Source organism: Phacochoerus africanus, chromosome 8 (genome assembly GCF_016906955.1).
Source record: "Phacochoerus africanus isolate WHEZ1 chromosome 8, ROS_Pafr_v1, whole genome shotgun sequence".
NCBI lineage: Eukaryota > Metazoa > Chordata > Mammalia > Artiodactyla > Suidae > Phacochoerus > Phacochoerus africanus.
The window spans coordinates 83135761-83196708 of record NC_062551.1 but is presented as its reverse complement, the minus strand read 5'-3'; the positions used below and the strand labels follow the sequence as shown (position 1 = coordinate 83196708).

The 60948-nt window shown below is 52.6% G+C and overlaps 6 protein-coding genes across 9 annotated transcripts; 2 read left to right on the top strand and 4 right to left on the bottom strand.

The window, feature by feature from the left end:
* Positions 1-1975: 1975 nt before the first annotated feature.
* On the bottom strand, positions 1976-20035 carry CATSPER4 (cation channel sperm associated 4). Its single transcript, XM_047792719.1, has 11 exons — positions 19964-20035; positions 19763-19837; positions 19141-19284; positions 14829-14930; positions 7269-7366; positions 6999-7119; positions 6665-6798; positions 4536-4710; positions 3519-3730; positions 3026-3191; positions 1976-2429 (listed from the first exon to the last, which is right to left on the bottom strand). Exons 1-11 carry the CDS (start codon positions 20033-20035, stop codon positions 2379-2381), a joined length of 1350 nt encoding a protein of 449 aa, XP_047648675.1. The 3' UTR covers positions 1976-2378.
* Positions 20025-30822, bottom strand: CNKSR1 (connector enhancer of kinase suppressor of Ras 1). Of its 2 annotated transcripts, none has more exons than XM_047792718.1 (21): positions 30678-30822; positions 27803-27960; positions 27520-27701; positions 26841-26925; positions 26379-26420; positions 26196-26300; positions 25573-25623; positions 25391-25459; positions 25021-25122; positions 24854-24924; positions 24699-24775; positions 24444-24550; positions 24335-24365; positions 23819-23991; positions 22905-22978; positions 22690-22761; positions 22349-22422; positions 22142-22203; positions 21963-22062; positions 21697-21878; positions 20025-20108 (listed from the first exon to the last, which is right to left on the bottom strand). In XM_047792718.1, exons 1-21 carry the CDS (start codon positions 30727-30729, stop codon positions 20025-20027), a joined length of 1953 nt encoding a protein of 650 aa, XP_047648674.1. In that variant the 5' UTR covers positions 30730-30822. The 2 variants fall into 2 exon arrangements, with proteins under 2 accessions (XP_047648674.1, XP_047648673.1); XM_047792717.1 differs by lacking the exon at positions 20025-20108 and adding an exon at positions 20817-21443 and having other exon boundaries at positions 30678-30820.
* A 5672-nt stretch (positions 30823-36494) lies between these two features.
* ZNF593OS (ZNF593 opposite strand) lies at positions 36495-38359 on the top strand. Its single transcript, XM_047792716.1, has 3 exons — positions 36495-36863; positions 37132-37312; positions 38141-38359. Exons 1-2 carry the CDS (start codon positions 36819-36821, stop codon positions 37276-37278), a joined length of 192 nt encoding a protein of 63 aa, XP_047648672.1. The 5' UTR covers positions 36495-36818; the 3' UTR covers positions 37279-37312; positions 38141-38359.
* Positions 37589-38672, bottom strand: ZNF593 (zinc finger protein 593). The gene is made up of 3 exons (XM_047792714.1): positions 38286-38672; positions 37989-38051; positions 37589-37905 (listed from the first exon to the last, which is right to left on the bottom strand). Exons 1-3 carry the CDS (start codon positions 38483-38485, stop codon positions 37764-37766), a joined length of 405 nt encoding a protein of 134 aa, XP_047648670.1. The 5' UTR covers positions 38486-38672; the 3' UTR covers positions 37589-37763.
* A 1365-nt stretch (positions 38673-40037) lies between these two features.
* C8H1orf232 (chromosome 8 C1orf232 homolog) lies at positions 40038-43803 on the top strand. Its single transcript, XM_047791449.1, is given in 4 exon segments — positions 40038-40173; positions 41717-41779; positions 41782-42008; positions 43467-43803. Coding segments are annotated over 4 exon segments (657 nt in total). The 5' UTR covers positions 40038-40089; the 3' UTR covers positions 43750-43803.
* A 1216-nt stretch (positions 43804-45019) lies between these two features.
* Positions 45020-48165, bottom strand: FAM110D (family with sequence similarity 110 member D). Of its 3 annotated transcripts, none has more exons than XM_047792712.1 (3): positions 47913-48165; positions 46891-47072; positions 45020-46252 (listed from the first exon to the last, which is right to left on the bottom strand). In XM_047792712.1, the coding sequence occupies exons 2-3, from the start codon at positions 46902-46904 to the stop codon at positions 45346-45348; spliced, it is 921 nt and encodes a 306-aa protein (XP_047648668.1). In that variant the 5' UTR covers positions 46905-47072; positions 47913-48165; the 3' UTR covers positions 45020-45345. The 3 variants fall into 3 exon arrangements, with proteins under 3 accessions (XP_047648668.1, XP_047648667.1, XP_047648669.1); XM_047792711.1 differs by having other exon boundaries at positions 48075-48165; XM_047792713.1 differs by lacking the exon at positions 46891-47072 and having other exon boundaries at positions 48075-48165.
* Between the last annotated feature and the right edge of the window lie 12783 nt (positions 48166-60948).

Here is a 60948-nt window from a genome sequence, read left to right as displayed (position 1 = left end):
AGATCCCTTGCTTCACTCAGTGGGTTAAGGATCCGGCATTGCTGAGAGCTGTAGTGTAGGTTGCAGATGCGGCTCAGATCTGGTGTTGCTGTGGCTGTGGCTAGCAGCTACAGCTCCGATTTGAACCCAGCCTGGGAACTTCCATATGCTGAGGGTGCGGCCCTAAAAAGACCAAAAATAGGGGTGGGGTTGGGTGTCAGCTGAGATGACAGACAAAATGTAGGAAGCAGACAAAGACAGCATCCTGAACGAGGATGGATGGACAGAGCCAGAAGCCCTTTGAAGGTCATTCCATCATGTTCTTGCCTCTAAACTCATTGGTGCCCCAAACCTTTCAGACAAGTTAGGGGCGGGGTGGGGGGATGGCTATGCTCACATTATAAGATCTTCTTGGGGACACTACCTCATCTTCCACCACACTTCTCCCCTCCCTGGAAAGCCAGAAGAAGGGCTGCGAGAGCCCCGAGAGAAGGATTGATGGAAAGGGTATATGTGCATACTCACCTGGAAGATGGACTCCATCCCCAAAAAACAGCAGCACCAGCAGCAAAAGCCTCTGGCTGCCCATTGTCCTGCTGGTTGATGATCCTGGAGGGCACTGGGAAGAAGTCCTGGCACGAACAGGGGGCACAGAGAGTGGCTCCAAGACAGTGAGGCACTGTTGGCACTGGTGCCACCTCTCACCTGCCTGCTGAGTGTACCACCCTGTCCCCAGTTGTCCAGACTCCTTCCCAGCAGGCCCCAGGGGGCTTTTCAGGGCTGGAACCAATGCTAATGGGAGCAGATGAAGGGTGGAGTTTCCCGTCAGCTGCAATCAGTGTGGGCCTCTGAGGACTTCCATTCCAACTGGTGAATATCCCCAAGGCCCGTAATTGTCAGTCTTTGCTGAACAGCTGGGCAGAGCTCTGGGCCTTCCAGCCTCCCTCTCACGCCACATCAAGGCACCTAAGTCTCAGCCATATGGCTGATCTCATCCATCTCCTGGCTCAGGGGCCAAGCGTTGGCCATGTGATTTTAGGGCTGGCGATCAATCTTATCCTTTCACCACTGCACGGATGGGCAAAATGAGGCCAGTGACTTGCTGAAGGACAAGAATCCTCCAAGGCAGCTCTTCATAGTACTCACAACTGCTGTGGTTTTCTCAGATGCTGCACTGCCTCGCTCAGGAATCTGCTGTGGCTCTCAATGGTTTTTCCTGTGAAGGTCCCAAAGAGATCTCGCAGGTACTAAGTTCTCTACCAAACTTCATTCACCTGAACCTTACATTCCTCCTGCTCTATTCCAGGAAGCTTCAGTGCTCTTCTCCTCCCAGGAGCCTGCCAGGACCGACACTTTGTCTAGTCATTCTCCTTTGTATGAGAATGGAATTTCCTAGAGCCATGAGACTTGGCAGTGGTGACCCCATCCGACTAGAACTCCCCAGAATGAGGACCAGTCAAGTCTCCTTCACCTTCAAAAAGAGAGAAATTGTAGGGTTGTCTCTTTAATTAGAAAGGTATGAGGATCAGGGAGTTGCCTTCATGGCCCAGTGGTAACAAACCCAACTAGGATCCATGAAGATGTGGGTTCAATCCCTGGCCTTGCTCAGTGGGGTAAGGATCTGGCATTGCCATGAGCTGTGGTGTAGATCACAGACGTGGCTCAGATCTGGCGTTGCTGTGGCTGCGGCTGTGGCCAGCAGCTGTGGCTCCAATTTGACTCCTAGCCTGGGAACTTCCATATGCTTCAGATGCAGCCCTAAAAAGAAAAAAAAAAAAAAAGGTACAAGGCTCAGATTTTTACCCCTAAAATTTATGGTCCCAAGGGCAAGGATTGTATCTCTACCATTAAGTGAGAAATTTTCAGGGTTTGGATTCTCTCTCCCACTAGACCAGAAACTCCGGAGGACAGTCAGTGACTCTTCCATCAGACAAACAGGTTTTTGAGGGGCAAGGTTTCCCCAAGGGCTTGGAGATCCACCAGTCAGACACATTAATCCCAACACAAAAGTTTATTGTCAATACAGTTTCCTGGCCTCACCTTCCTCCTCTTGGTGCTCGGACCCACTTAGACCCCGTCTAGCTCTGGTCTAGCAGGGGACCAGGGATGCCCACCCTTAGGATAAGTCCTGGCTGCCTTGGCCAGCACCCCATTCTTTGCTCAACCTTGCTATAAGGCTCCTACTCTCATCCAGCATCCTTCTCCATCCTGGCTCCTCTGGACCTGGGCCACACAAGCACAAGCCCTAGAGATGCCACCCCTTCATGTCCCCAGGCATCTGCCCAGGTGTAAGGGAGAGGACAGGCTCAGGCCAGGATGTGCCAAGTCGTGCTAGTGATGCAGGAAGATGCAGTGGCTGGGTGTGTTTGCTTATTCCTGTTGGCTCCTGTCCTGCCCTCTCAGCGGCTGGCCTTGTGTTTAAGGAGAACATTTGTGTTGGATTCCTGAACCTGCAAAACAAGAGGTCTTCTAGTCAATCCCCCCACCCTGACATGGCAGACCCTCCAGCTCAACAGCTGCCCATCCAGGCCCCCCAGGGAAGTCTTTCACATCTAACTCTAACCTGCCTAGTCTCCTCTGGGACCATGGGAGCCAGGCTGTGGACATTCACAGGGCTCCCAGTCAGATGATGTGGGAGGCAGAGAAAGATACTAAATAATGTGGGAGTGTGTCTTTCTCTCCCTGGAATCTTTCTCCCTCAGGAGGAGGCTGCTCTTATGCATCCTAGACACGACCTGGGGGTCCTAGGCCTCCAGTGGACCCCAGTATCCGCCATAAAGCAAGAACCGAGCAGCTCAAGTCCACCAAGTAAATGAATACTGAGATGGCCCAGTGGGTGGAGCCCTACAGGAGGGGCGGAGCCTCCCAGAGAAAGAAAGGTTGGACCTTAACCGGATTGGCGGTGGCTGCTGGGGTGCTTGGGAGTTTAGGGGGCGGACCAGATTTAGGAATAGGTAGAAACTTTGGCTAATGAGGCAACGGCTGGACGGGTTGGGTGGCCAAGTGAACACTGATTGAGTAGGAAAGTAAAGCCGGGAAGCTGCACCTTTTCCCTGTTGATGAGCGCGGTGATCAGGTCTTGCTGGCAAGTCATCTCACGGGTGTCCATGGAGGACTTACTCTCCAACGACATTCTCCAAGACAAGTGCTTGTGCATCAGCTCCTCCTCCTGCTCCTGGTTGAAGCGGATGGAGCGTACCTCGTCCACTATCCTGAGGGCGGTGGGGTGAGTACGTTCCGACGGTGGGGGTTGGGGGCCACCCTCCCATCTCTTCCCTAGTGACCACCCGGCTTCGCCCACTCCCTTTACTCTGATGGAGACCCAGGCGGAAGCTCGAGGCTCTTGTGAGATGGGAGGAACCAGGAGGTCAGGATCCCAGCTCCTCCACCGTCCGCTGGGGACACCTGGGCAAGTCACTTAACCTCTCCGGGCCCCAAGGTTGGCCTTATAAAATGGTGAGGGCCTGAGGCCGGAAGAATCTGAGGCTCCACTCAGCCCTGACTCACGAGACTCGGGGTAACCCCAGTACCCGCCCTACGTGTTGAGCTCATTTCGGATCTCCTTGTACTGCGTCAGGTTCTCCTGCATTGCCTCGAGCACCAAGCAGAAGTTGTCGCATGTGTTTTCCGAGAGGTTCAACGGGGGGCCCACCATAAACGGCTCCTGGGGGACGCCAGACATCTCCGAACGGGCGACCACACAGTGCACCAGTGGCAGCTCGTTACTCCCGGCTCCTTCGTCGTCGCCTGTCTGGGGAGGGGGACATGGAGAGGTAAGGACAGCTCAGCCCTGTCCCCTACCCTGGCCCCTTCCTGCCTGGCTTCAGGGAGGATGAGCCTCAGGACAGTAGGGTTCTAATGCCCCTCATTTCAGCTCCTACCAGTCTTAGCCTCCCTACTTTGCTGTGGGAGCTCAACTTCGGATGCCAAGCCCATCCGCAGCCCCTCTGGAAATTCTCACCCCTTTCAAAACTTAGTGCTCCCCTCCCCCATTTCACTTTTGATAAATCCCACCCAGCAAAATTTGGAGACCCTATCTACTCTCAGGTCACAGCCCACAGCCCTTAACACTTGAGGCAGCACTGCACCCTCCACTCTCCAGCCTTTTGGAAGCTCTCTCCCATGAATAATACTAGAGCTCACATTTCTTGAGTTCTTAGTATGGGCTAAGTACTGTTCAGTTACCCATGAAATTCTCCTAATAGCCCTATGAAGCAAATGCTATTATTATTTCCATTTTACAGGAGAATAACTTGAGGGTCAGATTGGTTAAATGCCTTAAGATCACCAACTACTCAGTTCTGAGTTGCCACAGGACAAGTTGGGAACTCCACACCCCTCAGAAGCCCCAGCTGGTGAGTTGGCACTTAAGGTGGGGGATGCTGCCTCCAGGTCTCAGGTTTTGTTTTCTCCAGGCCCTCAAGCGTGCATGCGCGTGGGCAGGCACAGGTGCACACACACGCGCGCGCACACACACACACACGCACACACACAACATTAGCTAGCACTCATATACAGTTCCCCTCTCCCCGCTTTGCCCTCCTCATCTCACTCACCTCACTGAAGGCTATTTGACGATATTGCCCCTGCTCTCCTGCCTTCATCATTTGCTCCAGATTGGTGGTCACCACGACGACCAACAAGTTGATGCCAATGAAGGCGCCGATGGTGATGAAGATGGCAAAGTAGATGGCGCCCCCAATCTCCATTGCGTAATCCCTTGTCTCCATCCTGGAGATGGCAGTCAGGGGCCCTATCACCTCCCTGGCCCTATGGGCCTCAGTTTCCTCATCTATAGAATGGGGAAATTAGCTCAAGGCCTACTGGGACTTCAGCTGCCTCACTGCTGTTGTCCCCACAGCTGCTCTTTACTGAGCACCAGCTGTCCTGTCAGACAGTGGGCGGTCCTCAAGCCAGCCCTACACGATGGGGATTTGTACATCAGCCTTCTCAAATTTGACCTGTTGGCTATACTCTTTAGTCATGTTGTTCTTATTATAAAAATTAATTCAAGGAGTTCCCTTGCGGCTCAGTGGGTTAAGGATCTGGAGTTATCACTGCAGTGGCTTGGGTTGTTGCTGTACTGTGAGTTTGATCCCTGGTTCAGGAACTTTCATGTGCTGCAGGTGCGGCCAAAAAAAAAAAAAAAGGTAATTCGAGCTCATTATAGAAAGATCAGAAGGAGGAGTTCCCATCGTGGCTCAGTGGTTAACAAATCCGACTAGGAACCATGAGGTTGCAGGTTTGATCCCTGGACTTGCTCAGTGGGTTAAGGATCTGGCATTGCCATGAGCTGTGGTGTAGGTCGCAGATGCGGCTCTGATCTGGCGTTGCTGTGGCTCTGGCATAGGCTGGCAGCTACAGCTCAGATTATACCCCTTGCCTGGGAACCTCCATGTGCCATGGGTGGAGCCCCAGAAAATACAAAAAGACAAAAAAAAAAAAAAGATCAGAAGGAAATATACAGGAAAAATAATCCCACCCACTGTTCATACCTGCTGTAAATCTCCCATAAAATATTTCCCCAAATAATAGTTTTTTCTCTCTCTCTTGCTATGTGTGGTGTGTGTGTGTGTGTACACAGTGCCAGTCTCTATCAATCCTCACAGCAACCCATGACATGGTTAATATTGTATTATAATCCCCAGTTGACAGGGAGTTCCCACTGTGGCACAGCAGAAACGAACCCGACTAGTATCGTGAGGATATGGGTTTGATCCCTGTTCTCTCTCAGTGGGTCGGGGATCCAGCATTGCCAAGAGCTGTGGTGTAGGTCACAGTCACAGCTCGGATCCTGCATTGCTATGGTTGTGGCATAGGCCGGCAGGCGTAGCTCCAGTTTGACTCTTAGCCTGGGAACCTCCATATGCTGCCAGTGCAGCCCTAAAAAGCCAAAAAAAAAAAAAAAAATCCCCAGTTGACAGATGAGGAGACTGAGGCTCAGAAGGTTGCATGGCTGGTGTGGTGGAGCAGAGACTCAAAAAGCCAAGCCCACTTTTATTGCACACGCCGTGATTTTTCCACTGCCTACATCATAATGGGGAATGAGTGCTGAAGCCGTTTACCAACTAGGCTTCTACTTGCAAATGAAGGAGATCAAAAGAAATCAGTCAGGGGGACCCACTCCCCAGAGTGGACTAGAAAGAAATAGGGTTTAGGCTTAGTAAAGAACAGAACCCAGGCAGCCATCTGTGGCCAAAAATGACCTTGGGCCATGGAGCTCAGAATGAATGAAATGAGACCCTAAGTTCCCAGGAGTCCAGGCAGTTTGGTGGGTTCCGGTGTGGGCTGGGAGTCTGCCCTGGAACTCTTGGTGCAACCACAAATCTGCTCTCTTGCCCAAGGCCTAGCTGTCCAGCTGTTTAGCCTGATGGGAGAAATCGCCTTGAACAGGCCTGCAGTGGGGCCTTGAATGGGTACGTTTTCTTGGGGACAGGTCTGCAAGTAGATGAAAAACTCAGAGGCCCCAGCCCCCGGGGGTTCTGCTCTTCCCTAGTTCAAAGCCCCAGGCAGCCCCCTCCTACTGGGCCATCCTTATCCCAAGCCTTGGAGTCATACATCCATTGAGCATCCTTCTCCCTCCCCAATCAGTTTTTGCCCCCTGGGAGCCCCAACAGAGCCCTGCCTTATAGGCAGGGCTGAGGCCGCCCCCATCCCTGCCCCTGGAAGCCGCATGGGCACTCACTGAAAGTCATTGTAGATGTCCACCCAGCCATCCTGGGTGATGCAGATGAAGAGCGTGTACAGGGCAACCTGCATATTCTGGAAATGCATGGGCACGAACGCACCAAAGAGCGTGACCCCAAATACAGAGAATACCTGCCAGAAAGACCGGAGACCCACCTGGACTTCCTTCACCCAAGCGCCTTGGGGACAGGACATGCAAATGAGCTGCCAAGGGAATCATAGGGATTCAGACCCATAACCCCTCCTCTTCTCCAGACAGCCCTGTATCCCCACTGACCCAGGGGCCCGTTCAGGGAAGGGGGGGTGGCCGGGGGTGGGGGAAAGGCACTGACCAGCATGAAGAAGAGGATGAGGGTCATGATATTGGCCATGTCGGGCACCGACTGCAGGATGACGCGGATGATCCGGGCCAGGGGCTCCACCGCCATGCACACATGTACCAGACGAAGGGCCCTGTGGCAGAGCCTCTCAGGGGTGCCCCTCGGCCCCTCCCAGACCCCCTCCTCCTCACCTGCCCAGAAAGGCAGAGCTGGTCCTCACCCGATAAAACCCCCTCCTCTCCGTCCCAGACAGGTCCCTTCTTTTCTGAGGCCCCAGCTTACCTGAGGGTGTAGGTAATAGAGATGACTTGGAGTTCACTAACGAAGAACCCCAGGAGCAAGATAAAGATGATAAGGAAGTTGAGGATGTTCCAGCAGTCCTGGGGGTGGGCCAGCCCCAGCAGGGTCTGTCAGGCCCAGCCTGTGGGTTCATCCTGGGTGTGCCCTCCCCCGGCCCCTAGGATGGGGGACTCTATGGTCCTCTCAGAGCAGGGCCAGTCATCTGCCATCCACTGCTGTTACTCATCCTGCTGTCACCCAAGCATGCCACAGAACACCTGTGCACTCGCTGTCTCACACAAGTGTCAGTAGCCAAGTGCGTGCAGTGTCTGAAACACACAATGGACCCTCTCACAAATACACAACCAGTTCCTAAGCTGAGCGCCCACCTTGGCTGGTACACTGCAGACAGTGACCTTGCCCTGCAACTAGGTGACCTGAGAGTGTTTGGGTGCTTCACTCTGTGTGACACATACTACCGTTAATAATAAAATAAAAAGTATTGACAAAGGAACAGAGAATTCCCTGGTGGCCTAGCGGTTAAGGACTTAGTGTTGTCACTGCTGTGGCTCGGGTTCGATCCCTTGCCTATGGAACTTGCACATGCTGAGAGCAAAGCCAAAAAACAAACGACCCCCAAAATAAAAACAATTCAATTAGCCAGATAGGAGGTAAACTGCCTCTCACCATAGAAGAAAGGCGCATTTTGCAAGCCCTCTGTCCAGAATGGCACAAACTCTTCAGAATGGGGATGGAGGAAGGAGACTCACGGGTATGACAAATGCAAGCAAGACCACCTCAGAGGGGAATTTGCTCTAACAAACAATCTACATTTACCTTTGACCAGTGATCCCACTTCTAGAAATCCGACCCCTACAAATTCTGGTACAAGTACAAAATGCTATTTGTAGAAAGCCGACAACAACCAAAGTGTCCAGCAATTGGAACACTGATTGAATAAACTACTACGCATTCTTTCAAGGGAATACGGAAAAATGAGAAAGGTCTCCATGTCCTGATACAGAAAGATCCATTCGGTGGCGCAAGTGCAGAAGAGTGTTTTATAGTATGCTGCTGTTAGAGAAAGGAGGACTAAAAATATATATGTATTTGCTTATGATTGCAAAATAAGCACTAGGAGGATAAACGAGACTATAAATAACAAAGATTATCTGAAGAGGGTAGGGGTGGGGAAAGGGATGAAGGGACAGGAATGGACGCAAGAATTCTGTGTGTGCCTCTCAGTGTAGTTTGGACCAACATGTAGATGCTTAAATATTGGAAAAGGAAACTTTTTGGTTTGGGTTTTTTGTTTGTTTGTTTGATTGATTGTTTGTTTTTAGGGCTGCGCCTGCATATGGACGTTCTCAGGCTAGGAAGGCTAGGAGTCAAATCAGAGCTGCAGCTGCCAGCCTACACCACAGCCACTGCAAGATGGGATCCAAGCCATGTCTGCAACCTACACCACAGCTCACAGCAATGCTGGATCCTTAACCCACTGAGCAAGGCCAGGGATCGAACCCGCATCCTGATGGATACTAGTCGGGTTTGTTTCCATTGAGCCACAATGGGAACTCCCAGAAAACTGTTTTAAGTGGGGGGAAAAAGTCTTTTTTTTTTTTTTTTGTCCTTTTGCTATTTCTTTGGGCCACTCCCGCTGCATATGGAGGTTCCCAGGCTAGGGGTCGAATCGGAGCTGTAGCCACCGGCCTACGCCAGAGCCACAGCAAAGCGGTATCCGAGCCGCGTCTGCAACCTACACCACAGCTCACGGCAATGCCGGATCCTTAACCCACTGAGCAAGGGCAGGGACCGAACCCGCAACCTCATGGTTCCTAGTCGGATTCGTTAACCACTGCGCCACGACGGGAACTCCCGGAAAAAGTCTTAAATTGATTGGGCAATCCAATAAACACAAGCCCTCCCAGGGTCTCACATTCAGAGTGTCGGTGCCTAAACATACACGAGGAGACGCAAGTCTGCCTGTCTATAGATCATCCCTCTGTCCATTCAGTATTATGCTCCTACCATATGCCACACCTTGAATCAGATCCTGAAGATAGAGGATTTATGCCCTGCTGGGCTCACAGTTTTGTTTTATTTTCTTTTCTTTTTTGGCTGCCCTACAGCATGTGGAGTTCCTGGGCCAGGGATCAGATCCGAGCTGCTGTCTTGACCTAAGCTACGGCAATACCAAATACTTAACCCAGTGTGCCAGCCTGGGGATTGAACCTGCATCCTAGAGCTCCAGGACGCTGCCAATCCTGTAGCGCTGTAGCGCGAACTCCTCACAGAGTATTTTGAGGAGGGTGGATAGACAGTAAATTTTAACTCCAGGTTGAGAGGTACACAGTATTATAGAGATAGAGCAACAACTGACGTAGCCTGGTTTAGTCCAGGAAGACTTCCTGGAAGAGAAAACATCTGAATGAGTCAGCCTGTAAGTAGAAGGAAAGCAAGTGAATAAGTGGTAGGGAGCTTTCGGAGACTAGGGGTCAGCACAGACAAAGGCATGAAGGTAGGTAACAGCAGAGTGTGTGTGTGTGTGTGTGTGTGTGTGTGTGTGTGTGTGTGTTTTGCGGAATGCCGCTACAAGCAGCTTGATGGATGTAGCTAGAACACCCAAGGGTGAGGCTGAGTGATGACGCTGCAAAAGCAAGCAAGGGCCACACCATGTGCCTTAAGCACAATAAGGCATTTAGACCTGATCCTGTAGACAATAGGGAGCCACTGGAGTAGTTTAAGGGTACTTTGTCTTCGGCCTTGGGAAAATTACTTTGATGGCAGGTGGGGTACACAGGAAGCCATAGCAACATCCTGGTGAGAGAAGACAAGGCAAGAGCTAGAACAGGGGTAGCAGCGATGCAGAGGCCACAAGAAAGTTGAGAAATATTTCGGTGGTAAAATAGTAATTAATAAGCTACGGAGGGAAGGAGGAGGGAAGGACCATATGAGGGCCATAGAAGAGGGGGTGCTGGGGTAAAACTGTGGGGATCCCCATGTGGCTGGGTAGTATTTGAGATATTAACTTGCAGCCTTTCCTCCATCCCCTGCCTTCTCCCTTTCCCGCCCCTCAGCTCCCCCTTCCGTCCACCCATTCAACAAGGAGCGGTCTGGGGTGAGGGTGGGGAAGGAGGCGGCAGAGGGCCTCAACAAGCCCTGGCTTTTGCCACTGGGAGCCTGGCCCCACATGAAGTTTGGGGTTTCGGACATCAGTTCTCAGCCATTAGTTCTGGAGGGTGGTTTTGCCTTCCACAGGACATATGGCAAGGGCTGGGGACATTCTTTTTTTTTTTTTTGTCTTTTTAGGGCCGCACCTGCAGCATATGGAGGTTCCCAGGCTAGGGCTCTAATCGGAGCTGTAGCTGCCAGCCTACGCCAGAGCCACAGCAACGCCAGATCAGGGCCGCATCTGCGACCTACACCACAGCTCACGGCAACACTACTGAGCCAGGGCAGGAATCGAACCCGCAACCTCATGGTTCCTAGTCAGATTCGTTTCCGCTGCACCACAATGGGAACTCTGTGTCTGGGGACACTCTTGATTGTCATAACTAGGAAGGTGCTAATGGTATCAGGTGGGTAGAGGCCAAAGATGCTGCAGAACACCCTACAATGCATGGGACAGCCCCCACAACAAAGAATTATCTAGACCAAATGTCAACGGTGCTGAGGCTGAGAAATCTTGTCCCTGAGGGGACAAGCAGAATGGCTTGCAGGAACACAAGATTCTCAGGCTGGCTCCAATTCTCTCATGCTAATTAGGCACTGGGGCTTAGCCTTGAAAGTGCAGGCTCTCCTAACTGCTGCTAAAAGAAATCTCTGGAAGGAAGAAATATTCTCTCTTATGGACAGATGTCTGCCTCTATCCTAGAGTTAGTTCTCCAAAAGTGGTGTATTTGAAATGTTTACAAAAAGCATGCTCTTCTCCAGTGTGGAGACATGTAAATAGGTACCACCCCATCCTATTTTCTGTTAATAAACAGCCTCCCAAGTATTGTTCTCACAAAGCAGACTTTAAGACATCAGGACTTCAGAAATACTATTCTAGGTTCTACATTCTGTGTTCTATGAAGTGACATCTCTAACCCCTGGAAGGTGGAAAGCTTGTAATTCTTTTTTTGCTTTTTAGGGTTGTCCAATTGTAGCTATAGCTGCCGACTCAGGCCACAGCCACAGAACGCAGGATAAGAACCACCACAGGTCATGGCAATGCCAGATCCTTAACCCACTGAGCAAGGCCAGGGATCAAACCTGTAACCTCATGGTTCCTAAAGGGATTCATTTCCGCTGTGCCACGATGGGAACTCCAGCTTGTAATTCTTAATTGATTATCCTGGTAATGGTGGTTTTTTTGTTTTGTTTTGTTTTGTTTCCTTTCTTTTTATGGCCACACCTGCAGCATATGGAAGATCCTGGGCTAGGGGTCAAATTGGAGCTGCAACTGCCTGCAGGATCTGAGCTGCGCCTGTGATCTACACCATAGCTCATGGCAATGCCAAATCCTTAACCCACTGAGCGAGGCCAGGGATCGAACTGCATCCTCCCAAAGAGTATGTTGGGTTCTTAATCTGCTGAGCCACAATGGGAACTCTTTGATAATGGTATTTAAATGAATACTTCCTTTTTATAGAATGTATAAAGATTTGACAGGGTTTTTTTTTTAAAGCCTCTTCTTGCACATACCCAAAGGCAACACAAATCCCTTAACTCCAGAAATCCCTTGACTCTAGAAGTCCTATTCAAACAAAGAGTTTGAGTCTTTGTCTTGTTTTATATAATGTTAAGGCTGTTCCCACCCATACAGATTTGTAAGACTCTCAGGTTTAGAATGGTTTTTATATCTTTAAAGTTAGGGGGAGGGGTTCCCGTCGTGGCGCAGTGGTTAACGAATCCGACTAGGAACCATGAGGTTGCGGGTTCGATCCCTGGCCTTGCTCAGTGGGTTAACAATCCGGTGTTGCCGTGAGCTGTGGTGTAGGTTGCAGACACGGCTCGGATCCCGTGTTGCTGTGGCTCTGGCGTAGGCCGGTGGCTACAGCTCCGATTGGACCCCTGGCCTGGGAACCTCCATGTGCCACGGGAGCAGCCCAAGAAATAGCAAAAAGACAAAATAAATAAATAAATAAAGTTAGGGGGAAAGTCAAAAAATAATATTTTGTGACATGAAAATTACATAAAGTTCAAATTAAAAAAAAAGTTTTTGTATTGGATTGTGATGATCATTATACAACTACAGATGTGGGGAAAAACGTTTTTTGTTATAGTTGACACAACGTTGTATTATCTTCCATCATGTTCTATCACAAGAGATCAGATATAGTTCCCTGTGCTATGCAACGGCACATTGCTTATTCACTCTAAATGTAATAATTTGCATCATAAAGTTCAAATTTTAGGAGTTCCCATTGTGGTGCAGCCAAAACAAATCCAACTAGTATCCATGAGGACCAGTTTTGATCCCTGGCCTTGCTCAGTGGGTTAAGGGTCTGGCATTGCTGTGAGCTGTGGTGTAGGTGGCAGACGTGGCTTGGATCCCTCGTTGCTATGGCTGTGGTGTAGGCCAGCAGCTTAGCTCCAATTGGACCCCTAGTCTGGGAACTTCCAAATGCCGCGGGTGGTGACCTAAAAAAAAAAAAAATCCAAATTTCAGTGTCCCCAAATAAAGTTTATTTGGAACACAGCGATTCTCATTTGTTTATGTACTGTCTACAACTGCTCTAGTGCTCCCCCAGCAGAGGTGAGTATTTGCAAAGGCGTCTACATGACCCACGAAGCTTAAAATATTTATATGGCCCTTGTGAAAATTAATAAAGGGAAACCCCATTACAGTGGAGTTGGGAGGCCAGAAGGGGGAGCTCTCACACATATTACTAGATGTCAGTTACAGGAAGAGGAGTCCCAGGGGTGGCTCAGCAGTAACCAACCTGACTAGGGTCCATGAGGAAATGGGTTGGATCCCTGGCCTCGCTCAGTGGGTTAAGGATCTGGCTTTGCCATGAGCTGTGGTGTAGGATGCAGACACGACTCAGATCTGGGGTTGCTGTGGCTGTGGTGTAGGCTGGCAGCTGCAGCTCCTATTTGACCCCTAGCCTGGAAACTTCCATATGCCGCGGGTGCGGCCTTAAAAAGCTTAAAGAAAAAAAAAAATTAGAGGAAGAATTGTCAATTATAGACCTCAACAGAAGAATCACCAAGAGGAAAGAATCATCAATTATAGGCCCCAACAGGAAGGAGGTACATTGCATCTCCTGCAAAAAATCAACTACTCCAGCAACTCAGCTAACGAGAAGCCATCATCAAGCTGAAATCTCGCTTTTCACCGGTAGATCTTGGTTCAAAACAACCCCTCCCAACTTCCTCCTTTTTCTCTATGAAATAACATTCCTCTCCATTGTTGGACTTGCCTATGGCTTTTGCTATAGGTTGCTTGTCCTGAATTGCAACTCCTTTGCTATTCTCAAATAAACCCATTTTCTGGTAAAATAACTGGTTTTTTTTTGTTTGTTTGTTTTGCTTTTTAGGGCTGCACCCATCTGCATGCCAGATCCAAGCCTTGCCTGTGATCTACACCACAGCTCTGATGGGAAAGGCACTGACTGTCCTCCAGAGCTTCTGGTCTAGTGGGAGAGAGAATCCACACCCTGAAAATTTCTGACTTAATAGTAGAGATATAATCCCTGCCCTTAGGGCCCTAAATTTTAGGGGGCGAAAGTCTGACCTCGGTACCTTTCTTTCTTTGTTTCTTTTTAGTGCTGAACCCAAAGTATATGGAAGTTCCCAGGCTAGGGGCGCAATTGGAGCTGCAACTGCCACCCTTCACCACAGCCACAGCAATGCCAGATCCGAGCCATGTCTGTGACCTACACCACAAGCTCATGGCAACTCTGGATCCTTAACCCACTGATCGAGGCCAGGGATTGAACCCACATCCTCATGGATAATAGTCGTGTTCGTAACCTGCTGAGCCACAGGGAGAACTCCTATAACTATTTCATTTATTTGTTTATTTTTTATTTTCAGGTCCACACACGCAGCACAGGAAGTTCCCAGGCTAGGGATCGAATTGGAGCTGCAGCTGCTGGCCTATACCACAACTCATGGCAACACCAGATCCTTAACCCACCGAATGAGACCAGGGATCGAACCCACATCCTCATGGATAATAGTTGTGTTCATTACCACTGAGCCACAATGGGAACTCCTGATAAATGTTTTATTTTTAAGGTCAACTCCCTTTACTGAAAATCTTTGCCGACTCCCTACTCTTGAATCCTATAAATTAAGGTAGATGCTCTCATTGAAGGTCTCAAAGTTTTCCCAAGATCAAAGAACTAGGGAAGCCTGGATCAGGGGTTGGAACCCAAGAAAGCTGCACTTCTAGTACAAGCTACTTTTTTACTGCATCACAGACATTTCAGAGGTAGTCAGTCTCTCTCGCTGCATGTGTGCACACACATGCACCCTTCAGTTTGCAGAGGCAGGTGCTCGGGATGGGGGATGGACAGGGTGCAGTCCCTAAGGAGGAATAGAGATGATGGCAGGGGGCACCCAGCATCTCACCTTCCAGAAAATCCAGAAGCCATTTAACCAGCCGAGGAGAAGCTCACAGATAAGGATGGTCAGCACAATGTCATCTATGGTAGAGAACAACTCATAGTGTTTCTACACGGAAGACAGAAAGAGAAGGGCAGAGATGTCAGTGGAGCGGGGCCTGGGCAAGGCCAGGGAGAGAGGACGTCTGTGGGGAAGGGAAGGCCCAGATTCCTGTTGCTCTTCATCTTCAGCATCTTTGTAGCTTCCTTTAGTGCACACCTTCCACGCAGGTGCCAGGCACCATGCTAAGACCACAAAAATACTATTTCATGTCACCATCGCTATCGTCCTACAAAGTTGGTTTCATTCCCATCTTACACCTGAGGAATCAGAAAGGTGGGACAGCTAGACTGTTAGTGAAAAAGGCTGTTGTCTGGCTACAAACCTTTGCTCCTAACCTGTAGAGTAGCAAAAGGGAGGTGGAGGAAAAGCAGAACAGACCCCAGAGTTGGGAAGAAAAGCCCTGGCCCACGAGAGAGGACACTGAGCCCCATCCTTGCTTCTCTGCTTGTCCCAACCCCTCTGGCTGCTCCAGCTCCCAAACCCCCCAGGCCAGGCCTGACCAAACTTCTGGATATGCCCCCACTCCTGGATCCAAGATATGGATGGATTGATGGATAGATGACTTTGAATTCTGTTTAAAACCCAGCTCACTTTCACTCAACCCCCCGTTAAGTTGTGACCCTGCTATAGTTTGTGACATGAACAGCTCCCTGACTCCACCCTGACAGTTACCAAAGTCACCTGGGCTCCTCGTCTTCTTCACCTCCATGGCCCACAGACTCAGCGCCTCAAGGCTCACTGTCACATGTGGCGGCCTCCTGATCTCTCCAGCTATGGCATGTGGAAGTTCCATGTGGAAGTTCCTGGGCCAGGAATTGAACCCACGCCACAGCAGTGACCCGAGTCACTGCAGTAAAAATGCCAGATCCTTAACCCACTGTGTCACAAGGGAATGGACAGAGCTTCTTCTTCTCCGTTTGTTTGTTTGTTTGTTTTTTTAGGGCTGCACCCACAGCTAGAGGTTGAATCAGAGCTATAGCTGCTGGCCTCCGCCAGAGCCACAGCAACGCAGGATCCAAGCCGCATCTGAGACCTACACCACAGTTCAGGGCAACACCAGATCCTTAACCCACTGAGCAAGGCCAGGGATCAAACCCGCATTCTCATGGTTCCTTAGTTGGGTTTGTTAACCATTGAGCCACGAAAGGAACTCCCTGGGCAGAGCTTCTTAAACTCAGATGGAAACTAATGTTTATGGGCTCCCTGACCTTGTGGGTCAGGGATGCTTGCCTGCAACAAAGAAGGGCTTTCTTTCCCCTTATGGGTCCTTCAGGTCCACCCTGCTGACCACTGAAGCCAGTAGACTCTCCTTATTATTTATTGAAAGACTGTTCCTAAATAGCAGCCCCCCCCCCCCGCCACTGTCGTCTCCAAGTCATGAGTATCTATGGCTAAATCAAAGTTGCTTCACTGCACCCCAAACCTTCCATGGCTCCCTATGGCCTGTAGGAGGAGGTTCGAACCAGTCTGGCATCCATAGGCCTCTAAAATTTTACCTTCATGGGCACATATCCTATACCAGGGTTTTTAGCATATTTGACTGGGACTCGAAATATCTTTTACATTTTACACCATAATACCATCTCTTTCTCTCTCTCTCTCCATCCCCCCAACACAGTTTCTGTTTCACTCTTTTTCATCCTTTTTCACTCTGCATCAAAATGCTGGTACCTGTGTTCTGAACTGATGTCATGTTCCATTGACGGTCCCCCAATCTGCTCATTGTGCAAACCTTGGCAACTGGGTTTCTGCCTCCACCACCTCAGAGGCAGCTCTTGTCAAGGTCACAAGAGCTAAATCCAGGGCGTGCTTCCTAGTCCTTATCCTGCGTCATCTCTGAGCTCATCTGACCCTGCGCCGGATCCCTTGGCAGTGCCCTCTCCCCGGTTCCTCCTCCACTGATCACTCCTCCTGCTCTCTGCTTAGAGACTCTCCTGAGATCCGTCTTGGTCCTCTTCTCCCTCAACACTGTCCCAGGCAATCTCATCCTTCCTTTAGCTTTGGCGACCATCTATCTAGATGCCAGTCACTCTCATGTGGCCCCCTCCATCCCTGTGCTCTCAGAAGTATTTCAGGTTTGACCACCCACTCCTCATCTAGGCAGCTCTGTGTGGATATCGCAAGGGTGTATCAAACTCTACAAAACTCAAACTGACCTTGATGTCCTGCCCAAACCTGCTCTTCCTATGTCCCCATGTCCCCACAAAAAGCACCACTCCACACAGTTGCTCAAGCCAGAAACATAACTTCTTGCTCTCCCTTTTCCTACAAGAATGAGATGATGACATATGTTAAACAAGATAGGAATTCCTTGGTGGCTCAGCAGGTTAAGGATCTGGCATTGTTGCTGCTGTGATATGGATTCGACCCCTGGATTGGGAACTTATACATGCCATGGATGCAGCCAAAAAACAAGAATAAATAACCTCCCCCCCCACACAAGGTAGCATGTATGTATGTAGTAAGTGCTCCCTAAGAGTTTACTATAAAGAAAATCAGTCAGAAGACCTGTGGATCTGACACCTAGGAAGCTTCAAATGCCTGTGAGCTCTTTTCACACACAGCCTTTGTCTTGTTCCAAGCCCCATCATCTTTCCCCTGAGCATCTGCAACACGATCCTGCCTGCTCCATCTCCCCTCATTCTCAGCCTCTCTCTTCCACAGTCCACTCTGTGCAGCCAATGTAAGTTTTCTAAAATTCATTTCTGGTCATGTCACGTCCATACTTTAAACCTTGGCTTTCTGAAGGCATAGGATAAAGCCCATTCTTCTTCTTCTTCTTCTTCTTTTTTTTTTTTTTGGCCACACATGGGGCATCTGTAAGTTCCTGGGCCGGGCCTTGAATCTGTGCCACAGGCACAACACCAGATCCTTAACTAGCTATGCCACAAGGGAACTCCCAATTCTTCTTAACATGACTTGAAGACCCTGTGTTATCTGGCTGCTGACCACCTCTATGAACTCATTAGTCAATACACTGGACATCTTTAAAAATTGATTTTCAATAGCACGATTCATATACAAAGTATGCTCCTTGTAAGAAATTTATTTATTTTGTCTTTTTAGGGCTGTGCCTGTGGCATAAGGAATTTCCCAGGCTTGGGTCGAACCGGAGCTGCAGCTGCTGGTCTATACCACAACCATAGCAACGCCAGATCCAAGACACGTCCTCAACCTACACCACAGCTCACAGCAACACCACATCCCCAACCCACTGAGCGGAGTTCCCAAGTCAGAATTCCCTGGTGGCCTAGTGGTTAAGGATCTGGTGTTAGGAGTTCCCTTTGTGACTCAGCAGTTAACGAACATGACTAGGATCCATGAGGATATGGGTTCCATCTCTGGCCTCGCTAAGTGGGTTAAGGATCCAGCATTGCTGTGGCTGTGGTGTAGGCCGGTGGCTGTAGCTCTGATACCACCCCCCGACCCCTAACCTGGGAACTTCCATATGCCACGGGTGAGGCCCTAAAAAGCAAAAAAAAAAAAAAAAAAAGATCTGATGTTGTCACTGCTGTGGCTCCAGTTCAATCCCCGACCCAGGAACTTCTACATGCCATGGGTGTAGTAAAAATAAAACAAAACAAGCCCCCCCCCCACCGCCAAAAAAGAGACCCAAGTCAGAGTGGACTTCAAGTTAGACACACAGAACTCACTTCCATGTGGCTGCTTCTGACCCAAACCCTCTCCCCACCTCACTCTGCCTGGCCAACCCCTGCTCATTCTTTGCTCTCTGCTTAAATGCCCCTTTCTTCTGACCCCCAGACTGGGTCCGCCGCCTCCTTCGAGTTTCCATATACTCTATGACACCCATGCATTTGTCATCACATGGTTGTGTCTGAGACAGAACTGGGTATGACGGGTTCCTATTTGGAACCCTGGTTCTGAGTGCCGTGCTCAGTGCGGAGTGAGTCTTTCTTAGTGACTGTCCATTAAAATGGGACACCCTTCCTCACAAGGCACCCGTTTGCCTGTCTCTGCCTACACCATTTTTCTCCTGCCCTTCTTCTGCAAATCCAATGCATTTCTCAAAGCTGGGCCCCCTCCACCACAAAGTCTTCCTTGATCTCTAGACCCCTGGAAGGACAGTGCTGACAGGCGCTAGGAGAGCATCCAAACCAAGCATCATGAACAGATGAGGAGGCTGAGGCCCAGGGAGGGAAGTGCCTTGCTCAGGCCCGTTAGATCAGTGGGGACGGAGATCAGGCTGAAGTCCCACCTGGCCAAGGGCGGAGTTGGTGCGGAGAGCGATGGTGATGGCGTTGACCACCAGCAGCGTGGCCAGCAGCAGCTGGAAGGCCGGGTGTCGGAGCAGCTGCTTGACATACATGCGAGTGATGAACTCCTGCATGTCCCAGGTATCCTGGGAGAGGGTGGGGGACTTCCTTCAGGCAGGCGTCACCGTAGGAGGCCTCTGCCTGGAAGTTTGCTCTCAGTGAATAGGGACTCTTGGGGGCCACTCCTGTGGGAAGAAGTTGCCTGAGAGGGGACCATGGAATGGGGGCATCAGCGTAGCGGTCACTACCCAAGTGGCCACTAAAGTGGGTCACTGCTAGGTCTTCGCTGTGGTCATTGCAAGGGAGACTCTTTTGGGGTCTCTGCTGGGGAGTCACTGTCATTCTAAAGGGGCTCCTGTGTGTGTGGTGGGGGCACAGCCAGGCTGTTACTAACATGCCACGGGGGTGGGGTCACGGCAGGGATCACTGCTGGGATGTTCAGATGGCAGAAGGGGCAGAGTTATTCCGCGGACCTGCTTCCCCATGCAGAGGGGCACTGCGGAGTCACTGCGGGTAAGGATCACGGCAGGCCCCCGCAGGCTGCAGCCCTGGCCTCGTGCATACCTTCCTGCTTGTGAAGTCTCGGCGGTTGATGAGCACTTGCTCCTCCAGCCGAACATAGGGCTTGTGAGGGGCCCTCTGCAAGGGTGAGGAGAGGGCCCATCAGTGCAGCCACTGCCCCTCCGGGCCCAGTGTGGTCCTCCAGTGCCCTGCTGCACCCCAGGATGCCCAGCTCGGGCAGAGGGCCAGGCAGCGGCCACCTACCAAGCGGTTCAAAGGCTTGATATTGGTGGTGTTGGTCCCATGCTGCCGCCAGGTCCTTTGGTTATACGCCATACGTCCTCAGTCTCCCCCCAGTCCTCAAAGAAACCTCATTCCAAGCGGTCCTGCTCTCTGCACCTCTGCCACTCTGTGGTGATATCATAGAGGCCTCTGTGACCTCCAGCTGTCTGCATTCCACCAAGGAACTCCCATACCAAGGGAAGCTCCTCCCACTGACCCCCCTCCACAGCCCACAGAGGAGGCCACGGACACCAAGGGGCTGGGTGGCGTCAGAGGTCAGAGGCTGATGAGAGCGGGTCAGGTCTCCATAGAGCCTGGATGGAAACACAGGAGCATATCCTTGCTCTGGAGGTAGAGCTGGAGGTGAGACTTGGCTAAGGAGAGACGGGGAGAAAATGTTTCGTTCTGGGGCCCTCCTGGCAGGAGACATCAGCCTGCACCCCTGCCCACTGGCTACCCCATCCCTTCACCCCAGGCTCCAGGGCTGCCTGTCATGCTATTGCATGTGAGGGATGTTTCCCCATCTGTAGAGCAAAAGGCTGGCTTTTCCCCTCCTGGGGATAGGGCAGGAGAGCACCATTCGTTCTCCAAAGGGCGGGGGAGAGATGGGCACAAATAGAAGCTGCCACCATCCATGGGTTAGCAATCTGTCTTGGCAGGTGTGGAGCTTCGGGTACAGAGCCCAGGCCAGTGGGCTGCAAAGTGGGCTAGTTACCAATAGCATCCACCCCCATGTGACAGCTTTTTACCTCAGAGCCCCTCTGGGAAGCCAGTTCCAGATTGTAATGCTGATGTCAAAGGCGCACGTAGGTTTATGTTAAAGAAACTGACTTGATGTAGTTGAAAGTGTTTATTTAGTTGTAAAGTGAAGAATACCCGTTTGGACTGGCTTGGGGAAGGGAGAAGTGCCAGGGAAGGAGGGGGCAGGTCTGTTCCCCCACAGGTCAGAGTATGGGGTGAGCGTTCTTTCAGCCCAGCCTCCTGCTCCTTTGTTGGCACAAAGCTCACGTCAGGCCACGCCAGGGGAGAGGGGAGCAGAAATGGCAGGAGCTCAGGTGGAGGCAGAACCATGGATTAGCACTATTTCCAGATGAGAACAGAATCCAGGGATGCTCTGTCCTAGACGTGTCAGGGGCTGGGGGTTGAGGTGGTCCTCAGGGCCAGAGGTCAGGAACTAGAGTACTGGCCAGGGTTAGAGGTCAGGAGGTCGGAGGTCACTCTCTGGGGTCAGGGGACAGCGATGGGTGTGCTCCTTAAGGTCAGAGGGCAGGGGCTGGGAAGACTGTTCTCTGGGGTCAGAGTTCAGGACTTGGGAGCTGCCCTCAGCCTGCTCCACCCCCCAAGCCCCCAGGCCCTCTGAGTAGAGCTCCTGGTTCCGCTCCTTCCACCGGCGGAACTTCTCTCCTGTCAGCTTGGGGTCACCTAGCACTTCCTCCAGGGCCTGCAGCTCCTGCAGCTTTGCCTGGCAAAAGAGTAGGGACTAAGGGGTCCTGACCACCCAGGGAGGGCACGGAGCCCCAGCCCAGAGCGAGCTCTGGAGTCCAGCACCTAGAACCCGGCACCTGACCCGGGCCAGCCCCCATCCTCAAATCAAGAGCCTGGCTTGTGGAACCTAGAACGTGACCCAGTCCACAGCATAACCCAGAGGTGAGGGCCGGGAACCTAGCCTAAAGCCCGTGGCCCAGCCCCTGCCAGCGCCCAGCGGCCCCGCTGACCTTGAGCGTGCTCTGCAGTGCCCGCACGCGGTGCACCCGCTCATTGAGCTGCGGGTCTCGGTTCCGCCGCATGAAAGAGCTCCTCCACTGCTCATGGGTGAGGGGCTGCGGCTGGCCCAGGAGGGACACGCCACCCTGCCTCAGCCCCCGGACCATTCCTTCCAGCGCCCCTTCGCTGCTGTCTGTGGGGAGGGGAGCAGGATGAGGGAGTGCCCGTCCCGCCCCGAGCCCTGCATCTCGGCTCCCAGCCCGCCCCGGCGCAGCACCTGTCGGAGGGCCGAAGGAGGTCCGTGGGCTGCCCTGCGTGGGGGTGGCTGCAGGTGACGTGTCTCCGTGGGGCGGACTCGCAGCTTGGGCCAGGCTGGGCTGCAGGCAGGGCGGAAGGAGAGGAGGCTGTCAGTCTGAGCTTCACGCCCTGCTATTGGCCCATCAGCCCCCTACTCACCGAGGCAGAGCGGGACCCAGCCTCATCATCAGGGTCTTCGGCTTCCGTCTCGCTGTAGCAATCTGGGGTGGACAGGGGCGGTTGGAGAACCCACGGAGCCTCGCAGGGTTTGGGCAGGCCAGGGAGTGGGCTCTGGGAATTGAGTTCCCAGTCCCCACTGGAGGGAAGGCAGAGGCTCAGGAGAGACCCACCCCTGTGGACACCCACCTTCCTCTCGGGGCAGGGGGGCACGGCCTGGAGACTGGTACTTGGAAATGCAGGTAATGAGATGGCGCACCCACCTGTGCAGGGGCAAAGGGGTCTCAGGGAATTTCCGTTTCCTGTAGGCCAGGGGCGTTCACCTACATCATCTTTCATTTACTCCTCAGAGCAACTCGGAGAGACAGCAATTCTTATCAGTCCATCTTATAGAAGATGAGACTGAGGTTTAGAGAGGTGAGTGTCTTGGACCAGCGGCTATCCGAGAGCCGGGATCTGCATCCAGGCTCCTGAGCCCGGCCGCCAAGCACCCACGTGCGAGTTGTGGGAGTGAAGGGGATGGCACTCACTTGCTCAGATCTGTCAGGGTGTCAGCAGCGAAGATGAAGGGCTTGTACACGTCATGGGTGAGCTGGAACACACTGCCAGGGAGCAGAGGGGCCTCGCTCAGTTGGGGGTGCCCACCCAGAACCCAGAGAGGCTGGACCCGGCATCTCCCACCACCCCCAGCCTGCCTACCTCTCCCCTCTCCCCACCCCGAGCCTGTCGCACCCCAAGACTTAACTATTTTTTCTTCTGATCTTGTCCACTTTCCAGACTGTAGTTAGAGACGTTGATGAGGCCCTCGGCCTTCTCATCCTGGGGGGATTACAGTGTGAGGGTCAGCTTGGGAGGCCCGTTCAGGCTCCTGAGGGCAGTGGAGGGAAGAGGGAATCTCCTGGGCTCTCTAACTGCAGATCCCTCAGTGCCCAGAGCAGGAACCTGGGGCGAGGGCAGGAGGGGTGACCAAGGGGTGCCTCTGAGCCCGGAAGGGGAAGCCAAAGATGCAGAGAAACAGCCAGGAAAGAGGAGCCCGCTCAGGCATCTGCTCCATCAACAGACACAGATGAGCAGCCTTGCAAACGCTCTTCTCCCTGCCTGGTCTTCTGTCTCCTTTCCATTTGACTAACCCTCAGGCCTTGATTTCTCAGGAAGCTGCTGCCATTCCTTAGGTGGCCTGGCTGCTTTTGCTGGGCTCCCACCCATCCCCTGGGCTCTTCCTCCATCATGGCATGTGTCCCTGGTCTGTCCCTGATGGTGTATTCAGCCCTCTCCCCCACCAGCCTGAGTAACAGGAACTCCAATTCTTCCCTGTGTCCTAGTGCCCAGCCCAGAGCTGGGTGCACAGTAGACACCTGGATGGTAGCTGAGGGAAAACAATTGCTCAAATGGCCCATCACTAAGATGAACAGACGAACAGAATGGGAAGGAGCGGCAAGCAGAATCAGAGTGATTCTCCGCGGCCTGTGATACCCTTTCCAGACTGCTTTTACACATGCACCACCTCAGTTCTCTCTCTGAAGAGTGTCCTGTTTTACAGATGGGAATACTGGGGCCAAGAGGGTCTGGGGCCCACAGATGGGAGTGGATGGTGGAGGAGGGACAAGAGCCGGGGCCCCAAGGTGACTCGCTTACCTGCGTGTGTGAATGGGATCTCACCTGGGGCTGGCGGTACCAGTAGAGCGTGTGTCCTTTGAGCACGAACCAGCAGCGGCGCCAGCGTGGGCCCATGAAGCCCCCGGGCACCTTGCGGAGCAGGAGCCAGCCGTCACAGTCGGGCCGGCCCAGTTGCCGGCAGGACACCCGCCGGCGGCTCAGCAGCGTTGCCACGCCTGCAGCAGCACAGTGGCTGGTTGGTGAGGGGCTGGCAAGGCATCCCGGGCCCCCATACCAGCTCCCTCACTCCCCACAGGCACCCCCAGCTGATATTTCTGAACCCAGGCTCTGTGCTTGGAATGTCACAGGTGTCAGCTCCCAGGCAGGGCTGACTCTTTCCATTTTAGTGACAAGAAGGCTGAAGATCAGAGGATGAGCTGTTTGCCCAGACACAGAGCTGTTCTGGGAGAGGCTGTGTGTGAAGTGTGTCTTGGGGGTGGTCTTGTCCAGCACTGTAAGAGCGCCTCATGTCAGGGGACCCCCCCGCCTCCACCCGCCCCGGTCAGGTGCATCTCATACCTTTTGATTTCTTGCGACCAAGGACAGGACTCTGAAAGGAACACAGGAGGTTAGAGAAGGGTCTGGGTCCACAGCCACACACCCCTCCTCGCTGAGCCCCTGAGCTTACCTTGGCAGGGTCTTCTGGGGGCTCCGGTGTGTCTGCTACCCCTGCTGGGAGTGTGGCTAGGGTTGCCGGAGGGCTGGGCAGGGACTCGGGGTCAAGGAAGGTAGATTCTGTCAGGGAGGGAGGAGAGAGGGGGAGGGTCCATGGGCTCAGACCCAGCCCCAACAGTAGGGGTGGTGGTCAGAGTCTAGGGTCGGAGCCAGGAACCCCACATGCCTTGCCTGGGGCATCTGCCAACTGGTGAGGCTTTGAAATTACCTGTCCAGGCAGCAGGGCTGGGCCCAGGACTTGGGTCTGAAGTCAGGTTGAAGGCAAAGACGTCTTTGGATGGTGTCCTAGAGAGATCAGGGAGAGACGAGGTGAGCCATGGCTCACCTGCCAGGATGCACCCCACCCAGGGCGGAGCCCGTTACCTTGGAGACGGCAGGAGTGGAGCCAGTGATGGGCTCACTGGGTGTGCGGAGCCCAGGGCCTGAGGAGGGGTCTGAGGAACAACCAGAAACACGGTGATGGAGCTGGCAACAGACTGGGGGCCTGAAAGCAGCGGGTGGGGGGGTGGGCAGGGCTGGGCGGCATGTACCTGTGGGGGGCTCTCTGGCACCGGGACCTTCTTCAACACTATGCTGACCCCGTCTGGCTTCCGCAGCAGCTCCCTCACCACGTTTTTGTGGGGCCAGCCCACCTGAGGGACAGGGCAGGGGCAGGGCAGGGATGCTGGGCTGGCTTGAGCCGGGCAGGAGGCGACCCGACAGCACTCTCTCTGCCTCCTGCTCAGCCTCACCTCGTCCTCCAGGAAGCCTTCAGGAGCCCCTCTGACGTGTGAGAGCTGGTCCCCCCTCACAGAAGGCAGCTCTCAAACCCTGGTCTTCCCAAGGGAACCTCCCCACCCACAGACCTGAGTTCTACACAGGACCCTCCTTTCTCCCAGCACGCCCCCTCCCCTCACTCACCACCACCTGCTCATTGATCTGTACAATCTCGTCTCCAGGCAGGATCTGCAGCCGGGAGTTGGCGGGAACCTGATGGGGAGTGTGGGGCTCAGAAGTTGCACCCTCACAGGGCTGGAAGCTGGCTTGGCCAGCAGGTAAGGGGGCATGGGGGTGGGCCGCTGAGAAGGGGGCAGGGCTCTCACCTGGGTGCCCACGAAGTGCAGGCAGTTGCTGGTGGTGTGGATTTCCAGGCCCTGTGAGGCAGAGGCTACAGTCACTGAGGGTGTGGGGGCCGCAGGGCAGGACCCCGCTGGGCACCAGGACTCATAGGTGGGTGGAATGGGGGACAGAGCTGGCATGGCCCAACATGCTGTGTGACTTGGGGCTTGCCACTGCTCCTCTCTGGGTTCTGCCTCCTCCTCCCACAAGAGCTGAGGGGAGCTGATTTCTGAGGGATGAAATTCTCAGCAACTCTCTTGAAGGGCTAAGCTGGGAAGGGGTGCGAGAGTATGGGGCTGGGGCCCTCGGTTTTCCCAACTGGTCAAAGATTAAAGCAGAAAAGTTCAGGTCCTCTCCCATCTGCAGGTCCCGTGTCCCAGGGCTGGCTGGGATGTGTCGCCTGAGGCCACCCCAACTGCAGCCCTTCAGGACTGGAGAAGGGGCTGAATAAGGATAAGAGCCCAGCGAAGTCCTCTGGGCCGTGGACATCTCTACAGAAAGAGCCTTCCAGCTGCAACAGCAGAGGACGCTGTGGATCCTAGAACCTGGGTTCAGGGCCCAGGCAAGGCTGCCGGGGTCAGAGGTAAGTTGAGAGGTCCAAGCTCACGGAAGGATCATCCAGCGCCACGCGCTCTAGCACGGCCCTCTGCTCCAGCAGCTCCTCCGGGCTGCAGCTCAGGATGTTGTGGCAGATCCCAGCCACGTGGCTGCACTGGCAGAGGGAGAGCAGATGTCTAGCCCGAGCCCCCTCCCATCCCACCCCGACACCCCACTCAGCCCCCAGACTCACAATCCTCAGGACTTTGCTCTCCTTCTCAGCAGCTGGACAGTCCTGGAAGCAGAGTGAGAGAGCAGAGGCCTACCCTGAGTAGGGTGTACTGCCTTCTCCCAAGGGTAGGGAGGTTCCCTGAAGGCCCTCCCTGCGCCCCGTATTCGGGCCCCCTTCCCAGAACTACGTGGCCTCAGAGGTTTGGCCTCAAGCTCTCATCCCTGGAGGCCAGGCACCTAGAAGTCACCACACACGCCCTCCCCTGCTCCTCCCCCTCCTGAGTTAAACTTCCTGAGCTACCCCAGCCCGTTAGGAGCCCCCACACCCCCATCGCCCCCTACCCAGTGGCTGGGCCTCCTCTCCTTCCACCCTCGCCTCTTCCTGCTCTCACACCTGATCCTCTGCTGATTCACAAGTTATAAAAAGCTGTAGCCTGATTTGGTCTCTATGGCCTGGGCCAAGCCTGGCCCCTGGTTCTCCTACCTCCTGCAAGGCCTGGCCCAGCTCCCCGCACAACTCCCCAATCTCCTGGCAGGATGAGAAGTCATTTAAGTGGGAGAAGAGGTACCTGGCAGGGGGAAGGATGGAGCAGTGGTTAGGGGACTGAGCCCAACAGTCAAGTCAGTGGACCACCCTGAGCTGACTATGCATCTGGGACTTGGGGAAAAATTCCCATTCTGATGGGTTTTGATTTGGGATAAATGAGATGACTCTACATCTCAAGACAGGACTTGATTGTCAAGTGCCTACTAAATGCCAGGCCCTGTTGTAGGCACTGCGGAGGCAGATATTAAACATGTAATCACATCAATAATGATTTAACTTCTACTGCTGTGAAGTGTAGGGAGCTCTCAGAGTGTATAACAGGGAGGGCTTTCCTGAGGAGATGACATCAGAGCTGGGGCCTATGGGACAAGCATTAGCCAGTCAAGTGGGTAGAGAGCTCTGGATGCAATGTCGTTGATGCGATTGTCATGGTTACAAGCTGGAAGTGGCGTGGGAACTCAGACATCCCAGTGCCCCTACACAGACCAATTAGCTTCTTTGCCTGCTTCCACCGTAGCTGAGCAAGCTCTATTTTTCTCTCCCAGGTCCTGGAAGAGGCCAAGGATGAGAAGGGGCCCCTTACCCTTCACACAGACCTGGGGGAAGCCCGAGGTACCTGTTGAGCCAGAAGAGGAGGGAACGGGCCTCATGCACCAGCTCGATGGCTGCATTGAGGACATCAGCAGGGGGCTCGGCACAGCCCCCCAGGTGACCTTGGACTAAGCCCTGGAATGCCCGGATCCTCTCCAGCAGCCTTTCTGTCAGGCTCTGCAGGTTCTCCGACTGTAGCCCGGAGCTCTGTACCAGAGGGGCAGGTTAATTCCTGGCAGCGGCCAGCCTCCCATCAGCACCTCCAAAGGAGATGGAAGCTACAGCCAGTGTGGCCACCAGGCACTCACCAGGGCCCGGAGCTGTTCCACCCCTTCTAGGATGAGCTCCTGATGGCCCAGAGGCCACACAGTTAGAGCCTCCAGGCTGCGGGGGCAGAGCTGGAGCAGGTACTTGCCAGGCAACTCCCAGTCCTCAAAGGGATAGTCCTGCAGGGAATCATCGAGGCCTGGAGGGAGAATGGGGGTCAGTGTGGCGGGGAGCCAGGGGTGTCAGGGCCTTGCCCAGCAGTACAAAAGCCCTTTTCCTACTGACAACCCTGAGACCCAGGCTGTGCTCTGCCCTGCGCATTTCACAGATAAGGCTACTGAGTTGAGAGGGAGAATCCCATGGGGCAGCAGCTCTCAGAGGTGGCCCCCAGACCAGCTGCAGCAGCCGCCTCACAGGAGAATTTGTTAGCAAGACATATCCACAGCCCCACCCCACACCTGCTGAACCAGAACTCAGGGGCAGGGTCCAGCACTTTGCGTTTTAACAAATCCCCAGGTGTTCTGAAGCTTGCTCAAGTCATGCTTGATGGGGCTTTGGAGTCAGAGCGACCCGAGTGATAGCACTTGAGCAAATAACTTTATTATTCCATGCCTCAGTTTCCTCACTGTCAAGTGGGGCTAATAAAAACACCTACCTTCTAAGCATGTGTATTAAATGACATGACCCAAGTCAAGCTCTGGACCCACTCTCTTGGTTCATAGTAGACAGAAAATAGCAGCCCCTGGAGTTCCCGTCGTGGCGCAGTGGTTAACGAATCCGACTAGGAATCATGAGGTCGCAGGTTCGATCCCTGGCCTCGCTCAGTGGGTTAAGGATCCGGCACTGCCGTGAGCTGTGGTGTAGATTGCAGATGCGGCTCAGATCCCCAGTTGCTGTGGCTCTGTTGTAGGCCAGTGGCTACAGCTCCGATTAGACCCCTAGCCTGGGAACCTCCATATGCCACGGGAGCGGCCCAAGAAAGGGCAAAAAGATACACACACACACACACAAAAAAAAGAAGAAGAAAAAAAAAAAGAAAATAGCAGCCCCCATATGATTATTGATGGACTCTTTACCACGATTTGCAAGGTCTTGTATAATCGGCCACCACCTGCCTGTCCGGTCTCATTTCTTGGCCCAGCCCTTCAAACTCAACACTTGAGATCCAGAGCACTGACTCCCTGTAGCTCCTGGAAGGCTCTTTTGCCTCAGGGTCCTCGCATATGCTGTTCCTTCTGCCTAGACTGCTCTTCTAGCTCCTTTACATCCTTTTTCATCTAACTCCTTTCAGGAAGCCTCCCACAACTCCCCAGGCTGGGCTGGGGCACCTTCCTGTTCTCACTGCCTCTGTGCCTCCACCAACCCCTGCACCAGAGCACCAGCCTCTCCTGCTTGATGACAAGCTCTTCGAGGACTGGGCCTTCAGCAACTGTTCATCTCTAATTCCAGCCCAGGCCTGGCACAAGGTAGACACTCAAAAATATGAAAACTATCTAGGAGTTCCCGTCGTGGCACAGAGGAAACAAATCAGACTAGGAACCATGAGGTTGCGGGTTCAATCCCTGGCCTCGCTCACTGGGTTAAGGATCCGGCATTGCCGTGAGCTGTGGTGTAGGTCACAGATGCAGCTCGGATCCCGTGTATGTCGCAGAGGTGGCTCAGATCTGGTGTGGCTGTGGTGCAGGCTGGCAGCAACAGCTCTGATTAGACCCCTAGCCTGGGAACCTGCGCATGCTGCATGTGTGGCCCTAAAAAAAACAAAAAACAAACAAAAACTATCTAGTGAATTTAGGAGGTAGAGATGCTGTTATTCTCATTTTACAGATGGGAAAACAAATCAAAGTTAACAGCTAGCTTTCTCGCTCTTTGAAGGAAACCCTGCCATTCAAAGCCAGGGTCCGTCACTGGCGTATGTGCACATGATCAAGAGCTGACCCTCATTCCCTGTGTGACATTAAGAGCATGTGACTAGGGGTTCATGAACCTGTTGCTCCGTGGCAGTGGGCCCTGGAGCACCTCCTTTCCCAGGTATCGTGAATATGCTGGGCTGCCTCCCTCCCAACAGATCCTGACACTGAGCTAAATGCTCCAGGTCCTGGTCGTGATGGTCTCATTTGGTCCACTTGATGAGATCAGAGCTGCCTTTCCCATTTTAGGGATGGGGAAATAGACCTGTATTGCAAAACCGTGAGTGAAGGGGCTGGGCCTGGAAGTCGGCTGGGTGTCTGACTCCAGCCCTGAATCCCTGCTTTTTCCGGGGCTGGTCACCCCAGCCTCTCCCAGTGTACTCAGCTGCTCCCTGTCAGAGGGATGTCCTGACTCACCTGCCCGCCCCCAGCTGCATGTCAGAAGGTCTTCACTTAGAATCTGGGCCCTTCCTCACCCATCTGGGCTCATCTCCCCTGGAGGCGCGGGGTGGGGGGGCTATGTCAACCCCTTCAGTCAAGCTAGGGCTTCTGCTCTCAAGGGGGAGCAGGTGGGGAGAAGGGAAAAGACACCCAGGCGGCCCTCTTCCAAAGCCAGAGCAAATCACTTCCTGGCTCAGTGCATAGGTTTCCGCTTCTGAAAAATGGGTTTAATAACAGCCTACTGCGCCCTGAGGCGGAGGGGAGATGAAGGAGATACAGTGGGGGTGGGCCCGCTGGGGCAACACCCTCCGTTTTCATTACACAACCACTGCCTCCCCACAGCCACCCTGGCAGCCTCTTGAGCTGCTTGGGCGATGAGAGACCCCTTCTGGGTACTCGGCCCCCCCGACTTCCCAGGGTCATCTTAGTTTTTCTTCCGCCAGGTTCACGGCAGACGCTCCGTAAATACTTGTTGACTGACTAACCAGCTGGAAAACCGGGCAGGTCGTTTTCCTTTGCCTCTCCCGGTCCCAGTGCTGAAGCCCAACACTGCCCCAGCCCCACCCACCTCTCAGCCAGGCCGCCACCTTCCCGGGGGTCCAGGTCGCGACTGGCTCCATGGCCAAGTTCGGCCGCTCAGATCCGCACCAGTTCGGTCTCGCCCGCGCAGGAATTTCCGCTCCCAGAGCCGTGACCTGGGGAGGGGCCGAGCCGGGCTGGGCCGGGCCGGGCCGGGGGCGGGGCCACCAGCATACCTGGGCCCTCAGAGCTCACCAGGTGAGGCGTTGCGACAGCCATTGGCCTCCTGCCTGTTCACCTTCTGCCCCGCCCTTCAGGCATCCTAGGGCAGCTGGGCTGCCAGGGCCAGGGTGTGCCTCCGGTGTGTGACCCAGCTGATCTCAAGAGGATCCCTGCCCCCAAATGGCCTCACCTGGCAGCGTCCTCCAAAAGGGGCCAAAAAGTGAGCAGTGAGCACAGCAGCAAAGCACAGATTTTCTGGAGCCAGAGCCTGGGTGCAAATTCCAGCTCTGAGCTTGTTAGCTGTGTGATGAAGGGCTAAGCCTACACACCAGGCATCCGTTTCCCTGAGTGGATGTAATAGTTCCTATTTGGGAGGGGTGCTGTGCAGAGTGCCTGTGTGAATAGCTCTGAAACCTTCAGAACTGGTTTTTAGCCTTTTTTTTTTTTTTTGCACACAGATACTTTCGGCAGCATGATGAAAACCCTGATCCTTTTTTGCAATGATGCTTTTAAAAGTGTAAAGCAGGAGTTCCCATCGTGGCTCAGTGGTTAACGTAATCCGACTAGGAACCATGAGGTTGGGGGTTCAATCCCTGGCCTCATTCAGTGGGTTAAGGATCCAGCTTTGCCCTGAGCCGTGGTGGAGGTCGCAGACGTGGCTCAGATCCTGCGTTGCTGTGGCTGTGATGTAGGCTGGCAGCTGTAGCTCCAATTTGACCCCTAGCCTGGGAACCTCCATATGCTGTGGGTGCAGCTCTAGAAAATACAAAACAAAAAAAACAAAAAAACAAAAAAACAAAACCCAAACCAAAACAAACAACAACAACAACAACAACAGATAAAAGCATAAAGCAGTGGAGTTTCCCTCATGGTTCACTGGGTTAAGGCTACAATAAAGTGTTTGATCCCTGGCCTCACTCCCTGGGTTAAGGATCTGGTGTTGCCGTGAGCTCCGGGGTATGTCACAGATGTGGCTTGGATCTGGTGTTGCCATTGCTGTGGCCTAGGCCAGAAGCTGCAGCTCTGATTTGACCCTAGCCTGGGAACTTCCATATGCTGCAGGGGCAGCCATAAAAAGAAGAAAAAAAAAACAACAAACCCAACCTCCAAATAAATAAAAGCATAAAGCAAAATGCCAAAGATTACAAAGAGGACATGTACTGCCAAAACATATTAAAAATCCAAATGTATTATATAGTAATAGCTATTTATCAGCATTAAGTAACAAGACTGGCAAGTTAAATTTTCCTTTCCTAACGATATTATTGTGTTGTTGCTCAGCGTGAATAACACTGAACTGTGGGTGCTGGTCTTTGACTCAATTCCTCACACTTATTGACCAGCAAACAACTACAGATAGAGAATGCAAGAGAGTAATGGAGAAGCCAGGGTCACCAATGTCAGAGCAGGTGGATTCACCATTTGGTCACTGATCCTCTACTGGGCACAATCAATGGCAGCTATGTCACAGGAGTGTCTGAAACAGAGTGTGATTTAGCAGTGCATTAATAACTCACCATTTTGAAATAGTTATGAGCATAAGTAGTATTTTGAGAGACGTGCAATAACTACAATTTGTCATGAAAATATCTGTGGTTTCTACTGGTGATGAAGCCACACCAAAGGCTAATACTTCAATCCATATAGAAGGAAATGGTAAATTTTGGTTAGAAGTTAGTGAAAATACGTCACTTTTTTTGCCATCCAAGTTTATAGACCCTCTGAATTGGGAAGTCTAGGTTAAGAGCCTTCCTCTTAGAACAATGTCTGGATACTAAGTGTCTGCAGTTGTCAGCATCATCGCCCCAGGCCAGGGGCCTCCCAGGACTTTGGAATCAGATGGAATCAGTTCCACTCGCTCTGTGTCTGAGCCCACCCCTTGCACCTCTTGGACCCTGTTTCTTCCTCTCTAAAAGGGGGATAACCAGATCTTAGCTCTGTGAGGATGTCCTTTAAGTATTTTGAAATCTGTAACATGAGGTAAATCTGAGTTATTATTGCTTTAATTCTATGGGGAGGGGCCCGGAAGTCTGCTCCCTCTGTGTCACCTAACTTGGAATGTCTACCAGTGCCTCAATACCTGGCCTCCAAAGATTGTCATGAACTTGACTGTCATCCAGAGACCCAAAGTCCGAATTTGGCTCACGGATGTCTGTGTAGCATGTGCACGTGTGTGTGTGTGTGTGTGTGTGTGTGTGTGTTGCTATCATTTAACAATTTCACATACCAACTGAATTCCCTGGAGCTTGAGTGGCTCAGCGGACCCCATCCCATCCTCACATGTGGCATCAAAACTGAGTCTAGATCGTTGGTGGCTTCCTTCAAGGGGACTCATTTGTGAACCAGTAGATGCCAAATTTGCAACTCAGCTTTCACCTCTCTGGCTTTGTCCTTGGCCTCACAGCTTCACAGTCTGCCCCATGCGTCCCTCCAACACACCTCCATGCTGCTTCCTCCTCCTTTATTTATTTATTTATTTATTTATTTATTTATTTATTTATTTATTTTTTGTCTTTTTGCTATTTCTTTGGGCCGCTCCCACGGCATATGGAGGTTCCCAGGCTAGGGGTCGAATCAGAGCTGTAGCCACTGGCCTACGCCAGAGCCACAGCAACGAGGTATCCGAGCCGCGTCTGCAACCTACACCACAGCTCACGGCAACGCCAGATCGTTAACCCACTGAGCAGGGGCAGGGACCGAACCCGCAACCTCATGGTTCCTAGTCAGATTCGTTAACCACTGCGCCACGACGGGAACGCCCTCCTTTATTTTTTATTTATGCTTTTCATAAATAAGGTCTGCGGCATAGGGAAGTTCCCAGGCTAGGAATCTAGCAATGCCAGATCTGAGCTGTGTCTTCAACTTACACCGCAGTTCGCAAGGCCAGGGATCAAACTCACATCCTCATGGATACTAGTCGGGTTCATAACCTTCTGAGGCACAAAGGGAACTCCCGCTTCCTCCTTTTTTGCTGCCTCCTCCTCCACTAGGCTCCCTGTGGAACTCTGGGGAAGCCCAATAAACACAGACCTATCTCCACCATCCAGATTTCATCAAACACCCACCCTGAGCTGGCACAAAATAGAGAGGTGAGAAGCCAGCCAGCCTCTACTGTCCCTGAACTCACAGTCCGGTAGAAGAAAGGAACGAGAACTTGCCACTTGTACTCAGATCTAGGGCCTGACAACCACACCAGTGCCTTTCCTCTGGGCCCCCAGCCGCTGGTGGGGCTGGGCAGTTAGAGGTACAGTAAATGGCAGCTTCTATTTTGAAGGTGGTTTTATAAGTTTATAAAAGGTCTTCAGACACATGTGCTGTAAACATTTTAAAGGTAACAGCAGGTCATTAAGTGGAAGGAGGACATGCCCCTTCCTCTGCATGTCCCCATCCTGTCGCCTAGAGTGGGCCATTTAAGTTTTTTGAGTGTTCTTCCATTCTTTTTTTTTTTTTTTCAAATGCCTACAGCAGCAGCATATTGAAGTTCCCAAGCCAGGGATTGAATCTGAACTGCAGCTGCAATCTATGCCACAGCTGCGGCAACGCTGAATCCTTTAACCCACTGCACCAGGGGCCGGGGATTGAACCCGTGCCTTCACAGCAACCTGAGCTGCTGCAGTTGGATTCTTAACCCATGGCACCACAGTGGGAACTCCTTAAAAAAAAAAAAAAAGAAAAAAGACCTGGAGTTCCCATCGTGGCTCAGTGGTTAACGAATCCGACTAGGAACCATGAGGTTGCGGGTTCGATCCCTGGCCTTGCTCAGTGGGTTAATGATCCGGCATTGCCGTGAGCTGTGGTGTAGGTTGCAGACGTGGCTCGGATCCCATGTTGCTGTGGCTGTGATGTAGAACTAGAGCTCCGATTAGACCCCTAGTCTGGGAACCTCCATATGCCATGGATGCGGCCCTAAAAAGACCAAAAAAAAAAAAAAGGAAAAAAAAGACTCTTAAAAAAAAACAAAAAACAAACCTATAGTTGATTTATAATGTTGCGCCAATTTCTGCTATACAGCAAAGTGTTTCAGTCATATATATATATATATTCTTTTTTTTTATGGCCTCACCTGTAGCATATTGGAGTTGCTGGGCTAGGGGCTGAATGGGAGCTGCAGGTCTACACCACAGCCACAGCCACATAAGATCTGAATAGCATCTTTGACCTACACCACAGCTTAGGGCAATGCTAGATCCTTAACCCACTGAACGAGGCTAGGGATCAAACCCGAATCCTCATGGACACTGTCAGGTTCTTAACATGCTGAATCACAATGAGAACTCCTATGTACATGCTTTTTTGTATATTATTTTCCATCATGATCTATCCCATGAGATTGGATATAATTCCCTTGTTTATCCATTCTAAATGCAGTAGTTTGCATCTACTAACCCCAAACTCCCAGTCCATCCCATTCCCTCTCCCTTTAGCAACCGGAAGTCTGTTCTTTGTGAGTCCGTTTCTGTTTTGTAGACAGGTTCATTTCTGCCATATTTTGGATTCCGCATAGAAGTGATATTATATGGTATCTCTAGGTCCATCCATGTTACAGTAAATGGCATTATTTCATTCATTTTTTAAATTTTTTTGGTTTTTAGGGCTACACCTGCAGCATATGGAAGTTCCCAGGCTAGGGGTTGAATCAGAGCTGTAGCTGACAGACTACACCATAGCGACTTGGGATGAGACCCTCGTCTTCGACCTACACCACAGCTCATGGCAATGCTGGATCCTTAACCCACTAAGCGAGGCCAGGGATTGAACAGGCATCCTCATGGTCCCTAGCTGGATTCGTTTCGACCGCAGTGGGAACTCCCTGCACCACATCTTAATCCATTCATCTGTCAATGAGCATTTAGATTATCTCCATGTCTTGGGTGTTATGAAGAGTGCTGCTATGAACATAGGGGTGCATCTCTCTTTGAATTATAGTTTTTCCAGATAGATGCCCAGGAGTGGGATTGCTGGATCATACAGTTCTATATTTAGTTTTCTAAAGAACCTCCATACTGTTTTCCATAGTGGTTGTACCAACTTACACTCCCACCAGTATAGGAGGGTTCTCTTTTTCTCCACACCCTCTCCAGCATTTTTATTTGTAGACTTACTAATGATGGCCATTCTGACCCGTGTGAGGTAGTACCTCACTGAAGTTTTGAGTTGCATTTCTCTTCCATTCTTTCTATATGCAGAATCTCTACATGCTATTCTGCAAAAATGCTTCCCCCATTTTAATGAGATAATCAATGTGAAATGAAGTAATACCCGTAAAGTACTTAGAATAATGCCCAGCTGTCAGCTACTATTTTTTTTAAAGCACGATTTGGACAGCTTTCTTTATCAGTAGATGCAGATCTTTTATTATTGTGCCCCAGCTAAGATTGGGAAGTCCCTACAGGGACTCCTCCAAGGGAAAGGGGTGCAATGTGCCCACCCCCAGCATAGGTGTGGTTGACTAAGAGAAACCAAGTGAAAAAGGCCTACTCCAGTTGGAAGGGGGTACTAATATGGCACCCAATCCCGCCTCTGCTGAGAGCTGATTGGTGACATCCAATCAACTAAAGCAGGGACTGGGCCAAGGCCAGGGCTGGGGAGGCCCTCCCGTACCTGGTCCCAGTCCGAGACTTCCCTATACTCACAGGCAAGACCTCTCCTGCCTGCCCAGCCTGGACTGCCCGTGTGGCTGGGGGAGGTGCTGCTCAGGCCTGATGCTGATCTCTCCTGACAGCTGTTCCTAAGGCTGGCAGGGCGGGCAGGCGGGGGAAGGGACAGATTTAAAGGTCTAGCTGCTCCGCCCCCTGCCAGACCTGGGAAGGCAGGCACTGGTGAGCATCCTCTGAGGGCATGGCTCTCTTGCCTATGAGAGGTCAGGAAACCCTGCGCCCTGATTTCCACTTCTTGGTACCACGAACGCCACTGGTCTTCATTCCTGCTTCCGCCCCACAGGACACCAGCGACACTAGCAGCACCCACCATGCGATTTCCACGCCTGACCCCTGGCTACTTTCGAGTGCTACAGGTACATACCCCTAACCAATGGCTTCTGCCAACGACCCCTTACTCCCCCTACCATGGCTGGGTTGACACCCGGCAGCCAGGCTGTCACGTTCCCTGCCGCCTGAGCAGCCGGGGCCTAGATGGGCAATGAAGCGAGAGGGATTGGGGTGGAATCTCCCTGGGGCAGCAGTGGCATCCACATCTCCTTCCCCTAACTCAGCCCCTTTCCACCCCCCACCTTCCCAGAGGTCTCAAGTGACCCCTCAGGCGGACCCTCTGTGCATTTCCAGATGCAGATAGCCGGGGAGCTGAAGGCAGAGCCCCGGAGTCCACTGGCTGGGATTGTGGCTGCACTGCTGGCTGTCCTCGGGCTGGGCGGCTCTTGCTATGCAGTCTGGAAGATGGTGGGGCAGCGACGGCCGCCACAGGCCCCATGATGAAGCGGGCAGCCTCCACCTCGGCCCTGGGGGGGTATGTAACTCAGCGACGGCTATAATCTTGGGAGCCTACTTCTTTTCTGGGGATCGCTCCCTGCCCTCATTAGAAGCAGGGTTGTTATAAAACTGATCTTACCCAGCCCACACACCTAGGCTCCAATGGGGGATTTCGGCTCAGATGCCAGGATCCCAGAGGGAAGGTAAGGATACAGGTACCAAAGTTGGATAAAGCCCAAGCAGCCTGGGTCCCATGCACAGGAGTAGTAGAGAAACTCTTACAGGACATGAGTTTGGAGTAGTGGCCTGGGGGTTAGAGTCAGGGGCAAGCCCCCTTTATCCAATTATTTTATTGGGAGGGAGGGCACTGGGAAGAGGCCATCCACTCCCCAAACCCTGGGCCAAAACAGACTGGTACAGTCTCTCCCAGACTGGCCCTTGCATCACTGTCCATGGGCAACTCTTCTGCCTTGAATTCTCAGGATCTGTCAAGTAGATGTGTCCATCTCAGGGACCTCAGTGGATACTTCTGTGGGTACTGCCAGCCGCTGGGGAGGTACATAGGAACCCATACCCGCTGCCCTCTCTGCCTCTTCCTGACTGTAGGGCTCCACGCTCAGCTGCTTCAACCTGGGGAAAAGAACAGGAACTGAGAGCTGACCAGATTCGAGTCCTGCCTGCCCGACACCCATCCATTAATTCTCTTCTTATACCTTTTCTTGTGGTCTTTGGATCGGAAGTGGGTCTTCAGGTTGGCAGAATCGATGAAGTATCTCCTGTGGGGATGAGGGGTAAGGAGAAGTGAGAAGGTGATGCCTCTCAGGTACACCTATCTCCCTGACCCTAGCTCATTTCCCGATGCTAGGCTCCAGGCTTGAAGGGATGGGAGGCCAGCAGACCCATGAATCCCAGGAAAGAAAACCCTGCGTTCCCTAGGGCCCGGATCTCAACACCCCCAGCCCGAACGGCGGACCCTTCTCCTCCTCAGGCCGCAGCCGGCCGGGACTCACGCGCAGGCCAGACAGCGATGCAGGCCGCCCCCTGGCAGGTCCGGGTCGGGCTCGGCGCCGGGGTCTGGTCGGGTCCTTGTGGCAACCTGGGGCCGCAGCTCGCGGTGAATCTCATCGAGGTCCGGCCGCCGCCGCTTCGCCTTCATCTGGCGGGCCAGGGAGTGCGCTCGGTGTGCGCCGGTCCGGCGAGAGCGACCCATTGCTGGTAACAGCGGGACCAACGGGCCTAGAGCCGAGTTGGGAGGACACGTCTGGGCGCTTCCGGACTGTGCAGTGACGCCATGTGACGCCGGGGACTGAGCAGGCTCCGGCGGACCGCCTCTGATGACGTCACTCGCGCGAGCAGCGCCCTTGAGCGCCCTCAGGAGGCCCTCGACGTCAGTGACCGAACTCGGGGCGGGGCTCCGGGAAGCGCGTCCTCTTAGGTCGCTGGAGGGGCGGGTGGTGCGTGCCCTGGGGCATTCAGGGTGGTCCGCTGCCCTACCCGCCCCGCCTGGCCCAACCTATCTCAGTGCCGTCCTCTGGCCCCATCACCTCTTCCAGGCTCCCAGATCTTAGACTCCGCGTTGGGATGGGGGTGGGGGGGGGCATGCTACATCTCCCTGGAAGCACCGAACAATGTGATGTTAATGAATTAATAAATGAATGAAAATGAATACTTTTGGGATCGCGGTCCTCGAAGGACTTGCTGAGACATCTCAGGTTCCTGAGAAAGCCTCGGCACTTCTCACCTGTCCCCGATTTTTCCTATCCTGTGAGTTGTGTGTGTGTGTGTTTACGGCCGCACCCACGGCATATGGAGGTTCCCAGGCGAGGGGTCTAATTGGAGCAGTAGCTGCCGACCTATGCCAGAGCCACAGCCATGCGGGATCTGAGCTGAGTCTGTGACTTACACCACAGCTCACGGCAATGCAGGATCCTTAACCCAATGAGCGAGGCCAGGGCTTAACCCGTGTTCTCATGGAAGGCATCCTGTTAGTCTTAAGAGGGGTCAGATCCTCTCACAAGGAAAGGAGGTTCTCACAGAAGGACCTCTCATCTTTGACTACTTTCTCATCTTTTGATGCTTGGCCTGGCATCAAAGGCAGAGAGAGGTAAAACCTAGGTGTTGTGTACTCAGAGTGGGAATAGAGCCAGAGAGCCTTTCCCCTCTCATCAGAACCTGGTGCCTTCCAGGTTGACCAGAGGAACTCAGCAATAATTCAGGGGCTCCAGTTCTTTGGAACCTGTTGCCAGGAAACAGGGAGAGAGGCACGTGCATCCCTGGGGAGAGGAATCATTTTCCAGCCGAGACAAAGCAGTGAAATGTAAGCCCAGGGCACTGACCATGGGCCTTGGGACCTCCCATTCCTGTTCACAGAGGCTGAGTGTAGGTATAGGGCAGGGCCCTATTAAGGGTGCAGCTTGTAGGGCACCACATTGGGTCCTGAGCCCAAGGACTTTGTAAATGGACTTCATGAATGGAAGAGGACTTTTCTGGAGCCATTCCAAATGATCAAATTCAAGAACTCCTAGGCCCAGGAAGGAGGCTTCTGTGGAGAGAGAAGTTTTCATCATTCCTGGCCAATATGGCCTAAGACAAGGGGCGAGGTGGCAGAAGCTGGCTCTCACCACGGACTCCTTTGGATCAGGTTCATCTGCTGGGCACTGTGCCATCTGGGGAGGCTGGTGTATCTTTAATGAGGTCACCTGATCCCTGGGACAGGTTCTCAGCCTCACCAAGTTCCTGGAGCCAGACCCACTGGGTGCCCACTGAGCCACCACCTTCCCGTGCCTGGGTGCCAGGCCCGCTTCCCCTACAGCCATGAACCAGGCCTTTTGGAAGACCTACAAATCCAAAGTGCTACAGACCCTGAGTGGCGAATCTGAGGAGGATCTGGCAGAGGAGGTGGGTATCGTCCTGTGTGCTAGATGGGGCATGGGCAGAGGGGCAGCATGAGTGAAAGGTGCAAAGAAGGGCAAGGGACAGGCTCTGGGAGAGTGAGATTTGTGCAGGAGTCACTAGCAATTCAGGGATGACGCAGCATGGTGCAGTGTCAGAAAGCCAGGACACTCCAGAAAACCGAGGGAGATTTGAGGGGCAGAGTGGTTGCTGTCTACAAAGATCTCAAAGGCTACCACATGGAAGGGATCCTTTTGGGATCCACGGGCTGCCACATGGATACACTCAGCTTGACACAACTTTCTAATGGGCAGCACGGAGCAGAAGCGGGATGACCTGCCTTGAGAGGAAGTGAGCCCACAGTACAGGAACTGGGGGAAGTGGTGTTATTACACCGTGGGTCACTGTGGCAGCATCAGGTCAGAACCATACTTCGACCATGTTTGTCTTGGCATTAAAAAAAAAAAACTCAGAGTTCCCCTTGTGGCTCAGCGGGTTAAGAACCTGACTGGTATCCATGGGGACGTGGGTTTGATCGCTGGCCTTGCTCAATGGGTTAAGGATCTGGTGTTGCCTCGAGCTGTGGTGTAGGTCAAAGTCTCGGCTCGGATCCTGTGTTGCTGTGGCTGTGGCATAGGCCGGCAGCTGCAGCTCCCATTTGACCCCTAGCCTGGGAACTTCCATATGCCGCCATAAAAAGAAAAAGAAAAATTGAAAAGGCTCCAAAACAGTCTTACCTCTGGAGGCTGTGATAAGTGGCAATTGCACAAATACATATGGCAGAGGCAGGAACTAGTTCTGGGGTCATCTGGGGTGTGTGGATGTGAGTGTGACTAAGTGTACATCTAGACGGGTTGGTGTCTGGGGCTGGCCCTGTGTGGAAGATCTGCAGGTCAGTCTTAGGGTTGGCGTCTGGGTGGAGTTCCATTAAAGTGTATGTGCAGGTGTCAACTGGGTACAGGTATTTTCAGGTGTTTACATTTGGGGCAGAAGTCTATGGAGGCATACAGGCATTTGCAGGTATTATGGCTCTACAGTCTATGTGAGTGCATATCTGTGTCTTGGGGTCTGGGGATGGGTGGAGCAGTTTTTGGTGCTGTGGGTAGGCCTCTGTGCAGCTGTCTGCAGTTGTGAGGTACACAGGTGTGAATGGTATAACTGTGGAAGTGTCCTTGTGTCGGTGCCTCACAGTGCATATATGCATGTACAGGTGAAGAGGTGTAGCCATGCGGAGGCATGCTCAGGCACAGGTGTGTGTTTATATCGGCCTGCAGGCCCTTGCCTTCATGTTTTGGGGTGAGAATGGGATGTGTCTGTGGGTGGGCAGGTATGTGTCTGCAGGGATTTACTCTACAGGTCACGTGAGTGACTGGTAGCTTTGCGTAGGGGTACACCTGTATGCATTTTTGGAAGGTGTGAAGGGTTTAGGTGTGTGCTTCGTTCTGTGGGGTTTGGGTGCCTAGTCTGTGTGTACCGGGCTAGCAGGGGGGATGGGAATTCCATTCCTCTGGGGCCTCTCTCATGCTGGGTGGGGGTTCTTGTGTCCCAGAGGGAGACCCCAGTGTCAGTGGAGTCTGAGATGGCAGAACCAAATGAAGAGGACTTCAATCCCATGTCACAGCTGGCCCGCCGGGTGAGTTCTCCTTTCTTCCACCTCAGCTCTGGGAAGCCTGGCAGAAACTGCTCTGGAGTCCTGGGAGGTGGCGCTGGGGCCCCTCCCTGACTCCTGGCCTCTCCCCCCAGGTTCAGGGGGTTGGGATGAAAGGTTGGCTGACAATGTCGTCTCTGTTTAACAAAGAAGATGAGGACAAGCTGCTGCCACCAGAGCCCTGTGCCGACCAGTATGTGTGTGTGTGTGTTTGTGTGTGTTGGGGGGGGCGGTCTGTCTGGTCTGGGGTCCCCCTTCTTACATGTCTTTTCCTTTGGGTCTGTTTGTCTTTTTGACCATGGGGGACTAGAGAGGGCCAGCCTCCCGCTGTTTCTATTTCTCTCGTCAGTCAGCTCAGAGGACCAATCAGCATATCTGGGAGATTAGGTTAGCTCTAGGGAGGAATTTGCCAGCTGTTGGGACTGAGATGCTAGAAGGTATTATGCGCTCTCTCCCCATCCACGTGGGAGGGGTCATCTCCCCAATGAATCAGGGAACCCAGGAGAGAAGCTCTAGATGTTTGGAACGGAGGGTGGTTCAGATCAGTGGTTCCCAAATATTGGCTTAAACCCTCATCTTCTCCTGGAACCTGTGACAATTCTGAGACCCTCCTTCAAAGATTCTGTTTCAGCAGGTGTTGGCTGAGGCCTGGGCTCTATATTTTCAGTGAGCTCCCTGAGGACTTGAGGCTAATAGCTCAGGAGCCACTGTGGTAGCCTTTGCTGCTGAGGGCGTGCGGGGTCGGACTCAGGGTCTTGTCTTCCTCCGGAATCTATTCCGGCACACACTCCATCCCCGCCCTTTCCTCCAGCCCAATCACACTCCCTTTTGACATCACCTATTCCTCTCTCCCCTAGGGGCCCCTGCCCCACCCATCTCCCCTGCCCCAGGGTTCCTTTTCTCCCTCGACACACATCCCTTCTCCCTCCCAGCTCTCCAAGACCTCCTCAGACGCAGGCTCCCGCCTCAAGCCTCATCAGTGCTCCTGGGTCGCCCTTCCCCCGCACCGCCCGGCTACCTTTCTAGCCGCCTTCTCCCCTAAGCCTCTGATCTAGGCCTTTCTCCTTCCCTCGGCATCGCTCCACCCGTCCTTCTTCCTGGTGTCTCTCATGTTTCTGGACCCTCTTTCCCTCTCTCCCAGAATCAGAAGCCAGTCGCCGCCTGGCCTCTTTCCCCAGGGCTCCACCCCTGTCTTCCCGGACAGACGTCTCCAGAGTCTGACTCCGCCTCTCCTCTGGATCTAACCCTCCTGTCCCGGTCCCACTGTCCATCCGTATCCTCCGGCCCGTCCCTCTCTCAGGGCTCCTCCTCCAGCTTCCCAGACCCGGCGCCTCTGGCTGCCCTCTTCTGGCCTCGCCCTGCTCCCCGAGTACCTTCCCTAACCCCCTGCCCCAGACTCTCTCTCCAGAGATCCTGATCCCGACCACTCACCTAATCCCCTGACCCGGTCCCACCCCAGCCCCCTTTCCCAGTGCCTCTGAATCCTCCCCTTGCCTCCAGGCCCTGACCCGCCCCCGGCCTCCCGGGCCCCTCAGCCCCGGACTTCGCTCGGGTCCCAGGGGCCCCCCTACAGGCCCCTTGACCCCGCCTCCTGCCCTTTGTCCTCCCCAGGGCCTCTCGGCCAGCCCCTGACCCCGCCCCTCTCCCGCAGCCCGCTGGCCGCGCAGCCCGCCTCGTCCGCAGCAGCGGCGACTCAGCCGCGCGGGCCCGGGTTCTGGGACGCGGTCGCCAGCAGGTGGCAGCAGCAGCAGGCGGCGGCGGTGTCCATGCTGCGCGGCGCGGAACCCGCCCCGGATCCCGACCCTGAAGCCGGAGACGAGGCCACCGAGCGTCCCGAGCCGCGGGAAGGCGACCCTGCAGCCGGTTTCAAGTGGGGCTTCCTCACCCACAAACTGGCCGAGATGAGGGTGAAAGCTGCGCCCAAGGGTGACTAGCCGGCCAGCCAGCCAGCCGGCTGCACTGAGCGCCCGCTCCTCCCCTTCGGTGATAAAAACCCTGGCCTGACACCCCGTGTGACCGCGTGCTTTTTGTCTAGACGGGGAAGGCTGCTTTCGGGTGGGCAACCTCAGAGCGGGGTCCAGCTAGAGTGTTGCCCCCCTTCTCCCTCCACAAACGTGGCGAGAAAATGACCAGAGACATCCCAGGTGTCAGGATAGATTGTGCTCGATTTAGGGTACAAGTTTCCAGGAATCTGGGAAACCCTAGAGGACAGGCTCCGCAGCTTTGTCCAGCCCCTTCTAACTTGACAAACGTTTCCTGTAGCCCTGCTAGGTGCGTTATCCCTGTACTAGGGACAGTCAGTGAGTGACTAAGAAGAGAACACAGACTACCCATGGGTCCCATACAAGGTGAGAAGTTGAGGAACAAAAATAAGACTGTGCTCCAGGGCTCAGAGGAGATGAGGCCTTCTGGGAAATCCAGAGTTCCTGACAGAGGATGCATATATGTAATCTTAGGATAAGTGGAGAGAAAGGGGGAAGCAACCCAGGGAAAAGGAGGAGGAGCAAGAACAAAGATTTAGAGGTGTGAACGTGTGAGAAAAACAGGTGACCTTGTTTGTCTTTGAGGAAAAGGAAGACAGTGACAGGATGTGAGGCTTCAAAATATTGGTTGGAAAGGTCCTCTATTGTCCTCAGTTGTGGATCCTCCACACCTCAGCCCTTCATATCTAGTAACCAAAATGGGCAGCAAAGGAGCTCCCTGGTGGCTCAGTAGTTAAGGATCCAGCGTTGTCACTGCTGTGGCTTGGGTTGATGCCTTGGCGTGGGTTGGATACCTGGCCCCAGAAATTCCACATGCTGCAGGTGCAGCCCCAATCATACAAAAACAAAATGGGCAGCAAAGGTCCAGGAATGGGGGACTTTCAGGGGCTGATGAATTTCTGGAGCAGAGTCCACCTCAAAACTTAGCAAACGCACTATTCCTGGCCCCCAGCTGTAGTTTGGACCCACCTGGAGGATCGGTGGTGTATATGATCAAAATCACTTTAGTACTAATTCGGTAGTGTAGTCCTAGCGGCTTTCTCTATTGAGCACTTCCTGTGTGCTGGGAACTTTGCTAAGCACTTAATGACCATTTCAGAAATACATTGATCACGGAGTGGTTTAGCTGCAGTGCCAAGAGGTTGAGTGTTTGCTCAGGGTCACACAGCCTGGAACCCATACTCCAAAACCCACGCGAGTCTCTCTCTAATCAGGCCTCCCGTTTGGATAACATTTTGACTTTATTCAGCAGGTTCTCTGATCTCCCACTCCAGTCTTCACTCCCCAGACTGGCCTCCACAGGGGCCACGAGGCCAGCCCCCTCCCACTCCGCCGTCTGCACTGGAAAGGGCTCTCGGGGATCATTTTGTCCCATCCTTCCAACGTTCACAAGGGGAAACCGAGATCCAGAGGGGAGGACTTGCCCAAAAGAACCTAGCGCGTCAGAGGCAGGGCGTCTCTGCCTGTGCCCGGGGCCAGCCTTGAGCTCGCCCCTTGCCCTTCCCTGGAACTCAGACTCCACGAGAGCCCGCTCGCGAGCGGTGGCGCTCACACCTCGGACTCGCGTGGCGGGCCGCGGGCGCGCTGGCAGCCGTATAGCCACTGGATGACGCGCGCGTTGCGCTCCACCACCGACACCTGGGGGCGCCCGTCCCGCGTGGAGTCCGCCGCCTCCGAGCCGCCGCCCTCTGCACAGTCCCGGCGATCTGCGCCGCCGTCACTGGACGTCCAGTCGCTGGTGTCCCCGGAGCCAGGCAGTGGCGACGTTCCGGGCTGGGGGCTGGCATCGGCGCCCCAGCTCTGCGGAGAGAAGCGCTCGGCGCCCAGCACTTCCACGAGCGCGCGCTCCAGGCCGCAGTAATTGAAGAAGCGCTCCTTCTCCGACAAGGGCAGCGAGCACGTGGGGCACAACGCTCGCTTTCCCGCAGTTTCCGGGGCTTCTTGGGGCGCAACCCAACCCCCAGGGGCCGCAGGTCTCTCTGTTGAGCCTGGGCTGCTTGAGGCGACGTCTCGGGGGCTGCCCAGGAAGAGGCGACGCACTAGCCCCTGGCCCTTGGCGTTCTCTTTGTTCACCGAAGCCTTGCAGTCCCGCTTCTGGCGGTAGAAGATGAGGGAATCAGGCCTTGGCAGCCGCCTGCCACTGCCCCTGCGGGCGGACCTGGGCGTCCTGGGTGATGGAGGGGGCCCCAGCTCGTTGCAGGGGTGCGGGGTGAGTGGCCCGGGAGCTCCACGCAGAGCTGGCTCCTGGCGACGAGCTATCACTTGGTGCGTCTTGACATACTTGGCTTTGTCGGCCTCCAGCCTCTCCACCGCGCTAGGGGTCCGTCCCCTGGCCGGGGTGGAGGGAGAGGCCAGGAGCATCTTAGACGAGCTGGGCAGGACAGTGCCCCATAAGCCGCCGGAAGTAGGCAGATGGTTGAGGAGCTGAGAGCAGTTGGCTGGGGCCCCCTGGGGCCTTCGGGGAAAGAGTAACGGTTAGGGGCGGGGAGGTGAGGGGAGTGAGAGATGTCCCTGTCCCTCTCCTGCAGGCATTCCTGGGAATAGGATCAGCTAGCCACCCCTCCCCCATTCCAATTCGGTTGGGCTGGTGCTGTGCCCCGGGGGCAGACGCTTGGGTATCCCCTCCCCCATCCCTCAAAGACAATGGGCAGGGGCTCCCTGGCCACCCAGAAACACATACCCCTTTGAGAGTGCCCCGTTCTGGCTACAGGGCCATGCCAAGCAGGCATCAGCAAGTAGGACACTTGGGAAAGGAAATGGGGTTGGTCCCGGCCCAATTCCCGAAAGTGGCCTCAACCGGAAAAAATACCTCTTCCCAACCTAGCAACTTTGAGTCCAAGACAGGAGGCTTCCCAGCCACACGCTGGCTCCAGTAGGACCCACCCATCCCACCCCCAAGCACAGAGGTCAGAGATATAACCACAGGGTAGCAGCCTCCAGTAATTGCAGCCAACTGCCCTACCCAGGCCCAGCGGGGCCATCAGAGGAAAGGGAAGTGCTCACCACGTCACATCAGCTAGCTACCTGCCACCCATTCTGTGCCGCTGCCAAGGGGATTCCAGAATGCCCAGCTGTAAACATCAACTTGTTTACCTCTGCATTTCCATTTCATAGAAGAGAAAATTGGCCCAGAGAGGAGGGGTTTGTTCAGGTCTGAGAGTTGGGGCCCAGGGCTGCAACCCAGTTCTCTTGCTTTGCAGTCCAGAACTAGTTCAGAATGAATCTCTCACTTGCCCATCAGAACTTGCCTCTACGTTTCACTTCTATTCCTGCTGCTATAAAACCAAGCAATTTCCATTAGAGATGAGACCCTTACCTCACTAAAAATTTCCTTCCACTAATTCTTCCTAATAACTTGTACTCCCAGAAATCTGCCCTCAGGGTCTCTCATCCTGAGACCCCCTGACACTTCTCCTCCACCTCCCTTCTGCTGGGGAAGGAGGACCAGGAGGGGTTGTAAATCAAGAGCTGACAGTTCCCTTGGCAGTAACAGAATGGGCCACCCACGTGGCTCAGCACACTCTACCCAACCCCTGCTCCCCTCGGTCCTCCCATCCTCCATTCAGCTGAGAGGGACACATCAGTTCTGGGGGCTGAGGGGACCTCAAGTCCCCAGGCAATAAAGGGACAGAACTTGCCAGAGATGGGGGGAAGGGACCTCATGTGAGGGTCGTGGGGGCAGAGACTCTGCCAACCCCACTCACCCCAGTGCAACCTGTGTATGCACACGCATGCACGCACACACCCCCACTCACACACACACCCATAGAGTTTCTAGCAAGTCAGCCCATAAGTAGCTGGGGACTGGGAATCCACGCAGCAAGGAGAGCCTAAAAGTGCCCTCCTCCCTGCCTCCCAAGGACTCAACCCGGCCTAGGTCGGATTCCAAGGTCCCAGGAGGGCACTGTGCTGGTCTGACCTCATGGGTACTCTCCTGTCCGCTCCTCTTCCCAGCCCTAAGCAGGAGGCTATAAAAAGTTCCTAAATACAGGGACTAAAATAGTTTGCTGTCCACTGCCTCTTCTCTGCCTGCTGGGGTGCCTTGGTGCCCAACCACAGACGTTCCACCCCTAGATGCCTGGCAGACATCTTGTGCCCTCCACCCCTTTGCCCACCTTCTCATAGGACTGGGGTTAGTGGTCCGAACTTGGCCCAAACTTTGGCTCTGGATGCAGATGCAGGCTGGGGGATTGTGCTCACTGGCTTGGTGCCAGCCTCCTTGCCCTTGGGTGCCTGGGGGCCCTCCCACCCCAGCTCTGGGCTTAGGAAACACTCACCTCTGCATGGGGAGGCTGAATGTCAGGGTCCCCAAGGCAGGTCTAGACTGAGGGCAGGAGGGACAGCAGCAACTGGAAGTAACTTTGGTGGCAGCCAAACCTCACTCTCCACAGGAAAAGCAGAGAGAGCCTCCACCCCCCTTGGATTAACCCTTGCCTTCCTGACCTGGAGCCTGGCCTCTGTTAACTCCTTCCTGGTCGCAGTCTCAGTGCTGGGGAGGACCTTTGGACCACATCCAGCTCCTTCATGTTCCAGATAGTCAACAGGCCCTGGCAGGTTAAGTGATTTGCACAGAGAGGCACAGTGAGCTTTGGGCACAGCCAGCACCCCAAACAAAGTCTCTTGATTCCCATGCTTCCTCCACAGGTCTTGGGGGGTGGGGGACATGCTATTTATATGGGGTCAACCCCCTCTGCTGGGTCTTGGCAGATCCTCTTAGTTCTGATGGGAAGGCAGGGCAGGGTTCTAGTTAACCATGCTGTTTTCCTTTTGTAACAGGTTTAGACCTGCCTTGTCCGGGTGTGTGGATGGTGTCAAGTTTGCTCTCCCTAGGGGAGAGGCCAGGAATCTGCAACCTAAGGGGGGTAGTGGTGCTGCCAATATCCAGGGTGAGCCCCTCCCAGCAAGTCTTGGCATGAAGGTCACAAAGGAGCCCACCAGAGGTGCCTCTGCCCAAGGTCCTCTGATGACAAATGGAACTGGCTGGGAAGAGGTGATGAAGGGCTGATACTGGGGACTTTTACTGGGTAAAGGACTTCTTTCCTTCTCTGCCCCATTGGGGACTTCTAGAGCTGGCACAGTTTCTTATTTGACACCTCATGTCTCAAGGGGAAGCCCTGTCCCCAAAATGTTGGTTCCAGGAGAGCTCCTCCTCTCTCCCCAGCAGTACCCAGAGCTCAAAGAGGAATGCCTTTCCCAAGGGGTCCCTGCCTTCCCCCAAATCTGCCTACTTTTATCAAATCTCTTTCTCTCCCTTCTAGCACTTTTTTTTTTTTGTCTTTTTGCCTTTTCTGGGGCTGCTCTTGCGGCATATGGGAGGTTCCCAGGCTAGGGGTCTAATTGGAGCTGTAGCCACCTGCCTATGCCAGAGCCACAGCAACTTGGGATCCGAGCCGCGTCTGCAACCTACACCACAGCTCACGGCAACGCCGGATCGTTAACCCACTGAGCAAGGGCAGGGACCAAACCCGCAACCTCATGGTTCCTAGTTGGATTCATCAACCACTGCGCCACGACGGGAACTCCCCCCTTCTAGCACTTTTTAACGTTTGCAAAGCATATTCATACAAGTGCTCTCTGATCTCCTTTGTCCCTCCCAAGGACCCTAAAGAGAGGGCTCAGCAGGGGTGACCACCCCACTTAACAGGTAAGGAAACAGGATTGGAGGAGGGATTTACCTAATTCCAACCCTGATCCACTCTTTCCATTGCACCTTCTGCCTGTCAAGTAAGGTAATACGTTTGAAAACCAGAAGGCCCATCTCCAGGTAAGAGACTTTTTTTTTTTTCTTTTCCTTTTGGCTGCTCCCATGGCATGTGAAAGTTCCTGGGCCAGGGATCAGACCCGAGCCACAGCTGTGACCTGAGCCACAGCAGTGCCAATAATGAATCCTTAATCCACTGCACTACCAGGGAACTCCAAGAGATTTTTATTACCTAGTTAAAGGGAGTATTGTGTGAGTGTGAGTAGGTCCATGATAGTTCCATATTGTGTTGTTTCAGCACTCTACAAAATGCTTTCATGTTCATTATTGTCGGAAACTAAAATAACTCTGGCTCGGGTCGTCAGTGTTGGAAAGTGAGACACAGGGACGAGGAGAAATCTCGACAAGGTGAAGCAAAGAGGATTTCTCCTCGTCCCTGTGTCTCACTTTCCAACACTGACGACCCGAGCCAGAGTTATTTTAATTTCCAACATTATCACAATTCATCCCCAGGACTATGTTTGGGAGGTAGGCTTTATTATTTTTTCTATTTGACTGCTGAAGAGATTGAGGCTCAAATCAAGTGAAATGACTTATCCAAACTCACACAATTATGAATAATAGCTAACTTTCATTGATACTAATATATGCTAGGCGCTGTTCTGAGTACCTCACACAATGACTAACACATTTAATCCTCAAAACAACCCAATAAATAGATACTTTCATTCTCTTAATCTTATAGCTGAAAGTCAAAGGTGCAGCCCAGTGGCCCTGAGATCTAGCCATGAAGGGGTTAAGCAGGAGGCTGGGCAGGGCCCAGCTGGGATGCTGTCAATGGCAGGAAACCTGGCCCGTGAAGGAGGGGGAGGATGGGGCTGTTGTGTCTGACTCTTATACAACCCCCATCCCTTTGGTCTCAAAGGAGCATCCGGGTTGGGTGGAAGGGCAGGCAGGGGCCGCCTTCTCAGCTCTGGAAAGATACTGGGCTATAGAAAGAGGCGATTCAGAGTGTAACACAGGTGCTGCCCTGGGGTAGCCCTGGGTCTGATGAGGGTGACTGGAAGTGAGCCCACTTCCCTCAGGAGTGCTCAGAGTAGGGAGATACAGCCCCAGCCCCGGGAGCCCCCAGTCAGAGGCAGGAGACAGAGCCCTGCCCTCAGGCCTCTGGGGTAGGGGGTGATCCAAGAGGCCTCCCTCAGGAGTTCCCAGTCTGAGGGGTGACAGAACCCTATCACAGGATGTCAATAGACACAAACTACCATTTCGGAGAGAGTCATGGGGGTGAGGTCAGGTCGGATCTGCTTTCTGAGTGAGGGAGCCTTGAAGGAGTCAGTCCTGAGAGAGGGTGGGCGGTGGGGGAGATAATGAGGCGGAGCTCTAGGTGCCTTGCCTGTCTCTTGGCCACACTTAACTTGAACCAGATCATCTGTCTTTCTGGTCATGGTCTCCAGGGAGAGCCTTAAAGAGGCTCCTTCCAGCCCCAGAGCCAGGACCTCAGTTGAGGGGTGAGGCGAGATCTGAGAGATGTTTCCTTCCTATTTCCGGGCTCATTCCCAGATCGCCCTGAGGATGAGGATAGATGGGAACGGGTCTGAGTCAGAAGTGGCTCCTTCCAAGAGAGTGTGGTAGGAGGATGGGGGCACAGATCTGGTCAGTGTTGGGAATGATGAAACAGGTTAGGGAGACAGACCCTTCAGATCCAGCCTCAGGCCCCAGGCCCACATTGTCACAGAGGAGAAATGTGTGTCATCTCCCTCACCAGCCAGCTATAGCCCTTTCACCACAGCCATCACATTTTGGTAACTTCGATTCTAATCCTGGTCCAACACTCACTGGCTGTGTGGCCTCAAGCAAGAACTTAACCTCTCTGAATTTCCTCTGTGTAAAATGGGAGTAAGAGCCGCTCTTGTGTGGCACATAAAGTGGTGCCCGAGAAAACACCTGGCGCCTCAGGAGTTGATGAATGTCACAGGAGTCTGTCTCTTCGATCTCCCCCCCACCCCACTCCTTCCTGACACCTCTGGCCTAAGTCTTTTTTCCTAATCCCACAATCTCACACTCAGCTGGCTTCAACAAGTCATTTTGAACACTGCTCTGTGCCACGGGGCTAGCAGATGGGTCAGACCTGGCTTTTGCTCTCAGGGAGCTCAACCTTCCTCAGGGGTGGGATGCAACAGAGATGTGAAGTTCTGATCACAGCTCGTGAGAGCAGTGCTGCTGTGACAGAGGTGAACAAAGCAGGGGACATAGTGGGGCGGGGGGAGATATTTGTTCTGCCCAGGGTGGGGTGGGATGCTTCCAAAGAAGAGAGGTATCTGATCTGGGTCTAGAGGGGATTTCTGACGGGGTGGGATGGAAAGGAGGGAGGGGGGTGGGAGGCAGGAGAGGAGTGAGTGGGGGAGGGATGGTGAGGGCAAGAGGCCAAGAGGACAGCAGGAGTCAGGGTCTCAGAGAGGGCAAGAGGCTAGGGAAGGAGCTGCTAAGCCACAAGAGAGAGAGAGGGATGCTCAGAAGGGCTTAGAGAGAAGACGGGGTGCAGAGAAGAGAGGGGGGTCGGTGAGGAGATGGGGATACGGAACAAGGCCGGCTCAGTGAGAGAAGACGGCTTAGAAAAGGGGTGGGGGCTCAGAGCAGGGGACGGGGCTCAGTGAGAGGTGGAGAGGTAAAGAGAGGAAGGGACCTCAGGCCGGCGTCCGAAACGCCGCAGCCCCACCGGACGAGCCCGCCCCCGCGGGCCGTGGGTGAGGCCGGCAGAGATTACAGCCGCTAACCCCTAATTCAGGGCTTTCCGTTTCGGAAAGAGGCTTCAGCGGCAACAATAGCCCGGCTCCCGCGCCCTCTCCCCCCAGGGGCGTGGCTCGGGGGCGGGCCTGGGAGGCGGGAGCAACCAGGACCAGGTCGTTAAACAACCCCCCCCCTCCCCCGCCCCCGCCCCCGGCACCCAGAAGTTGCTCCTGACAATAGGAATAAAATAGGTCGGAGTTCTGCTCTCAGGAGTTTACAACCTAGAGTTGAAACTGCAAAACCAACTCCATTTACTCTGTGCTAGGCACTATGCTAAGTGCTTGATACTCAGTACCTCACTAACTTTTTATAAAAACCCTATGTGAAATGGGGGAGGAAACAGGCAGAAAGGCAAAGAAACTCACCCAGGCTCATACAGCTTGCAGATGATGGAACTGGGACTCTAGGGCCAGCTCTTAACCAGTGAGCAGCACGGCCTCACTTGGTTCTACCTCTCAGGCCAGCCTCAAACACATCTGTTCTCACTGCCTGCTGGCCTTGCTGCTTTGCTTCTCTGTTGGGTCTGCAAGACTTCAAGTCTTCTGGACCCAAGCAAGGATTAGGAGGGCAGCCCTGATGCTCCAGTGAGGCATTCCGGCTCCCGACCTAACCACTTACACCTCCATCATCATGTCTTTATCAGCATCTCAAGTATTCTACCTTCTACCACTGTCTCCGACTATGGAGCATAAGGGACAAAAACAACCAACCTACACTCAAGAAAATAGGCGAATGCATGGAAAGGAATCAGGGGCTTCTTATAGACTGCCGGGACAAGAAATCTATCCTGTCTTGACAGATACTCTTTCATGGTGTCATGTTGAAAAATATGTTTTGATTTTTTTTATACAGAGAAAGTCATCCAAGTACCAAAGATGACTAAATTTAATTATCATTGAACATATACGGGCATTTCATTAAAAGGTCAGCAATGTTAGATGAGTGAAAAAACAAAGATGTGAATAATTCATGAATGATTACATCTTCATTCCATAAGATCTATTTTTCTTGCTTTGATTTCACCAAAATTACCAATGTGTTGGTATAATTAAATTTTCACATAATTTGTATTCTACTGACAGTAATGCCTAATTAGACAACCTTTCCTCATTCTATTCCCCCCTCCCACCACCATACCTATGGCATATGGAAGTTTCTGGCCAGGGGTGGAATCAGAGCTGCAACTGCAGGCCTTCGCCACAGTCTACAGCAACACAAGATCCCTAACCCACTGAGCAAGGTCAGGGATTGAACCTCCACCCTTACAGAGACAACATTGGTGCTTAACTGGCTGAACCACAATGGGGACTCCCCTCAGTCTGTTTTTGTTTTTAGTTTTTTAAAGTTCCAATTTGGGGAAACTGTTCTGCTGAGGTAATAACAACTAGAATTGAAAATAAATTTCTTAAAGCAATACTTAAATTTAGAGATGAACTATGAATGTTACATAACATGTTCAAACATTTCAATGGTGTGTATATGATAAATTATCATTTGCACAGAACATATTACAATGTATTTTATTAAAAACATTTTTTTTAGGGCCGCATGGGCAGCATGTGGAAGTTCCCAGGCTAGGGGTCAAATCAGAGCTGCAGCTGCTGGCCTACAGCCACAGCAACACCAGATCCAAGTTGCGTCTGCAATCTATACCCACCTCATGGTAATGCTGGATCCTTAACCCACTGAGTGGGGCCAGGGATCGGACCCACGTCCTCATGGATATTAGTTGGGTTCGTTACTGCTAAGCCACGACAGGAACTCCCTCAATGTATTTTAATGGCATCATATAAATCCCTGTCTCTTATATCACAATTTTTACCTTCTCATAAAACAGTGTCTGAATTAATAACACTAAAAAATTGGCACCATGCTTCTTGCATATTATACCTCTCCTTCATTTACAAATTTAAATGTGAAATACAATGTAACATTGCAGAGTATTGCCATCATATGCTAATACTGCAGATAACATGTGATACACTGGAAAAAGTGAAGTCAGAAAGTGAAGCAAGGACTTCCCGTCGTGGCTCAGCAGAAACAAATCTGACTAGTAAGCATGAGGACGAAGGTTTGATCCCTGGCTTCGCTCAGTGGGTTAAGGATCCAGCATTGCTGTGAGCTGCGGTGCAGGTCACAGCAACGAGGCTTGGATCTGGTGTTGCTGTGGCTGTGACACAGGCTGACAGTTACAGCTCAAATTCAACCCCTAGCCTGGGAACTTCCATATACCGCAAGTGCAGTCCTAAAAAGACAAAAAAAAAAAAGTGAAGCAAAAAAATGTGTGCTCAGGAGTTCCCTGGTGGCTCAGTGGGATGGGATAAGGATCTGGTGTTGTCACTCCTGTGGTTCGGGTCGCTGTTGTGGAGCAGGTTCAGTCCCTGGCCCAGGAACTTCCACATGCTGCGAGGGGCCAAGAAAATAGTAGTAATTTTTTTTTTTAAAAGAAAATGGATACTCAGCACTTGCTGGGAAACAATATTCCCTTATGTGTGAATCTATGCATTCTAGCTCTCTGAGAGGAAGGATTTGATGAGTTAATTAATTTTTTCTCTTACTTAAGTGCTTTCAACAGTCTGCCCCACATTCCAAACAGTAGCTATCTGCAATGTCAGCCTCAGTGCAAACCTTCTGGCATTGGGATGCAATCGCCCTTTGTTTGGAGGACGTGAAGAAGTGTTGTTTCTGTGGGGCAGAGTGGTGTTAGGGCTGAGCAGATGTTGTGGGTTACAGTTTACACTGCAGCATTGAGCACTGGTTCCTGAGTGGCACATGCCCATGTGGTTTGTAATAAATGAATTTTGGGTGCTTTTGATGTCAAGGACCCTTTAATGAGCAGGAGCCTCTCTAGCAACTTGTAAGGGTGGCACTGAGCTATGGTCATAGAGGTATCGTGTCACACTGAACATACCCGACGGGGAGGACCTACCCTTTTATTTGTGAGGGGGGCAGTTCTCAGAGAGGGTGGGGGTTGAGGGGTGGGCAGACACTCCAAGAGGTGGATGTTATATAACCACTATCTCTCACACCACTATAACATTACACATGACACCTACACATCACCACTGGATTACAACGGTCACCTTCCCCATGGCCCTCAGCAGCTTCCCCATCCTTCCTAGCACTGTAAACAGTTGCAGGTTTTGCCATTCAGGGATGACTCATCTTTCTCCTGATACTCTCACCCTATTCTTGGCCACTTTTCTCCTACTTTCAGTCTCTGTGCTCCCAGAGGGGGTAACATGGCTCCATGGGGCACTTGACCTAGGCCTGGGTCAAAAAGCCTATCACATTTCTCTGGCTACAGTACTTCATTTAAAGATGGACATGTAACTTGATTACAGCTGGTGGGACTTTTGCTGCAACGGCTGGGATAAAGTTTCCCTCTCTTTTCTGCTGTGCAGGAACCTGGGAAGACAGAGCCCTGAGAGGCAGCCTGCTTGAGGACAGAGTCAGTGGTGAGTGGAGACGGTAAAAACCAATCTTGATGAGTCTCCATATCTCATGTCCTAGGCAGACATATATGTGGTCTTTATATTGGGGAAGGCAGCACATTTGATTTTGGCTTAACCCTGTTGGGTTGATTTTTCAGTCACTTACAACCAAAATCAACCCAAAGGAAGCACATCATTCCCTCCCAAACTAGGTCACCTTCATCACAGTGGCCGTGGCATTGAGCATGTGCAACCTTGGTTTGCCCACCATTCCCACCCATCTCCACACTAATTTATCAGGTGTGCTGGCCAGAGACCTCCAGGTTGGTGGTAAAGCTGGCCTGGAAGAGCAGCAGAGGTTTCCAAAAGGAGTCAGGAGACCAAAGTTATGGTCCTGACTTTGACATGAACTCTCTTTTGATCTGGAGCAAGTCGCTTTCTCTCTTCAGCCTAGATTTTGATCTTTAAAAAGAGGAATGTGGAGGAGCCCCCGCTGTGGTGCAATGGGATTGACAGTGTCTTGGGAGCATTGGGATGCAGGTTCAATGCCTGTCCCAGCACAGTGGGTTAAGGGTCCCTCTTTGCCACAGCTTCTGCTGCAGCTTAGGTCCCAACTGTGGCTCAGGGCTGATCCCTGGCCCAGGAATATTATAGGTCCCAAGGTGGCCAAAAAAGAAAAAAAAAAAAAAAAAGAGGGAAGTGGATTAGACCAGTGATTCCCCAAAGCTGTTCCTTGGGTGGATGCCGGCTGGCTACAGGAAGTTTACCTGGGGTGCTTGTTACCAGGACAGATGCCAGGCCTCTACCCTTGGAAAACCTAACTGAGTTGAGCTTAGGTGGCATCAAGGAGGAAAGACTACAAGACTGGATCAGACTGATTGTATTGCTATGAGCCCTTTTACTAGAGAATCTAGATTTAATGAGCTGTCTTCTACAGCTGAGAGTAGCTCTCAGCGTTGGCTTATTTGGTTGACTGGACCTAATACTCAACGTGATCTGTATTCAGTGAGGTTGATATGCCAACATTCTCCTGGTGAATGTGTCTGATATCTAAAAAGATAGGAATGGCAGAGATTTATTACTTGAAATTGCATGTACTCCCTCCTCCTACCAAGGACATTCCCAAAAGGGCTCACAGAGAGTAGTTCTTCACCTAGGTGTTGAGATAAACATGAGTAAGAAGAGCATCAGTATCCTTGAACCATTTTTTTTTTTTGTCTTTTTAGGGCCGCACCTGCAACATATGGAGGTTCCCAGGCTAGGGATCGAATCAAAGCTGCAGCTGCCACCCTGAATGACGCCATCAACACCAGATCCAAGCTGCATCTGAGACCAATGCCACAGCTCACGGAAACACCAGATCCTTAACCCACTGAGCAAGGCCAAGGATTGAACCTGCGTCCTCGTGGTTACTACTTGGTTCCTTACCACTGAGCCACAATGGGAGCTCTTCCTTGAACAATTTTATGATGGATGTCCTCTGTAGTTTGGATATTGAAAGAGGCACCACTAAGACGGGCTCTCTGACTTCACCAGGGATGATGGGGTCCTAGAGGAGCAGAGGCCAAGTGACTAAACTGCTAAATTGTAATGAGCAGCAGGATGAAGTGATAATCAGAATGTTTTGGCTTGCAGGGATCTTTGATCAGTGTGTCCTTAGGAATGGAATAGATGAGCAACTTATTAAATATTGTTGAGTTAAATAACAAATATCTCCATGTCTTATGGCCAGAAGACCAACTTAAATTGTTGTTTAATGGAGCATCTCAACTTTTCAGCTGATTTCCACATCTAAGCCATTTTACAGACCTGGTATCCTGATTGAAGAGGGAGTTAGGTCCTTTAAGGGAGAACTCATAGCACTGCCACAGGCATATACTGTAAATCTTCCTCCAAAGAAGGGGGGGAGGGGAAATCCAGATCTTTCAGCAGCTACTAGCATTAGCTTTGAATTGATGATAATATCTGGGAACCCAAGAATCAGCATGTCCAAAACTAAACTATTGTTCTATCTCCAGTGCCTTCAAATCTCTCCACTACTGCCTTCCTCATCTCAGTTGATCCCACTCCATCTCAGCATCCTTCCAAATGCTCGGGCCAAAACCTTGGCATAATCTTGGACACGTCTCTTTCTCTCGCATGCTGGTCTCATTCAGCAGCAGCATCTGTTGGCTCCATCTTCAGAAGACCATCAGACTTAATCACTTCTATCCTACTCCACTCTTACCACTTGGGTCCAAACCATCACCCTTTCTTGCCTGGATTGCAGTAATAGTCTCTAAGTCTCCCTTCTTTTAACCTCATCCCCAATAGTCTCTTCTCAACATAACAGCTCAATCAGTCCTTTAAAGGAGTTCCCTTGTGATGCAGCAGGTTAAGGATCTGGTGTTGTCACTGAAGCAGCAGGATTGGGTCACTGCTGTGGCTTGGGTTCGATCCCTGGCCTGGGAACTTCCACATGCCAAAAGCACAGCTGAAAAAAAAAAAAAGTCAAGCATGTTACTTTTCTGCTCAAATCCTAGAAAAATTCTCCTTGTTTCCCTGGAGGGAAAGCCAAAATTCTCACTCCCCGCATGACTTTACGTGACCTTGCTGTTAGCTCTCTGACGGAATATCGACCATCCTCCCTCTCATCCATTTTGCCTCAGGTACGCTTGGCCTCCCGGCCTGTTTCTTGAATGTCCACCTTAGGGCCTTTGACCCTTCGCCTGGAATGGCCTTGCTCTTCTTCTCCACCCTGAGACCTCTTTCACTTCTTTTAGAACTTGGTTAAAATGTTACCCAGTGAAACCTACCCTGACCTTATTTACTAAGTCAGTCAGCCCCTTTCTGCAGCATTCCCAATCCTTTTGACTTTGTTCTACTTTTTCTTTGCCCCTTCTTGATTTTTAAAAACTTGGTCCTTTTTTTTTTTAAGGGCTGCACCTGTAGCGTATGGAAGTTCCTAGGGTAGGGGTTGAATTGGAGTTGCAGCAGCCACAGCCCTGCTGGATCTGAGCTGAATCTTCGACCTATACCGCAGCTTGCGGCAACGCCAGATCCTTAACCCCCTGAGCATGGCCAGGGATTGAACCCGAATCCTCATGGATACTAGTCAGGTTCGTAACTCACTGAGCCACAAAGGGAACTCCAAAACCGACTTACTTAGTACTTCTAACATACTAAATAATTTACTTATTTGTGCTTATAATACTTCCCCCACTCACTAGAATGTAAGTTCAGTGAAGGCAGGGATCTCTGGTTCACTGATATACCCCAAGCATCTAGAATAGTGCCTGATGCCCAGTGGGTTCTCAATATGTTGTTTTCATGAATGAATTACTATTTTTTTGTCCCAGGTCCCAGGCACTGGGTCGAATTGGAGCTGTAGCTGCCAGCCTACACTACAGCCACAGCAACACAGGATCTGAGCCATGTCTGTGACCTATACCACAGCTCATGGCAATGCTGGATCCTTAACCCACTGAGCGAAGCCAGGGATCAAACCTGAGTCCTAATGGATATTGTTGGGTTCGTTATCATTGAGCCACTGATGGGAACTTTTCATGGATGAATTTTGGAAAGACCCTGGAGGGACTGTGGAGGGGGTCAGAGAGAGTCTCTTGAGAGGGGTGGGTCTTGGGACCAAAGGGATATAAATTTTGGGCCCCAGAGGGTTGTCCAAAACCATGCAGTTTCCCTTTCTGGCCAGTGAGACAAGAGGGGAAGTCTGCTACAGGGTCCTGGGAAAGTGTTCCTTGCTCTCAAGGAGACATCGATGGGATGGCTCTTTTCCTCCCCTAGATGTGATTTTTTAGAACTGTTCTATCATCTTGGGACCATGAGCAGAATAAGTTTAAGGAAAAAGGTGTGTGGGTTGGGGAACATGGAGGAGGGGAACATGGATAACTGGGTCTTTCACTCACAGTGCCCTTAGGGAAGGCCTCGCTGCCCCCATCTGTGGGCAGTGCAGTTAGCTGAATGCCTCAGCTGCTTCCCTTCCCCAAGGTCAAGACCTTGTTGGGGCGGCCCACGTCTAGTGATTGAAGGAGCTGAGGGTGTAAAGTTCTGGCCAAAATGGGACACCCATGGGCAGTACTTGTTCCAAAGCATTGGCTGAATCAAAGACCTGTATGGTGCTGGTGTCCCCATATGGAAAAATGTAGGAGTATAGGAACCAAAGGGTGAAGCAGGAATGACTCCAATTATCCTTACTCTAATAACCCCCTGGAGACCTTACACTTCCCAGCCTGGCCACTCTGCAGGATTAAGGGTCTTGGTCCTCAAAGGGGCCAAACTGGAGCTCCCGCTGTGGTGCAACAGGATAGGCAGTAGCGTGGGAGCATTGGGATGTGGGTTGGATCCTTGGCCTGGCACAGTGAATTCGGCTTGGTTTGTGGCTGTGGCTTGGATTTGATCCATGGCCCAGGAGCTCCATATGCCGCAGGGAGGCCCCCCCCAAAAAAAACAGGGCGCACTACATTTAATTATAAGCTACATCTGCCTCTTGAGTGCTTTGAGCTTCTTGTATCCAGGGACCAGCAGTCAAGAAGTGGGTTCACTGTCATGGCTGGAATATTTGACTTCATTTAAATAGATTGTTTCTACATGGTAGGGACATGGCGGAATAAGTCTGGATTCTAGGTGATCTACTTGGGTGCTTCTTAGTACTTCCCAGCCCTGTCATAACTATATATGGACTGGTAAGTTAACTCTGGCTTGAGAAGGACCATGCCACGGATCATGCCACCATGTAAGCCTCAGTGGTAGCTGAGGGTGAGGGGAACATGGATGGGTAGAGGAGGAGGGAGATGACTAGAGCAGCTGCAGTGGTGATGGCTATTCCTCCCACTAATACTCCTTCCCAAGTTCCATCAGGAAGAGGGCCCAAGGCCACCCAGAAAGTGGAGATATGTGTTTGAGCAAGTTATTCCAGGTTCATCCACCAGAGGGCAGGCTTCAGCCTTCTAGAGGCTTTCCCTATCTGCCTTAACCAGTAGGCTCTCTTCCCAGCTCCAATATTCCAAGGGTCCATACATAATGTGACTCTCTGGGAGTTCCCGTTATGGCTCAGTGGTAAGGAAGCCGACTAGTATTCATGAGGACATGGGTTTCATCCCTGGCCCCAGGGGTTAAGGATCTGGAGTTGCCACAAGAAGCAATGCAAGCTGGCAGATGTCGTTCAGATCTGGGTTGCTGTGGCTGTGGCATAGGCCTCAGCTGGAGCTCCTATTTGACCTCTAGCCTGGG

Coding starts and splice junctions, on each gene's coding strand:
- CATSPER4 (XM_047792719.1), bottom strand. CDS start 20,035: ATGGCGTATAACCAAAGGACCTGGCGGCAGCATGGGACCAACACCACC. Junction 7,367..14,828: donor GCTTCTGGATTTTCTGGAAG/GTGAGATGCTGG, acceptor GCCCACCCCCAG/GACTGCTGGAACATCCTCAA. Junction 3,192..3,518: donor ATCCGAAATGAGCTCAACAC/GTAGGGCGGGTA, acceptor CACCGCCCTCAG/GATAGTGGACGAGGTACGCT.
- CNKSR1 (XM_047792717.1), bottom strand. CDS start 30,729: ATGGAGCCAGTCGCGACCTGGACCCCCGGGAAGGTGGCGGCCTGGCTG. Junction 25,123..25,390: donor AGATCAATGAGCAGGTGGTG/GTGAGTGAGGGG, acceptor CCTGTCCCTCAG/GTGGGCTGGCCCCACAAAAA. Junction 21,879..21,962: donor CTCCTTCGGCCCTCCGACAG/GTGCTGCGCCGG, acceptor CCCTCCCCACAG/ACAGCAGCGAAGGGGCGCTG.
- ZNF593OS (XM_047792716.1), top strand. CDS start 36,819: ATGCGATTTCCACGCCTGACCCCTGGCTACTTTCGAGTGCTACAG. Junction 36,864..37,131: donor GCTACTTTCGAGTGCTACAG/GTACATACCCCT, acceptor GTGCATTTCCAG/ATGCAGATAGCCGGGGAGCT.
- ZNF593 (XM_047792714.1), bottom strand. CDS start 38,485: ATGGGTCGCTCTCGCCGGACCGGCGCACACCGAGCGCACTCCCTGGCC. Junction 38,052..38,285: donor CATCGCTGTCTGGCCTGCGC/GTGAGTCCCGGC, acceptor TCATCCCCACAG/GAGATACTTCATCGATTCTG. Junction 37,906..37,988: donor TCCAAAGACCACAAGAAAAG/GTATAAGAAGAG, acceptor TCTTTTCCCCAG/GTTGAAGCAGCTGAGCGTGG.